This window comes from Ruditapes philippinarum, unplaced genomic scaffold (assembly GCF_026571515.1).
Source record: "Ruditapes philippinarum isolate M1 unplaced genomic scaffold, ASM2657151v2 ctg703_1_1_1_1, whole genome shotgun sequence".
In the NCBI taxonomy this organism is placed as follows: domain Eukaryota; kingdom Metazoa; phylum Mollusca; class Bivalvia; order Venerida; family Veneridae; genus Ruditapes; species Ruditapes philippinarum.
In genome coordinates, this window is record NW_026864166.1 from 136,981 (window position 1) to 209,069 (window position 72,089).

At 33.4% G+C, this 72,089-nt stretch overlaps 4 protein-coding genes and 1 long non-coding RNA gene across 5 annotated transcripts in view; 3 read left to right on the top strand and 2 right to left on the bottom strand.

Annotated features, from left to right (window-relative positions):
* Positions 1 to 475: 475 nt before the first annotated feature.
* LOC132724671 (serine/threonine-protein kinase Nek1-like) lies at positions 476 to 17,694 on the bottom strand. The gene is made up of 11 exons (XM_060709602.1): positions 17,373 to 17,694; positions 15,300 to 15,563; positions 11,712 to 11,812; positions 11,038 to 11,134; positions 10,544 to 10,651; positions 8,109 to 8,255; positions 7,148 to 7,585; positions 5,500 to 5,533; positions 4,675 to 4,726; positions 2,101 to 2,191; positions 476 to 1,277 (listed from the first exon to the last, which is right to left on the bottom strand). The coding sequence occupies exons 1-11, from the start codon at positions 17,460 to 17,462 to the stop codon at positions 1,173 to 1,175; spliced, it is 1,527 nt and encodes a 508-aa protein (XP_060565585.1). The 5' UTR covers positions 17,463 to 17,694; the 3' UTR covers positions 476 to 1,172.
* A 638-nt stretch (positions 17,695 to 18,332) lies between these two features.
* On the top strand, positions 18,333 to 38,466 carry LOC132724672 (uncharacterized). Its single transcript, XM_060709603.1, has 11 exons — positions 18,333 to 18,541; positions 20,427 to 20,690; positions 22,312 to 22,418; positions 23,316 to 23,412; positions 30,928 to 31,029; positions 32,044 to 32,187; positions 33,089 to 33,331; positions 34,383 to 34,407; positions 35,384 to 35,423; positions 35,972 to 36,062; positions 36,512 to 38,466. The coding sequence occupies exons 1-11, from the start codon at positions 18,440 to 18,442 to the stop codon at positions 36,605 to 36,607; spliced, it is 1,311 nt and encodes a 436-aa protein (XP_060565586.1). The 5' UTR covers positions 18,333 to 18,439; the 3' UTR covers positions 36,608 to 38,466.
* On the bottom strand, positions 26,664 to 29,112 carry LOC132724673 (uncharacterized). The gene is made up of 3 exons (XR_009624948.1): positions 28,818 to 29,112; positions 28,202 to 28,419; positions 26,664 to 27,628 (listed from the first exon to the last, which is right to left on the bottom strand). It is a non-coding gene; the product is annotated as an uncharacterized LOC132724673 (long non-coding RNA).
* A 7,273-nt stretch (positions 38,467 to 45,739) lies between the features above and the next one.
* LOC132724687 (uncharacterized) lies at positions 45,740 to 47,196 on the top strand. The gene is made up of 2 exons (XM_060709618.1): positions 45,740 to 46,342; positions 47,065 to 47,196. The coding sequence occupies exons 1-2, from the start codon at positions 45,851 to 45,853 to the stop codon at positions 47,134 to 47,136; spliced, it is 564 nt and encodes a 187-aa protein (XP_060565601.1). The 5' UTR covers positions 45,740 to 45,850; the 3' UTR covers positions 47,137 to 47,196.
* A 9,593-nt stretch (positions 47,197 to 56,789) lies between these two features.
* LOC132724675 (DNA repair protein RAD52 homolog) overlaps positions 56,790 to 72,089 on the top strand; it is an 18,370-nt gene continuing 3,070 nt past the window's right edge. The window contains exons 1-9 of the mRNA XM_060709608.1: positions 56,790 to 56,946; positions 58,973 to 59,074; positions 59,650 to 59,743; positions 61,418 to 61,485; positions 62,624 to 62,742; positions 64,331 to 64,406; positions 65,739 to 66,139; positions 69,077 to 69,189; positions 70,324 to 70,431. Coding sequence (XP_060565591.1) covers positions 56,920 to 56,946; positions 58,973 to 59,074; positions 59,650 to 59,743; positions 61,418 to 61,485; positions 62,624 to 62,742; positions 64,331 to 64,406; positions 65,739 to 66,139; positions 69,077 to 69,189; positions 70,324 to 70,431 — 1,108 coding nt within the window. The 5' untranslated portion in view covers positions 56,790 to 56,919. The remainder of the gene's footprint in view (positions 56,947 to 58,972; positions 59,075 to 59,649; positions 59,744 to 61,417; positions 61,486 to 62,623; positions 62,743 to 64,330; positions 64,407 to 65,738; positions 66,140 to 69,076; positions 69,190 to 70,323; positions 70,432 to 72,089) is intronic.

The following is a 72,089-nucleotide window of genomic DNA, read 5'->3' on the forward strand; positions in this document are numbered from 1 at the left end:
ATCTCAGGCATAGGATTTTATAGGGGACATTAAAACAAAAGCCTGCCATTAGAATCTATTCCAGACATAGAAATAAAACTTGCTATTAGAATTAATGCCAGACATAAGAACTAAAATCTGGCATTAGAATTAATGCCAGACATAAGAACTAAAATCTGGCATTAGAATTAATGCCAGACATAAGAACTAAAATCTGGCATTAGAATTTATGCCAGACATAGAAATAAAACTTGCCATTAGAATTAATGCCAGACATAAGAACTAAAATCTAGCATTAGAATTAATGCCAGACATAAGAACTAAAATCTGCCATTAGAGTTAATGCCAGACATAAGAACTAATATATGGCATTAGAATTAATGCCAGACATAAGAACTAAAATCTGCCATTAGAATTAATGCCAGACATAAGAACTAAAATCTGCCATTAGAATTAATGCCAGACATAGAATCTGGCATTAAAATTTATGAACAAAGTTAATGGCTGACATAAGAAATAAAATCTGCTTTCAGAATAAATGAAGGCAGTAGAACTTGAAACTAAAAGCCTGGCATCAAAATTGATGTCAGACATTAACCATAGCCTGTCATAAATATTGATGCAAGACATTAGCATCAGAATGTTATCAATTTATTCCAGGTAGAGAACTATAAAACCTACTGTCAAAATTAAAGCCAGGCAGTAAATATTATATTAAGCTAATCATCAAAATTGATGCGGGATATTAGAAGCAAAGCCTACCATCAAAATTGTTGTCGGATATTAGAACCAAAGTCTGCCATCAAAATTGTTGTCGGACATTAGAACCAAAGCATGCCATCAGAATTGATGTGGGACATTAGAACCAAAGCATGCCATCAGACTTGATGCGGCACATTAGAACAAAAGCCTGTCATCGCAACTAATCCTGGACATTAGCATCACAATTAATGCCGGACATAATTTGCTGTTTCCTTTAAACTGGGAATGCATTTTAATATACACATGTATATAAATATCTTAATAAGAACAATAAAAAACTGATTATTAAAAGTAAAGACAGAAGCCATCATTGAACATTCATTTTAAAATTCATGGTCAAATCATATCATGAAAATCCTTTTTTTGATATTTCCAAACTGATTTTGGAAAGATTATCACCACAGATTGTTGTACATTTATTATAAACACTACTATCCAGTCAACTTTGATAAGTTGTATTCAAAGTTTTTCAGGAACATTAACTGAACTCCACATAAGCCGAACTTCTCATGACCTAGTACATTGATCAGTTGTTCCTGGAAATATAAATATTTATATTGTTATTGATCATTATTATTATTTATATCTTTTGGGTATTTCTGAATTCTAGAACAAATTGTGTTTTATCAGTAGCGAAAAGTCTTTTATACATATATTTAAAAGTGTACAAAGCTATATCTGTGGTATATCAGTTTTTGTTTGAAATTTTGAAAAAGAACAATTCCAAAATGCCTGTATGAAAAAAACTCTGGTATATTAGCTAATGAAACTTGCAGGAAATCATAGCTGACCAGTCAAAAACCTGTGTAAAATAGCAGCATAATATGTTGTTCTGGAACATCTTATTCTGTTCACATTTCTTATGTGTGTTAAATAACAGAGACACTCTTTGTAACAACTCTTTTGAGAATCAGTCATAAGGTAATGGAAATAGCATCATTATACAGGTTATGGAAACAACATAATTTTATCATCTTTAGATTTTATGAAAAAAATTCTTCCTACATGTTAAGTCATAAAAACTTAAAATACCCCATTCTCTATTATATATATATATATGTGTTATAAAGCTCAACTTTAAGAGTAGCAGTGGTTAAGGTGTATGCCTCTCAATCCAGGGTTTATGGGTTTGAGCCCTAATTGGGTCACAACCATGTTTCTTCATATGAGACCAGTACTGTTTAAGCATTTCAGTTTAATGCTGTGCATATATCGTGCAATAATGCACTTCATTGTCCTATCTGTTTGATAGAGGAATAGAATGATAATGAAGCATGTTAGAATGTATAACTGTGAACTTATTTCTTATAAAACTCACCTCTACTGTATAAATGTGAACTTATTTCTTAAAAAACTCACCTCTAATTTATTTTCATCTTTCTCAGTACTCATTAGATCGTAAGCCCGTTGGAACAAAGCAACATCATTGTTCAGAACTTTGATGCAGTAGCTTTAAGAACAAAATATATACAAATTATGAGGACATTTGCATTAGTAATCAATCTTCATGCATGTAACTATTGTTTAGACATAAATAATAGGAACTGTAAGCATACTTATACAGTGCAACCCCTGTAGAGTGGTAACCCCTGTAAAGTGGTAACCCCCATAAACTGGTAACCCCTGTAAAGAGGTAACCCCTGTAGAGTTGTAACACCTATAGAGTGGTAACCCTCTGAAAAGTGGTAACCCCTGTAGAGTGGTAACCCCTGTAGAGAGGTAACCCCTGCAGAGTGGTTACCCTCTGTGCAGTGTTGTAACCCCTGAAGAATGGTAACCCCTGTAGAGTGGTTACCCCTGTAGAGAGGTTACCCCTGTAGAGTGGTAACCCCTGTAGAGTGGTAACCCCTGCAGAGTGGTTACCCTCTGTGCAGTGTTGTAACCCCTGAAGAATGGTAACCCCTGTAGAGTGGTAACCCCTGTAAAGTGGAAACCCCTGTAGAATGGTAACCCCTGTAAAGTGGTAAACCCTGTAGAATGGTAACCCATGTAGAGTGGTTACCCCTGTAGAGTGGTTACCCCTGTAGAGAGGTTACCCCTGTAGAGTGGTAACTCCCTGTAGAGTGGTAAACCTGCAGAGTGGTAACCCCTGAAGAGTGGTAACCCTCTGCAAAGTGGTAACCCCTGTAGAGTGGTACTCCTCTGCAAAGTGGTAACCCCTGTAGAGTGGTACTCCTCTGCAGAGTGGTAACCCCTGTAGAGTGGTAACCCTCTGCAGAGTGGTAACCCCTGTAGAGTGGTTACCTCTGTAGGGATACAAACTCTTTAAAAAAGAAACAGTATCAATTCTCAAGTAAGACTTCACTATTTATTCCATCTCTCAGCAAAAAACAGTATATTTATTTCTCTCTAGAGAATTTATACTTTATTATTTATGTAGTAAGTGTACTTTTTGATGTGACTATATCATAAAATCACAAAAAAGTGACTAATGTTTCATTTTTGGAGAAAGTCCTGAATCACAGATACATAATAATGCTTCCTAAAGTTTCATTTTTTACTTATTTGATGATGTCAATGTTTTATAATATTGAGTTGACTATGTATTGAATGTTAGTGTTATACAACATTGAGCACTGTGTTGATTATGTGTGGATTGTTAGTGTTGTAACACAGAGCTGGCTATGTGTTGATTGTGAGGGTTCATAGCATTGTGTTAGCTATATGTGGATTGTATGTGTTATAACAATGAGTTGGCTTTGTGATGTGAGTGTTCTTAGCATTGTGTTGGCTATATGTGGATTGATAGTGTTATAACAATGAGTTGGCTATGTATTGATTGTGAGGGTTCATAGCATTGTGTTAGCTATATGTGGATTGTTAGTGTTATAACACTGAGCTGGCTTTGTGTTGATTGTGGGCGTTCATAGCATTGTGTTGGCTATGTGTGGATTGTTAGTGTTATAACACTGAGCTGGCTTTGTGTTGATTGTGAGGGTTCATAGCATTGTGTTGACTATGTGTGGATTGTTAGTGTTATAACATTGAGTTGGCTATGTGTTGATTGTGAGTGTTCTTAGCATTGTGTTGGCTATATGTGGATTGTTAGTGTTATAACACTGAGTTGGCTATGTGTTGATTGTGAGGGTTCATAGCATTGTGTTGGCTATGTGTGGATTGTTAGTGTTATAACATTGAGTTGGCTATGTGTTGATTGTGAGGGTTCATAGCATTGTGTTAGCTATATGTGGATTGTTAGTGTTATAACACTGAGTTGGCTATGTGTTGTGAGTGTTCTTAGCATTGTATTGGCTATATGTGGATTGTTAGTGTTATATCACTGAGATGGCAGTGTGTTGATTGTGAGTGTCCTTAGCATTGTGTTGACTATGTGTGTATTGTTAGTGTTATATCACTGAGATGGCTATGTGTTGATTGTGAGGGTTCATAGCATTGTGTTGGCTATATGTGGATTGTTAGTGTTATATCACTGAGTTGGCAATGTGTTGATTGTGAGGGTTCATAGCATTGTGTTGACTATGTGTGTATTGTTAGTGTTATATCACTGAGCTGGCAATGTGTTGATTGTGAAAGTTCATAGCATTGTGTTGACTATGTGTGTATTGTTAGTGTTATATCACTGAGTTGGCAATGTGTTGATTGTGAGGGTTCATAGCATTGTGTTGGCTATATGTGGATTGTTAGTGTTATAACATTGAGTTGGCTATGTGTTGATTGTGGGGGTTCATAGCATTGTGTTAGCTATATGTGGATTGTTAGTGTTATAACATTGAGTTGGCTATGTGTTGATTGTGAGGGTTCATAGCATTGTGTTGGCTATATGTGGATTGTTAGTGTTATATCATTGAGTTGGCTATGTGTTGATTGTTAGTGTTATAACACTGAGTTGGCTAAGTGTTAATTCTAAGGGTTCATAGCATTGTGTTGGCTATGTAGTGGATATGTCTTATTATAGGTTAGAGAATAACTTACTATTGTAGATGTTCCACCTGCCTCAACATCACAGCTTGGGGATCATGACTCCCTACAAATACACATGATTTTATTGTATTTATTTTGTAGTTCAAAAAGGAGAATTGATGGCTATAAAAAAATGAAGAAAAATACTGTAACAGTAACAAAATAGGCAAAATCTACCAGAACAGGCTCTATACTGTTGACTGAATAACTATAATTTTTCATCCTGATTTCCCTTAAATTGATATTTGACAATACAAAGAATGGAAATTGGGAAAGTTTATTTAGGAATTTCAGCAGGTTAAGGGTTAATAACTTAGTCATGATATTGCAACTTTGTCATGTTACTGCAATTTTGTAAGCTTTAAAGACTTGCATGCTCTACAAAATTATATCAAATACCTTTGTATTTCATCTTTTTTGAGGAACTATTTCGCGCATAAATGTTAATAATCTGATATGTAATGGACATTAGACAGGAGAAGGAACATCGTGTCAACACTGTGGTTATACATACAATTTTTTATTGGATCTACTGGTTTTGGTCTTACTAATACAACTTCAACAGGATGCAATTAGGTCATGTAGGTAGAATGATATTGTATGTCTTATTTTTCTGGTGTAGGTTTTTGACATTGTTAAAGTACAATGTAGTAATTTCTAAAAAAAATAGTATTCTTTTTTTGGCAAAGTTCCAAAGAACCTAAAATGTTGTATGGTAATAAAAAATAGTTTTAGTTTATCAGTTGTCAGGTAAACATTTCCACTTGATGCCAATGTTGTTATTCTATTTCCTGCCAACTGAAGCATATACAAAAATAGTACATGTAGTATACTTACTGGCTAATGCTTCTTTTGCACTTTCATCATCTTTCTGAAATAGAACAACAAAATCAATTTACAAAAATCTATAATAGCATGTAATAACTTTCAGCAAACTAATCAATTTTAACGATCAATAAAACAGCTGCATTTTTGAGAATATATGTCTGTGAAATAGATAACAATAGTAAACATCTTTTGTTTAGTTGTGGCATTGTTAGGCAGATGCAAGCGCAGATGCAGCAGAGACTTTCTTGCATACCAGACAGGATTATCAACCATTATTTTACACCACGCATATAAGACAAGTCTCGTACTTTAAATGACTTTATTTCCGGGAGCCTTTTATGAATGAATTGCAGTCTTAAAATGACGTTCACAGTCATTTTGTCGTTATGATTGTAAATTTACACACGACTATCCGAAAAAAAAAGCTAAATAAAAATATTTGGTTTCATAATTTTTTCCATTTTCCAAAATATGATTAATACATGTATGCTCTTTGCAAGAAAAAGAATCAAACACTGGCTAACATAATAGACCCAAATATCTAGCTCTCGGATAACTATACTCTGCACAGTCTTGTTATTGCCATAAACAGTTACCCTCAATCAATAGATAGATGAAGATGATTTGCTGACACAGTTTAGACATTTAGAGTAAATATACACTTACTGATATGCCTCAACCATAAGAACAAATGAGCCACGTCACGACAAAACCAACGTAATGCGTTTGTGACCAGCATGGATCCAGACCAGCCTGCGCATCCATGCAGTCTGATCAGGATCCATGCTGTTTGGTATCAGTTTCTCTAATTGTTAAGCGAACAGCATAGATCCTGAATAGACTGCGCAGATGCACAGGCTGGTCTGGATCTATGCTGATCCCAAACGCATTATGTTGGTTTTGTCATGGCGCGGCTCAAATGCCTTCTTAATAAAACAAAACTGATTTGCCAGTGTATCTTTACAAATTTAAGTTTATAAATGGAATTAAATTAATGTAACAAGTAAAAGTAATCCCTCCTTATCTCTGGAAATAATGGATGTCTGTTTCTAGAAACAAAGATACCCTTGATCAACTGGTTTACACATATGTGACTCTATTGTGTAACATGAAAAAATGCAATACACCCTGGAGTTCTTTTTGTGGCAAAAACAAACAAACAAGCTTAAGTAATCTACCATATAGAGATATGATTGAGCTTTCACTAACTACCATTTACTCTTGCCACTGTGGGTTCGAATCCCTCCTAGGAATGAATTTGGATTTTTCGGTGTGAGGAAGCTAATTAATGATAAGTTCAACACAGGTACCTGCTAAAGCTTAAACTAGTGGATGGTCTTTCTCCATACATGAAGCTAAGTGTCAGTAAGAAATTAACCCAACAAAAACATCAAGGTAAAAAAGGCATAACTCTTAAAATGAAAATATTCCTTTCAGAATTATGCCCCTGGAGTAATAATTCCAGGTTTCATGTTGAAAGTGTTTTAAAATACACTAAATTAAAGTTTTTATTTTAAGTTTTTGCACAACAGAAATGCTGCCGATTTTGCAGCAATCATAATAGATCAAATTTTACTTTGAAAAAGACAAGTTAAAAAAAAATATTTGAAAGCTAGAATCAGAGTTAAAAAACAATCACTTTATTACATATACTTACTGGAAACAATCCGGTCATCGTGCGTACTATTAACTGCATTACATTAAATGCATCTGTTGCAACTTGACTCTGAACATCCTTCAGCGTACTCTCAAAGTCTGCACTTGAACGAACAGAAAAGTTTACATCAGATACAGACACAGCGGTTTTCGCAGGAGACGGTTTTATAGTTACGTCTTTCTTGAATTTATCAACTAACTTTCCAACTTTTTTACCCTCGTCTTTCTTGGCAATGATTGATTGTAGACCTCCAGCTGCACCCATTGCCTGTTCTGCTTGACGCTTTTCTTCTCGTTTCTTTGACATGGTTTCTAGAAGTTTCTTGGTATCAAATGGTCCCCCAGCTCCATGGTTCCCTGCTCTACCAGGAGCAGGTCTCACTATACCATAGGCTGATCTACCATACACCTCTCCTGCTCCACTCCTATCTACTTTAGGCTAAAATATAAATCATGCATATATTATAAAATAGCTTTTAAAGTGAACAAATACAGTGCTTAAACAAAGGCAAAATATAACAAGATCACCACATGCGATGTTAATGCTTATCTGTTAAAAAATTTAAGTTAAAAAGGGAAAAAACTCCAAAAATATTGCTTTCAGAGTTTTGCCCCTTGTATAACAACTACAACTTGTCATGATAAGCAAGTACTCCGAGTTTCACATTGATAACTTTAAAAATGTTTAAATAATGGGGTACAATGAAGTTTTTGCATGAAGACGTCACAGCGGTCATAAAGGGTGACATTTTCTTCAAAACAGACAAGCTAAAAAGTTTTATCATGTTAAGCAACACTTTTTTGAAATCATAAAAAACAAACATTTGCAATTAATGCTATTAACATTAATAAAATAACTTTTTTCTTGTATTGACATATAAGTATAAGTTTTATTTCTACTAGTAATGCATATCATGACCAAAATAGCATCCAGGTCAGCTGAAAATGTAAGGTTAAAATACCCGAGGTGGTAAAGCTGGCCTAACACCCTTGAAATAGTCATGTTGTAGAATATCATCTGCTGACGGCCTTTTCTCCGGTTCTTTCTGCATTATTTGTTTCAACAAATCAGTTAGCTCCCCTTTATAGCCTGTAGGCATGTTTGGCAACTGAAATAAAGTGGTTTATTATAAAATTATACATGTACATAATTAATATCAAATCGTTTTTCTAAATAAGCATTCCACATTAAACAAATACATTAGAACATGTACTATTCATGTCTAAAACTATTTACAACAGAGTTTATCAAAAGATTGAGTTTGCCAGTGGAAATGTCCGTCTGTAATATGAATTACATATACCACCATAATATATGTGAATTCCAACCCACTACTGTCATGCTCATATTGTCACCTTACTGCAGTGCTAGAATAACTTCTATTAAATTCAATAGGAGTTCACCCAATAACTGAACTAAGGCCGCGAAATCATACCAGCATATACAAATTACTGTAAACCCTAAATTTGCAATGTCAAATCTGTCACATATACCAATACATACAAGTTACTGTAAAACCTAAATGCACATAGACAAATCTGTCACATATACCAATACATACAAGTTACTGTAAAACCTAAATGCACATAGTCAAATCTGTCACATATACCAATACATACAAGTTACTGTAAAACCTAAATGCACATAGTCAAATCTGTCACATATACCAATACATACAAGTTACTGTAAAACCTAAATGCACATAGACAAATCTGTCACATATACCAATACATACAAGTAACTATAAAACCTAAATGCACATAGACAAATCTGTCACATATACCAATACATACAAGTTTCTGTAAAACCTAAATGCACATAGACAAATCTGTCACATATACCAATACATACAAGTTACTGTAAAACCTAAATGCACATAGACAAATCTGTCAAATATACCAATACATACAAGTTACTGTAAAACCTAAATGCACATAGACAAATCTGTCACATATACCAATACATACAAGTTTCTGTAAAACCTAAATGCACATAGACAAATCTGTCACATATACCAATACATACAAGTTACTGTAAAACCTAAATGCACATAGACAAATCTGTCACATATACCAATACATACAAGTTTCTGTAAAACCTAAATGCACATAGACAAATCTGTCACATATACCAATACATACAAGTTACTGTAAAACCTAAATGTACATAGACAAATCTGTTAAATATACCAATACATACAAGTTACTGTAAAACCTAAATGTACATAGACAAATCTGTCAAATATACCAATACATACAAGTAACTATAAAACCTAAATTTGCAATGTCAAATCTGTCACATACAACTGTATACCAATACATACAAGTTACTGTAAAATCTAAATGAACATTGTCAAATATGTCAAATACAGTAAACTTCACTTAAAGTGAACATGGTTAAAGCGAACTTCCGGTTATAAGGAACAATTTATTTTGGCCCGAATTTTGCCCTTCTTTATTTTATATGAAAATATACGGTTATAGCGAACACGGTTATAAGGAATTATCGCTTATAAGGAACTCATTTCTTAGTCCCAATTTAGTTAAAAGTACAGAAAATAACACTTTCATAACAAACTCCAAAATATCAGCTATTGGCACTGATAAAAACTGGGCCGAATCACAGTACCGTTTATTGTTGTATGTACTTCAATACATCTATGAAAATGAATAAAATAATTATGATCATTTATGATCAGTTTTCAACACAATCACGCATGCTTGCAAGCATAATCCATTGAAAACTACAAAGTACGCTTGATTGAAATGAAAAGAAATCTATATCTTTCATAAGTAAAAGTCACCCTTAAAATATAATAGAAGATATTCAATATAAAAGGAAGGAAAAATCGAAAATCTTGTTTATTCTTAATCATGGAAAGAAAACGAAAAGCACTGAGTTTAGAAACAAAATATATTTTATGAGAAATTGAGAAAGGGAGTAAAACTAAAACTGAAATAGCAAAGGATTTTCAAATTCCAAAAAGTACGCTCTCGGGTATTGTGTCTAAAAAGAAATAAATGACTATTTTTTCTTAATCAAATGCTCTTCAAAATGGCGGACGATGGTAAACAATCAGTTCGTTATATGTAAATCTGTTCGCTATAAAAACTCCTGATACAAGGAACTAATTCGCTATATGCTTACAAGGAACTCCGGATATAAGGAACAGATTTTGAATGTCCCAATGAGTTCGTTATAAGCGGAGTTTACTGTATACCAATACATACAAGTTACTGTAAAACCTAACTGTGCAATTTGTCAAATCTGTCACATAATTGAATGTATAAATTACTGTAAACCTAAACTGCCATAATGTTACATAGACCAGTATATACAAAGTACTTTTAACTCTTAAATGTATAATGCCACTTGGGCCACATAATAAAATGTTACCCCTCCATGGACAATCTTGAAGACTAGCTGGTGCATCAACATTGCATCAAAAGGTCGCTCTAATGTTGCCATCTCATATACTATAACACCTAATGCCCATATATCACTCTGAAAACAATTATATATCATAAGTTATTAATGTACCATTTTATTGTATTTATTGTATATTACTATGGACTCCTGTAATCGTGTTATATACTTAGAAATCATACAGGGCCTGCAACATTTTCAATTTTGCAATGTTGGGCTTTCCTGCCAACATCTTTAGGGATTCTGTTTTTCTCTATTTTGGAATCATAGGGCTTACATTTATAGATTTTAGTTAACAAATGAGTATTACATACCTTGGAATCATAGGGCTTTTACTTTATGTAGTATACCTTAGAATCAAATGGCTGACAGGTAAAGATTTTAGTTAACAAATGAGAGTAATATACCTTAGAATCAAATGGCTTACAGGTAAAGATTTTAGTTAACAAATGAGTGTAATATACCTTGGAATCATAGGGTTTACATGAAAATATTTCAGGACTCATGTAGTATGGACTGCCACAGAATGTTACCGCCTTTGCATTTGGTCTCTCTAGTACTCTGAAATAACATAAATTTCATTTAAAATCTTACACCATGTAGGTTCATTATAATATTTTTTTTTGTTTTTAATTTTGAAGAATTAAATAACAAAGCAAAGACTCTATAAACCAAATCTAAGCTTAACAAGATGAAAGTCCAACTTTTAGCTGGAAATTCCCACTTTCTGCAGCCATATTTTTAAAAAAAAACAATTTTAAAATAAGGGGTATTTTCACAAGTTAAAGAAATCTCCCTCTTTTGCATGTCGGAACTTTCTTCTTTGTTTATTGCAAATTCTATAATCTCCCTCTTTTTGAAGAAAAATCTCCCACTTGATCATCGAAAAAAAGTTTACATGTATGTGACCGCACTTATAGCCTGCCGTTTTATTCTAGTGGTAAAGGTTGAACACTTCAGACTCCAGCAGGTTATAGTACAATTAAATCACTGAATGCTCTGACATTATTTACAGAAGTCAGTCTAGTCATATTTATATAAAATGATCTTGATTTTACACAGAACATTGTATTTAGATAGAATTTGCAGTTCGAACAACTTAGCCCCCTGATTAAATCTAGAGCAATTTAGAACTTACTTTGCAAGTCCCATGTCTCCTAGCTTGACCTCCCAAGACATTGACAGAAAAACATTTGGTGTCTTCACATCTCTATGAATTATAGTCTTCCTATGTAAATACTGAAACAGAAATAAAACATTAAATTGTGTCATATTTAACTAAAACAACTATTGGCGGCATGGCCGAGTAGTTAACGCTTCGGACTGGTAATCAAATGATCGCTAGCTGCATGGATTCAAACCTCGTTATTTCCTTGAGCAAGAAACTTTACACTCATTGCTCAGTACTGCTGATTCCAGGAACAGATTCCAAAGTGTGTTTATAAGCTAATAGTTTCCTACACAATTGAACTAAATTAAATTCTGTATAAACCAAACTAAACAAGATATGTTTGTAAAACATGTATGCCCCCTATCAGCAGCCAATTAGTCATGTGATAAGGTTATTATGCATGACTTCTGACCCAATGATCAAACAATTAATAAGGGTTATCAAGTATCTACTGGTCATGACCTTAACCTTTGACCCCTTGACCCAAAACTCAATAGGGGTCATCTGCTGGTCACGACCAATCATCATACAAAGTTTTAAGTTCCTAGGCCTAAGCATTTTTAGTTAATTGATCAGAAACCATTTTTACCTACGAGGTCAATGTGACCTTGACCTTTGACCACTTGACCCCAAAAATCAATAGGTCATCTGCTGGTCATGACCAATCACCATACCAAGTTTGAAGTTCCTAGGCCTAAGGGTTCTTGAGTTATTGATCGGAAACCGTTTTAAAACATACAAGGTCAATGTGACCTTGACCTTTGACCCCAAAATCAATTGGGGTCATCTGCTGCTCATGACCAATCACCATGCCAAAGTTTGAAGTTCCTAGGCCGAAGCGTTTTTTAGTTATTGATCAGAAACCGTTTTTACTTACAATGTCAAATGTGACCTTGACCTTTGACCCCTTGATCCCATAATCAATAGGGGTAAATCTGCTGGTCATGACAAATCACCAATGCCAAGTTTGAAGTTCCTAGGGCCTAAGCGTTCTTTAAGTTATTGATCAGAAACCGTTTTTACTTTACAAGGTCAATGTGACCTTGACCTTTGACCACTTGACCCAAAACTCAATAGGGGACATCTGCTGGTCACGACCAATCATCATACAAAGTTTGAAGTTCCTAGGCCTAAGCGTTTTTAGTTAATTGATCGGAAACCGTTTTTACCTACAAGGTCAATGTGACCTTGACCTTTGACCCCTTGACCCCAATATCAATAGGGGTCATCTGCTGGTCATGACCAATCACCATACCAAGTTTGAAGTTCCTAGGCCTAAGGGTTCTTTAGTTATTGATCGGAAACCGTTTTTAAACCTAAGAGGTCAATCTGAACCTTGACCTTTGACCCCTTGAACCCAAAATCAATAGGGGTCATCTACTGATCATTGACCAATCACCATATCAAGTTTGAAGTCCCTAGGCCTAAGGGTTCTTTTGTTATTGATCGGAAACCGTTTTTACCCAAGAGGTCAATGTGACCTTGACCTTTGACCCCTTAACCCCAAAATCAATAGGGGTCATCTGCTGGTCATAACCAATCACATACCAAGTTTGAAGTTCCTAGGCCTAAAAGTTCTTTAGTTATTGATCGGAAACCGTTTTTTTGCTTACAAGGTCAATGTGACCTTGACCTTTGACCCTTGACCCCAAAATCAATAGGGGTCATCATACTGATCATGACCAATCACCATGACCAAGTTTGAAGTTCCTAGGCCTTAAAGTTCTTTAGTTATTGATCGGAAACCAAGTTTTTTGCTTACAAGGTCAATGTGACCTTGACCTTTGACCCCTTGACCCAAAATCAATAGGGGTCATCTACTGATCATGACCAATCACCATACCAAGTTTGAAGTTCCTAGGCCCCTTAAAGTTCTTTAGTTATTGATCGGAAACCGTTTTTCCTTAGAAGGTCAATGTGACCTTGACCTTTGACCCCTTGACCCCAAAATCAATAGGGGTCATCTACTGATCATGACCAATCACCATACCAAGTTTGAAGTTCCTAGGCCTTAAGGTTCTTTAGTTATTGATCGGAAACCGTTTTTGCTTACAAGGTCAATGTGACCTTGACCTTTGACCCCTTGACCCCAAAATCAAAAGGGGTCATCTACTGGTCATGACCAATCACCATATCAAGTTTGAAGTTCATAGGCCTAAGGGTTCTTTAGTTATCACTCGGAAACCATTTGGTCTACGGACCGACGGACCGACGGACCAACAAGTGCAAAGCAATATACCCCCTTTTCTTCGAAATGGGGGCATAAAAATATCTTTTCTACAAAGTATTATACTATTTTTTTCACCAAAGTGAAGTATGTTTAATTTACACTTTATTACTTACTTTACAATCACCTTTTGTTCTGTTTATTTATAACATTTATATTTTGAGTACATGTATATCAGTAACATTTACCTGCTCAGTTTATCAGTTGGAAATTAACCTGTTTATTTTATCAGTATGAAATTTACCAACTTAGTATATCAGTATAGCAACACTATGCATAGAATATCAGTATGACATTTACCTATGCAGTATGTCAGGGACTTTGGATTCTTTCATGGGAATAAGCTATCCAGCTACCTTTCAGAAGGTCAGAAGTTTTATTGGGCACCCCCTCATGCCTCAAATAATGCTTGAAGGGATACCTGAGGTCATGCCTTTACAGTGTGGATGTGACTTTAAACTCAAACAAATTCAGTTTGTTTATATCAGTGAGAAAGTTTGTTTAAATCAGTGAGTCATTTACCTGTTTAGTTTATCGGTATGTCATTTACCTGTTTAGTTTATCGATATGACATTGACCTTTTCTAGTATATCTGCATGGCATTTACCTGTTTTAGTTTATCAGTATGTCATTTACCTATTTCGTTTATCAGTATGACATTTACCTGTTTAGTTTATCAGTATGTCATTTACCTGTTATAGTTTATCAGTGTGATATTTACCTGTTTTAGTTTATAAGTATGTCATTTACCTATTTTGTTTATCAGTATGACATTTACATGTTTAGTTTATCAGTATGTCATTTACCTGTTGTAGTTTATCAGTGTAATATTTACCTGTTTTAGTTTATAAGTATGACATTTACCTGTTTTAGTTTATCAGTATGACATTTACCAGTTGTAGTTTATCAGTTTGACATTTACCTGTTTAGTTTATCAGTATGTCATTTACCTGTTATAGTTTATTCAGTATGACATTTACCTGTTGTAGTTTATCAGTGTGATATTTACCTGTTTTAGTTTATAAGTATGACATTTACCTGTTTTAGTTTATCAGTATGACATTTACCAGTTGTAGTTTATCAGTTTGACATTTACCCATTGTAGTTTATCAGTATGGCATTTATTCATTACTGTTCTTGATACAGGAAACTGTTCTTGATACAGGAAATCAGTCACACTGGTTTTCATCATTTTCTACAATAAGAGTTTATTCACACTTTTTCTCCAAAGAAATATTTGTTCTCCACAGAAATACTTAACTAATTACACACTGTTATAAACAAACTTTCTCACTTATATAAATAAACTTAAAAACAGAAAAACATACCTGTAAAGCACATGTGATTTGTCTAAACCATTCTCGCAGTTGATCTTCTTCCAGTTTCTTTCCCTTTCGTTTCTCTAAAAATTCGGATAAATCTCCATTTGAACAGAATTCTGTGACAATACACAGTGCTCCATCACTTTCAAATGAATCGGTATACTGGAGTACATTAGGATGATTGAGTTCTTTCAACAGGTTGGCCTCTTTTACTGCAAGTTCCTTTTCCTCTTCTGGCGATGTCCGCAAGTCAATTATTTTCATAGCATACTGAAATAAATGACATATGCAACATGAAGTATTAACCCTTTTTCTGCTGATTTTTTTAAATGGATTAACACAATTTCTAATTTTGGAACATTCCATAATCCATTTTACAAAATAACAAGAGGAAAATTTGAAATTGATCAGTCGGTATAATCATGACCTTGACCACTTGATTGTCATAGTAATGTGACATTGACCTTCAATGCTCTCTGTTTGATTGTAATAGTTACAATAATGTGACCTTGGCCTTCTAAGCTTTCTGTTAGATGGTCATAGTACTGTGGCAATGACCATCCATATTTTCTGTTTGAATGTCATTATGAGTAATATGACATTGACCTTCAACATTAAATATTTGATGGTTACTGTGAGTCATCATGTTTTCTACTTGATGGTTACAGTAATGTGACCTTGATCTTCGTTGTTTCCTATTTAATTGACATAGTGATCTGACCTACACCTTCTATGTTTTCTTTTTAATGAACAGTCAAATTACTGTGGCCATGACAAACTCTCCTTGGACATATGTACTGCAATCCAAACAACATTTGCCACTTAAATTTAACACAGGCTATTGCTGGCTTGCAAACATCTATTTTAACAAGTTTCATCAATTGAATTATGCACCTTTCATACCAACTTAATGCAAGGAAAGCAAGTGCTTTTATAAAAATTACTGATAATCCAGCAAGTATATCAACCAACAGATAAAAAAATAATCCCCTCTTGTGAAAAATGGATTTATGAGACAGATATGTGTTTCTAAGATATGTGACATGTTTAGATTTACTTCCTTTTTTATATACATCATTATATCATATTTCATTAGCAGTCATATATGACAGGCTAAAAAAATTTCAGTCAGTTCAGCAATAAAAGGCTTTCTTTGCAATAAGAAAGGGGGAAACACCTTATAGTGTGCAAGTTATTAACAGAAAATTCAAGACTGAAGGTGTGATTGCATAAATTGGACTCCTTACCCTGCTGGGAATAAAAGTGACAAGCTTTTGCCACCAGAATAGTGTTAGATCCACCTAAACATCCATGCAGTCTAACCATGTAGGCTCAATAACTTTATTTTTCATCTTGATATCCCCAAAATTAATTATGGGCAGTAGTCCACATATGAAGTATCAGGGGAGGTAACTAGAGTATTAATGGACTACAATGACCTAACAGTTAATGTATGATTCAGCGTTATTGTTTGTTAAACAAATGTAGACCAAGCACGTTATAATGATTACATTACATATCTCAAGTACATATACCTGTGAGATAAATGATATATACATGTAATCATCATAATTCACGTTGATAAATTTATATCTCTTTATACAATTTGCTTCAAGGCCAACTGTTAACTTAAACATTTTAAGCCAAATTAACATGCCTACAGTACAGAAACAACAATTGGTAATAATTGAAAATCAGGTGGTAATAGTTTGGGGATGTGGACGCCATAATTCAATCTTCCTCGAAAAAACCCAGATTAAGGCCTAATTAACTGACTGATTAAGGCTCTTACAAATTTATATCAACTTTCGCTTTGAAACAAAGTAATTATACAAGTTCAACTTGTATGCAGTTATATTTACAAATCAAGCAAAGAAATGAAATATTAGAAAAAAGAAGAGAAAAAACTTGAATTTTGACAGCATATACATTAACGTTTCTAATTAAATACGCAAATTTCCTACTTTCGATTTCAAAACCGAGCATAATCTGATAATATTAACGTATTTAATAATTTCATTTCACAATGAAGTATATTTAAAGTTCGTGATTATATCCCATTTTATAACAACATATTACCTGCTTCGCATCCTGGCCTTTAACAAGGTACACTTTACCAAAAGCTCCTTCACCCAAAGTTTTCTCTAAGACAAACTCGTCCGACGACATTTTCTTAACCTACTTTTAAATCCGTTTACATTCTATAAATAGATCCAAAATAATTTTACTGTATTAGTGCACGTATTGTAAACAAATTTATTCATTTTTCGCTGCAAAAAATATCATTGATACTATCCTTTATTTTTGTTTGTGCGTCTGATATATTCTTAATATAATTCTTCCGGGTTGCTATAAACTGTATTAAATGTGTTTCAACACGAAACCACCTTTAATCTTTTTGGGAGAAGTCGTTATATATTTTAGGTTACTTTATATAGATAAGTGGTATAACTCGAAAAACAAAGTTATGTTTTAAAAACAGTTTCAGAACTTGTCCGTACCGTACCCATTGAATAGTCAGCTTTTTTCAAAATTTATTCATGTCTGGAGCGGAGCGACAAATAAAAAATAATCTAAATCCCTAGTTGCTAATATACGAAGGTTTAGCATTATTTGCACATTTATCGCAACTTAACAAACATTTTTCTTTAATTTTATGTATTTTTGTATGTTCATTTTAAGTTTCAAATAAATATCAAACGGGGATGTACAAATCGCAAGTTGTCGTAAAATTAACCATCTACGAGTATTTGCTGTCGTCATGAAAAGAAATAAATCAGCAGAGCAGGACATTTAAATCTTTTAGTCGACCAAAGTATCAGCGAGCACGTGGTCATCGAGCACTTGATCTTCGAGTACGTGTTTAACGGAGTCTCAACCACGCATTAAGTTGATACCAATCAAACATAATATATGCTTGACATGTCGATAAGTTCTTGTTCTGCATACATGTATTATATTATAAAGTTGTAACAATTCAATAAACAATATAAAGAATTTAGCAATTGTTCAACCAGGAAGTTAGATAACCATTGTTCAAACTTGTCCACTGATGTATAGCGTTCACAGAATTAGCCAGGAAGTTGTTTATCGCTGTAAACATTTTAACTTCCATTGCTGTTTTCTTCCTGTTAATATCTTTAAAAATGGCTCAAGGTGATGATGAAAAGTTTGAGATCAAAGGTTTAATCGGTGAAGGTGCATTTGGGAAAGTGTTCTTGCTGGAAAAGCCATCATCTAAGGAACAGGTAATGATCAGTCGACAAAAACGAAAGTGGAAATATTTTACTATAAATAGTCTCATTTTAGATAAACATATAATAATTTGGTAGTTTTCTGGAAATTGTAAAGTAAATTAATTACTTTTATCAATTGCCAGTATATTGGTCTAAGTAAAATGCCTAGTTATGCACGAGTAATTTGATGTGTCACCCCAACCTTTGAGAATTGCAAAAACCTTGACCTTAAAAAACATCAAAGATCTGTTAAAGCCTCCGTTGTTTGGGTTAAGAAAAATTCCCAGGCTAGGTGGGTTAGGCTAAAAAAAAAAAAAAAAAAGAAAAGAAAAAAAAAACGAAAACAACAACAAAAAAAACAGTGCAGTGCAGGTATAACACGACCCATTACCCCTGTTATTTCCGAAAACTTCCGGGATTGGGAGAACATTGGTTGCACAGTTCAATAACTAAAGTCACTTTAATTATACTGTTGACAATATGCATATTATCCCCATAACGATCAGTCTTATGGCGTTTGTTTGGCCCTTTCCGTCAAACAATAGTAGGGCTATTTTATGCTACAAAGATCAGTAAAGTTTGGGATTTCTTGACTTTTCAAGGAATGGCACGAAAGTGTCACATTGAAGGTTCCACGATGACCGCCGTGAACACATCTGCGGATGTTTCTTAATTCAAAATTTCACCATTTTCATGTTTAAATGTTGAATACTGTTTAAGCCGGTGCTAGGGGCGTGGACGGTAGTTTCCACTTGACAGTACCGTCCATGAACAGGCTCATTCAAACCGAGCCTGCAACATTTTCAATTTTACCGCCTTGGACTTTCTTTCGGGATTCCTATTTTCTCTATTTTAGTAATTGGGTACAAGTCCAATGAACAGAAGTAAATTTAAAACATATAAAAGCAAAACGTACATTTTGTTTTGTAATAATGTATATGTTTATTCTGTCAGACATAATTTTTAAACACACTCAATATTTTCCTAAAGATGTTCAATAAATAAATTTTCAGTGGTTATAAAAAAGATTACACCTTTTGCCTTTGTAAAGTGGTACTGTTCAGCTGGCGATCATCAGGACGCCTGACCATATTAGCTGTAAATCATATTTTTCAAACCTGCCATCGTTGCAGTGAGTTAGACAACCGTGTGAAAACCCCTGACAGCATACGCAATATCAAGTAGCTCCAGTTTTACTGAAATGCTGCTCATATAAGAACAAATCGTCACCTTAATAACGAGTTAATTAAGTTCTTCTAAATTTAATAGAAGCTAACTAGCTATACGAGGGTTGTCCCAATATTCTGTGACAAGATTGTTTAAAAGCTAAATAAAACAGATACCAATTTGATATTTTAATATGTTATACATCTATATAATTTAAACATTTTCACAAATTTTCATAGATAAATATCAACAAACAACAAAAATATGCCATAAACACCATGGCAAAACTAACTGAATCGCACGCGCACGTCCGACGTCAAAGGCGCGTTAAAATCTATATAAGGCGCCTTTCTCAAATACTCTCAATGGCTTTCAACACAAATAATGGTACCCATAAATCGTCAATTTCTGACTTTAAAATTCATGTGGTTGTTAATGTCTGTTGAATGGTTTGGATGGCATACATTAATTTTTGCTTTACGCGAACTTCCGGTCTCGTTACACCTGTTTTTAGCTGTAGGAAAAAGGCGACGAAAATCGGTCTTCCTATCTGTGTTTTCCTTATTTTCGCTTTTTGTAGCGCAAAACTCTGGTTCCGTTCAGGCCTTTTGTACACAAATGCTCAGAATATTCCACAATATTTTCAAATAAATAGTTATAGATACATTTCAAAGGTATTATAATTTTCTGCCATTGGTATATTCATGTAATTATATTTGTATAATTTTAGTTGGCTTTAAAAATGTGTCAACTTGCTGGAAAACATCCAAAAGAGATTGAGCAGACGGTTCAAGAAGTGAAACTGTTGGCATCGTTAAAACATGAATATATAGTACAGTATGTAGAGGCTGCTTTTGAAGATGGAAAGTTAATGATCATTACAGAATACTGTCCGAATGGTGATTTACAAGAGTATCTCCGTGATCACGCTGGTACCGCCATGGAAGAAAATCGGCTTATTGAATGGATCAGACAGATCACCAGCGCACTTGAGGTTAGATGACCGTGTTTGAAGCGTTAGCAGTAAATCTTTAAAGCAGCATGCCTCCAGATTCATGCTAAATTTCATGAAATTTTGAAAATGCATTTAAATGTATAATATTATGAAGTAACCAAAAGGAAGCAACTTACACATTATCAATGGCACTTGCAACACACGTAAATTACCAAAAAGTAGTCAACATATGCAAAAATAACCCTTACTGCCTTAGTAACGCAGTAGAAATATGGTTATAAAGTCTTAAAAAAATCAGTCATTAATCGCATATAACATGTAAATTTTTACTTGAATATTGTATCTATTTACTTTTCTAAAATCTTAGTAATTTTTTTCTCAAGTTTCCTTTTATTGAAGTATTTTGGCTTGTCTGGAGGCATGTAGCTTTAAAGTTATACTATGCTCATCTTTGGGTAAAATAATTTATTGCAAAAAAATATTGAAATTTAGTAAATTCTTCCTGAATATGTCTAATTTTATTAAGTAAAAGTATAAACTAGTAAATGTGTGAAAGCTGCATTCCCCATTACTTGTCAAATTTATTAGGTCTATTCTTATAAACACTGCCACTTTCTTTTAATGACATCATACTGTAATTACCTGTAGTCTATTGAGTTTAAAACGTAACATATTTTCTCTGTATGTATTCAGAAGATGTTATATTTACATTTCAAAAGAGACTGTATAGTAATTATCTTCTTTTTTTTTTCTTTTTTTTTAAATAAAATTTGAGCATAATGTATCTTTAAAGCTACATTTAATAAATTTCATAAAAACAGAAATGGCGACATTTTATTTATAAATTTGGTTTCATATCGACTCAAGGTTTTATTTTGGTGTCAAGACAACCAAAATAAGTTTTATAAGCATAAAAATGGGCAACCTCATTGTGGCGAAATCGGAAGTACAATTTCTGTTTGCAAGAGAAACTCCGCCTTAAGATCATCCTTACATCAATATTAACTATAAGTAGCAGTCCTCATTTAACGGTATATTTCCGTATTGTAACGGATGTTTTCATACAAATTTAATCCGTTTATGCGATGATTACTTTTTATCTGAACCCCAGGCTTAGTGCACCGTGAAGCTAAAACGGTTAAAGTGTGTTTGCACAAGAAAATCTCATATTTACTGTGTTCCGGATTGCAACTATAACAATGTGACGTAGCGCATTGCATCTGGGATGTACTATAACGTATCGTATGTTCCAGATTGCATGTTAAAATTCGTATACGAACTTTAGTGTTACCGTGGGGTTTCCCGTTTAAAATCCTAATTTATGAACAATATTTGATGAGATTTACAACAGTACTGTTAAAAAGGTTAATGAAACTGTAGAATGCTTGTTTTTTAGGCCGACGGCAAAATATTTTTACATATTTATTTAATGTAACTTTAAGCAAAAATATATAGAAACATTAAATTTGAACTGTACGATTTAAGTCCCACAAGACAGTAGAGACTATGCATGATGTTTGAAGTCCCTAAGGTTTTTACTGTACTCAGTACGGTTTTGACTATGAATATCTAATGCACTTTAACAAGCATTGTTTTTGTACCAAAAGAGAACACTAAAATGCTGAAAGAATTTATTCAAATAAATCTGTTTTAATTGCAGTATCTTCACGGACTACCCAACCCCGTCATACATAGAGATTTGAAAACGGCCAACATTTTCTTTGATGGTAAATGGAACACAAAACTTGGCGACTTTGGAATAGCAAGGTATAGATAAAATAAAATATCAAACTTATAAATAACAAATAATTATATATCAGTGTATCCATGGTGTCATCATAACCTGTGTCAGTCTTCATTCAGCTGATATCTGGGCTGCGTGGACCATATAAAGTCCGAAGTGTATCCTAGGCCCTAGGACCAATGACATACTATTGGACTTACTTTAGACCGTTTCAATTAAATAGTAAAGATTTTAGACTTTTATTAAATTCATTCAACTGAGGAAAGTTAAAAAATACAATGGCACACGCTTCTTATCAGCAATGTGTAAATGTTCGTCTGCAACGCTTGTCAGAAATGGAAGAGTGTTAACATAAGAGTCACAAGTTAGGACATTTTCTTTGAAACGAAAATTGTCTCAGTTTTGGTCTTAACTCTTAAGACATATTTTAGACTAAGGACTTTCCATGAAACGCAACCCTGAATGTTTTCTTGTAATTTCCGGCATATATAATTTGCAGTGAAATATCCTTCTTTCTATTGACAAAACATTGATTGCAATAGTTGGAATCTTTCTCGTGCGCGCCAGTGTTTTATTCAATGTTAAGACATTTATTGTGTCAACTGGCGATTTTCAGAATATTTAATTAATCGTTTTCCTTCGTCATCCATTTCTCTTGTATACGTCTTAAAGTGAATACGTTTAACAATGTACTAGTAGTGTGATGCTCACCGAACTTTGTAACAAAGTAAGGTAATAGGATGGGAGTATGATATGTAAGTCCAAATCATATTCATGTATAATGTCTCCAATAGCCAAAGACGTCTGAAGTAAAATTTAAAACATTAAAGAGCTATTTTATAAAGGAACCACAAGAGTAACGGTGCCATTATTGTGACAGTTATATATGTGATTTTTTTTCTATCATATTTATTTAACAGAATTCTACAGACCGCTACCGACTTGGCGATGACACAATGCGGAACACCGATGTATATGAGCCCTGAAGTGTTTGCTGGCATACCCTACTCGGACAAGGTAGGCGTATATAATGATACCAAAGACATAATTGGCATCATGTATAAGTACATCTTGCCTTGAATATTTCAATTCATTTAGCATGAGCCTATTTGCGTCAAACCTAAATAATACATTGTACCAGATTTTTAATAGATTAATTGTTACTATTTTGAACTGACGTTACGGTTAATAAATTGTTGTCCTCTTTTTGTTCCAGAAATTAATTCTCTGGAGATATTACAATAATGTATCATATAGATGTTAAAATGAGTAATCACATATCTGTAGACAAATATTGCTTCTCTAACATCAGTTATTTTTTAAACTGAGCGTAAGCATTGAAAGAAAAAGGGGAAAGTAGGGAAAAGGAAAATAAAGCCCAAATAAACCCCAAAATGGGGCGGAAGCATACATTGTCACCCGTGTAAGTTTACAAGAAGATTTTGAAATCTTCTTTTGCTAAGTCACAAAAATGATCCATTAGTGACCATCTACCTATATTGTGGAAAATGAAATTGAAAAGAAACATGATCACTCGGGGGCAAGGTCTTCTGTCTATCTTGTATGAATATAAAGGGATTATTCTTCTTAAAATCTGTACTTTTTCATTATCATTTCATAGAAACGATTTAGGTGAAGATAAAAATTGTTAAAGACTTTCTGACTAATAAAAACACGTGAACCATGCGTTCCTGTAAAAAAAAGTCATCAGACTTCACAGAATTTTTCACAACCGTCACAACTCAATAAAATTGTGTTGAATCAAGTCGAAAAAATGCCAATGCTCTATGACAAGCTATGTGGATGAGCATGTCAGCAACCGCCGTTTCCCGGCACTTTGGTTGTACTGAGCGTTTCCCATGCATTGAACATATTTGGAACGAGTTAGGGCGCCGTGTTCGAATAAATCATGCAATACACTGTAAAAACAGGCGTTTAAGTTTTAAACACATTTCGAAACACTTTTCCTGTTACACTTTGGAAACACTATAGAATGGAACACGTCACATGTTCACGAATAAACGCACAGATGTTCCCGTTTTACACGCTTCCTGGTGTTTCAAACTGAAACACGTGACATGTTTCATAGCAGAACACTTATAATGTTACAGTTTGGGAACACTTGAACATGTACAGTAAACACGTTTGGTGTTTCAAACTGGAACTTGCAACATGTTTCCAAACCCACGTGTGCTGTTTTCAAAGCGTTCCTGATAAACATGTCACATATTTCAATTTGAAATGCATTACGTGTTTACTGTATATGTTCAGGTAAGATCAAAACAACTAAGGAAATACATGTACAGCATATTGTAACTACAAACAACGCTAATGAAGTATTTTTGGAATTTATTTATTATAACATTATACAGTTTATTTCATTTTTAATTTAACATAATTCAAGAATGCAACTTTGCTAAACACAAGCATGAAATAAGCTGTTAGAGCGACAACATGCCTGCACTATTCTCAATGCATTTACTCTGAAATGAGGCATATTTCAATCAAATGCATTACCTTGAATGGGTATTGGTAAATAACATTTTCGTATCTAACACATGTACAAAGTTTCGGATAAAATTCTATGACTGGAGATACAACTTTCACACACACAAAAAAACATATATATGCAGAATTTTCTAAAAGAAACATCATTTAGTCAAAATGCAGAACAGAGTTATTGGTCTTTTTATGTGAACTTATATTTACATACAAAAAATGTGTAAAGTTCCAAATAAATATCAGAAGTGGTTGTCTTTCTTTGTCTAAAAAAACTTTGTGTCATGCAACACTAATGCTAGGATCAGCTGCTAAGCTATTGCCTTACCATTTTTATATGCCCGAAAGAATTTCGGGCATATTATGTTATACCCCCTGGCGTCCGTCCGTCCGTCCGTCCGTTAGCAATTTGGTTTCCGGAGCATAACTTAAGTTCCATTCGGCCCATAACATTCAAACTTCATAGGATGATTGCCCATATTGGGTAGAAGACCCCTATTGATTTTGGGGTCACAAGGTCAAAGGTCAAGGTCACTATCACCTTAAAACTGAAAACAGTTTCCGGAGCATAACTTAAGTTTCATTTGGCCCACAGTGTTCAAACTTCATAGGATGATTGTCCATATTGGGTAGAAGACCCCTATTGATTTTGGGGTCACAAAGTCAAGGTCACTGTTATCTTAAAACTGAAAACAGTTTCTGGAGCATAACTTTAGTTCCATTTGGCCCAAAGTGTTCAAACTTCATAGTATGATTGTCCATATTGGGTAGAAGACCCCTATTGATTTTGGGGTCACAAGGTCAAAGGTCAAGGTCACTATCACCTTAAAACTGAAAACAGTTTCCGGAGCATAACTTAAGTTTCATTTGGCCTACAACATTTAAACTTCATAGGATGATTGTCCATATTGGGTAGAAGACCCCTATTGATTTTGGGGTCACAAGGTCAAAGGTCAAGGTCACTATCACCTTAAAACTGAAAACAGTTTCCGGAGCATAACTTAAGTTCCATTTGGCCCACAGTGTTCAAACTTTATAGGATGATTGTCCATAGTGGGTAGAAGACCCCTATTGATTTTGGGGTCACAAGGTCAAAGGTCAAGGTCACTTTTACCTTTAAACTGAAAACAGTTTCCGGAGCATAACTTCAGTTCCATGTGGCCAACAGTTCAAACTTCATAGGATGAATGTCCATATTGGGTAGGAGACCCCTATTGATTTTGGGGTCACAAGGTCAAAGGTCAAGGTCACTATTACCTTAATACTGAAAACAGTTTCCGGAGCATAACTTAAGTTCCATTTGGCCCACAATATTCAAACTTCATAGGATGATTGTCCATATTGGGTAGGAGACCCCTATAGATTTTGTGGTCACACGGTCAAAGGTCAAGGTCACTATTACTTTAAAACTGAAAACAGTTTCTGGAGCATAACTAAAAACTGAAAACAGTTTCTGGAGCATAACTTAAGGTCTATTTGGCCCACAATATTCAAACTTCATAGGATGATTGTCCTTATTGAGTAGAATACCCCTAGCGATTTTTGGGTCACAAGGTCAAAGGTCAAGGTCACTATTACTTTAAAAGTGAAAACAGTTTCTGGAGCATAACTTAATCTATTTGGCCCACAATATTCAAACTTTATAGGAGGATTGCTATTGGAAGGAGTTAATACTTTATTTAATTTATGGAATGTCTTACAAATGCTTCATCCTTTATATAAAAAAAAACACTTTCGGGTATATAATGCTCCACCTAGCGGTGCTCTTGTTTAAATAATCAAGCTAAAAATCATGACATCATCAAACATCTGTTGCAAGAAGTATGAAATTATTAATTTGTACTAAAAATAGCCAGATTTCTATTGGTTAAAATCATTCGCTTTATATAAAAGCATTAAGTACAGTCTGCGATAAACATAAAATAAATAAATATAATAAAAAAGTATGAACTTAGTAACTTTTACTTTACTTGCAAACCCGAAAAAAACTACAGTTAATGAAACAATTTATCTTTGTAACAAAACATAATAAAACAATTATGGATTTGCTAGTCATTAAAAATGATGAGATGTTCACCCCTCAATAATGCCTTCAGCTGGCAAATATCACATCTAACTTAAGAAATCAGTTCTTAAAAAATACCCATGATGAAGATTGTGAATAGTTACATATTAAGGCATCATTAACGACTCTCAAAAAAAGAGAATAAAAATTCCCAATTCAACAGGAAAACTTATTGATCATAGTGCATTGGTAATGGACATAATACAAATTTGGATGCATAAAATTTTTATACGAATATTCAAATATTGGATTACATTTGAATGCTCTATACAAATATTCGAATACCAAAATCAGTATTTGTTGCCATTCCTACAATAAACTATGAAAGTACTTGAAATTGCACACAAATTTCCAACATTGCTATAATATTAACCAAAGTGCTATAATATTAACCCAAGTCCAACATGAGCTGTATGTAAGACAGCGTGCTTGACTTTTCTCAGTGCTGAATAGTAAAACATATTCTGAGCAAGTGTAAACTGATAATTATCCAAATGAAAGTAAAGTTCAATTTTTCCTTTTATGATAGCTGGATCACTTAAGTCACACTGGCTTCTTTTCTTTCCTCTCCATCTCCGTGTTCACTGTCTTTAAATATTGAACAAATCCATAGCTCTTATGCCCATCAAACTGCTGCTGAAGTTCAGTTTGCTGAAGTAACCCACGCACCTGTGTATACATACATATTTCATTCATAGTAGCATATGAAAATAAGAAGTTAAGCAGTTGCAGCCCTATTCATCAAACATGGTAATGATTCAAATTTTGCGGAAAAAGTTTTTGAAATTGTGATTAAGAACACAAAATCACATAAAACTGGAAAACACGCGGTAGCATTCTTTTTCTGAAAGGACAATGTTAGTGTGGATATTTATTTTTTTTAGATAGATCAATTCGATTCTTTCATTTAAATAAAGTAACTCGCAAAAGAGATCTTGGTGTACTGAAACTGACATCAACAAAAACAAGCATAAAAGTCTGATAGACGAATCACATACACATGGACAAGTCAATGCAATTTTATGAAGGAAGTTTGAAGCACTCTTCACCAGTGGTGTGAACAGTGCAAAATATCATTTTATAATGTGATGCCAGTGACTCCATTTTTCAATGAGCATGTGCATCAACCAAAATTTTGTGACTTATTATTACAATATTACATAATTGATCAATAGAAATTTAGCATTAAAAAAGAAGTGAGTTATAATAATTAAAATGTGTTGAAAATTTGTTTTAACCAACCTGTGAATATGCCTTTGGATAATCTAGGTCTGCAAGGTAAAACAAACCAATCAACACAGCTATGGCCTCTTTTGAATCGGCTGTCTCTAGTAAATATGTGTACCATCACAAACAATAGCCATGTTCACAATACGTTCATCTTTCTCAATTGAAACCAACTTTGGTGCCGACTCTGGTGCAAAAGAAAGAAGTCTCTCAAGATTCCCATCATCTTCAAGCTGAAACAAATATTGATAATTTTTATACATCAGTTTTTAAAAAAAACTGTTAGCATTTGTATACAGTAAACCTTAGATATCATTCAATGTTAAAAGCATCTTTAGCGTTATCATCAAGTGACAACTACCATGGAAATTATTTATTCTTTGTTAGAATAGTTTACCTACATAAATCTGTTTTGAAATAAAACTCGCATTAATTATTTATCAAACAAGTGTGCATGCCAAATATGACATGCTGATAATTATAGTAATAAGATGTTAAGGTATACTCCCTACAATGTTTTGATGTAAAATATGTACACAGATGTACAGACATGTCCATCACTTAATCACAGCTGGTCACATAAAAAAGAAGTTTTAGGACATTAATAGATTTGAATATCTAACACCCTTACCTTAATTATTTGCATCAAAGGCTTAGTCTTCTGGTCCTTTCCTTTTCTGTAAGCTGTTTCTGATTCTAAAGCATTCAGCACTGACACTTTAGAGTCATCCTGAAAGCAAAATTATGAACAGACTAACAGAAAGGTGCAAGACTTCAGTTGACAGTGCTCTACAGAATTAAACTATGTAGTGTTTTAATAAATTAGTTAGCAAAATGGTGGCTTTTGTTGCATTTTAAAAGTTATTTTAGATAATTATTAGGAAAGATTATTTGATTAAGCTTTCTAAGTATGAACAAAATAATTATCAATTAGATCTAGGCCATAGGGAATCAATATAATTTTGGAATCATAATTTTGTGCTGGTCTTGGTGACCAAGGCATTGAATTAAATGTTGTTTGATTTCCATTATATGTCACAATAATCTGCTGTTTAGAATTCTCGTAAATATCCCTGATATAATATTCTTTTGCATGAATGGTACAGAGCATGTCTATATTTCTTAATTAATTAAGCCCGTAACTGCCTAAACATTTTGATTTTAGAGCAATAATCCTAATCCAATATGATACAAAAGCTAATTTAGATCCACTTACTCTAACTAAATGAAGTGACGTCATAATTCATATTGCAAATGACATCATCAATGTTCACGTCATACTATAGCCCGTAATCATAACAAACAGGCTAGACGATTTTCTTTGTTATCTAAGCATCGCCCTTTCTAGCCCATATCAGCCTCGCCTGATAAAATTGATATCAAAAGACAGTAGCATGTTATTCCGTATATGTTTTGACTATATTCTTGAAATACCAAAGTGGGTGGGGAAATCAGATTTATGGTTAATGAAAATGCTTTTTTGCGCCCGTCTTAAAAAGATTACTGTTATGTTTCTGTTTTATTTGTTTTTAATAATCAAAACACGAGATGAGCTTATGACATAAAAGTAAACACAAACGTTTCATGTTTGCACACAGGCATGCCAATATAAACACCAACCGTTTAAACACTGCACACTACTGTTTTAGCTATAAACACCCGCTCCATAAAGAAACGCATGTGTTTCTATACTGCACACAACGAGAACACATACGTTTTGTTAACAAACACCTGTGGAACGTGTCAGGCGTTACCATTTTTTACAGTGTACACACTATTAATGACCTGCATCGCCCTTACAAGCTGAGTGGGCCAATTTACCTGCGCCGTTTATACAGCGTTACGTCAACAGCATGCGCCGCAGTATCACAACGTGCATTGCACAAAGTGGTGGGCACATGCGGTACTGATACATTTCATTGAATCTTCAGTTCATACCTCTCAAATCAATGTAAACCAGTCATGTAATTTGCAGTTGTGTCTTACAAAATTAAGTGTAATTTTGTAAATTTACCTGTTCCTGTGGGATATCACTCGATTTTTTTTCAAAGAAAGAATTATTGCATCGACGCACGTCAGCACAGAATGATTATTTATCACAGGCAGAAGAAATAATCAGAATTTATGATAATTCTAAGTACTGGTACCGTATCGAACTGTGAAGATCATATCATGGTATTCTTATCTCAAAGTGGAAATATTGGTAGTGTTGGTAGCTTTCACTCCGGATCACTGCAGTAGGCCACATTGAATTGATCAGAGCGCAGTTCAGGACTAGAGCACAGTTCAGCCACCGCATCGTTCCTGGACAGACTGTCAAGCAGTTTTACAGTACTAGTTACCTTCACTTTCGCAAGGAACTGAAATTTCTGTACATACCAAAGCAGAGGTACAGTGCGAATGACCGTAGAAAGCACGATCAATCACAACGAAAGTGACCTGCATCGTCGGGGATTCGAACCCGGGCCGCCCGATTCTGTCCGACACTCTACCTATTGAGCTAACCGGGCGGCTATAAAGTAGAAATATGAATTCAAATGCTGTACGATTTTGGTTGCTTTACATTTGAGTTTAATGGCGCTTTGGTATTATTTATACAAACTTATATTAGAACATCGGTATATATTCCGTATATACTACTGGTATACGGTAAATAGCCTTGATTACCGAGGATGATATTAGAAATATCTAGTATTATTTCACTTTATAGCACATGTGAGTATAGTATAAATTATTTTCAGACTGACATCTACTCTCTCGGCATCATGATGTATGAGATGGCCCACATGGACAAGGAAGCGATCTTACCGCAGATGATATTATTCAAAATTGTCCACCAAACGGTATCTTAATTGTATCCTATTACAAATATATCTCGTAATAAGTCGTTGTAATAACAACAACACAAAAAACAAGAACAAAAAACAACAACAACAAACCGACCAACCAACAACAACAAAAAAAAAACATCCTGTACTTGTTGACTAAGGTTCTCGCAATTACGGGATATTACCTCATAACTACGAGTTAGCTATCTTATAATAAGATTCTCGCAATTAAAGGGTATTACCTTGTCACTACGAGATAGCTATCTCATAATAAGATTCTCGCAATTACGGGATATTACCTCATAACTACGAGTTACCTATCTTATAATAAGATTCTCGCAATTAAAGGGTATTACCTTGTCACTACGAGATAGCTATCTCATAATAAGATTCTCGCAATTACGGGATATTACCTCATAACTACGAGTTACCTATCTTATAATAAGATTCTCGCAATTAAGGGGTATTACGTACTTGTCACTACGAGATAGCTATCTCATGATAAGATTCTCGCAATTACGGGATATTTCCTCGTAACTACGAGTTAGCTATCTTATAATAAGATTCTCGCAATTAAGGGGTATTACCTTGTCACTACGAGATAGCTATCTCATAATAAGATTCTCGCAATTACGGGATATTACCTCATAACTACGAGTTACCTATCTTATAATAAGATTCTCTCAATTAAGAGGTACTTACAATGTACATATACATGTACATACTAACGATATAATGTTGATCCCATGTACAAAATTTTGTATTAATTTTGTTGGCATTTGCTTACATTACCTTCACGAATAAGAATATATAAAGTGCATGAAATAAAAAATATTTTCTTATAATTATGTGCAATTTCAGCATTTTTTATTCTTCTATTATAATTATGATTACCTAGCTAGTACAACATAGAACATTGTAATAAAAATTGCAGACACGTGTCGAAGTTAACAATAATTAACGATTCTGTCTTTGTGTGTTTTGATTTAAAGTTGACATTTTCTTGTATTATACTACATCATATTACAGTTGCCGACGATGCCGACTAATTACAGCAGTGACGTAACAGATCTACTCACGTCGATGATAAAGAAAGATCCCCGAGATCGTCCGTCTGCGAAACAGATTCTGAGTCATAAAATGTTTAAATCGCCGAAGAAGGTTTTGCAAATTGTAAGACTTTTTAACTTAAAGTTTTTCCGGAATATTCTAGCTTTTATTAAATTTATTATCAGATACAAATATATATAGCATCAACCTGGAAAAACAAGCCGTTGTTTAGTTGGTCGAGTATAGCATTTACACAGTACGGTGTCCGGTTTGTGCCATCTTAAATGTCATTAAGGTTCCTACTTTCAGATTACTCCATGTAGGTGCTGATAAGCCTTGCATAAATACATTTGTATAAACATTAGATTCTAGCACATGGGAAAAATAGTCATGTATCATATTAGGAAACGTATATGTACATGTACATATAAATTAATTTGATAAGCGCAATCAACTTCACGATAGCTATTCCCTTTTGTGATCTGTAAAATAGTATTCGCTTTGTTCTTTTCCCCCTTTTTTAAAGGATTTTAAAAAGCACATACATATACTAGGCATTTCAGATAGCAGATGATTCAGTCTTTTATGAAAAAAACGTTGTATACAGTAGATATGACATCTTACGAAACTCTGAAATTGAAACGTGCTTATTATCCCCATGCCACCATAACTCTGACAACGCTAAAAATTATTTAAACAGCCGAAGGAGGTGTATGAAACGACCTGTTATGTACAGCATTTTCTTTCCTCTCAAATGTGTGTAATTAATTATATATTGGAAGTGCGTGTCATGCTAAAATATATGCAATTTGTAAATGAATAAATGTTTTAAAAACACTGAAATTGAAGAGTTATTATGTGAATTAGCAAGTAAGGAATTTTCATATTAAAGCATTCTCATTGGGCGCAAACATAGGTCAAGACTAAGTACACGTGACAGTATGGTAAAGACTGACAGTCTGGTAAAGACTAAGTACACGTGACAGTCTGGTCAAGACTAAGAACACGTGCCAATCTATTTCAGCCTCCTAAAAGAAAACACAGTCTGTCAGATGTTGATGACGAGGACAAACAAGATGATGGCATGAAAACTTTACTTGGTACTCTAACTCAGCTACATATGCATGATGGCCGGGTAACACGAGGAGGTGGTGCCGCAAACATGCTGGGAAACAGAGGTGATGACGGGACATGTCTCGCGAAGGACAATGATGAATTTGAAAGTAATCCCGTAATGCAGTTTGTGAAGAGAACCCTTGCTGACATGGTTTGTAAATATTTTCTGTTATTTCAAAGAATATAAAGAGCTTATATTCTATGGGTTTTTTATGTCACTGATTCGAGCTTGAAAATTGATGTTCAGTTATTGTTAGGCCATTTTTTTTATTAAATTAAGGGAGTAATCTTTATTTTTCATAAATATTTTAGGGAAAGGGGCAATTGTCATTAAAGAACAAATTGAAGGTTTTGAGATCTTTTTCTGTAGAAAAAAATGAGGAGCAAACGCTACTGATACTTTTTCATTCTTTTTTTTTCGGTTTATTTAATGTCTGGTTTCGATTACCCATATATTGCGACGCCCCTGACGAGTTAATTGTTGTTTACATCATGCATTTGCGTAGTGCATGATACAGCAATTGTCCTGTTCAAGAGGCTATAAATACTCTAGTTTTCTTACATGTCCGGTACAGACTACCGATATATGGAGCCTAGATTATAAGATCTTATCCGAGAGACACGGTAATTACAAAATGTATTGTTAGTGGTGTAGTGGGAGATCGAACCTGCGACCTCTGACTTACTAGTCCATTGCGTTATTACTGGACCATATGTATCTCTCTGAACTTAGTAATAAGTAATACTGCACGTTTAAGTCAGTTATTTTACAACTTTTATTTCTTATAAATATACACATCTGCTGTAAAATTGTGATTATTTGTTATAAAAATAGCAATTTCACAGTACTATTAATTTGTTATTAAGACTTTGAACAGGTTATGTGACAGGGTATAAAATATGAACGTTTTATAACTTTCGCCTAGAGACTCGGGGTTATATTGGCTTACAACCGTTAATAATGGGTCATATAACATGTTAAAAGTTTGTACAAAGATATTGTATCTCAGTGTTGCTGTTTGTAGAATTGTTGAAATCAGTACATATTTATTTTTACACTAAATTACAGTACAAAATGTACAATATTTAGTTCAAACTCTAGCATGTCACTACGTGCAAAGTATTTGTCTCTTTTCAAGGTCATTGTTTTTTGTATATTTTGAGTCTTTGACACCAACAGTTGTTTTATATTTTCATTGTAGGGTCATGATCAGATTGAAATCCAAGGTAACTTTAATTTATAAGCTTATTTTCTAGATCTTAAAATAAGGATATGTGTATGATAATCAACAATATTCAGGGGTGATAAAATAATATTTAAATTTTATTCTACAAACTTATTTGTCGACAGTTACATGTACTTGTGATTATGTCAACAGTAAAAAAAATAAAAAGACAAACAAACAAACAAGCAAAAAACAACAGCAAGACTCTTATCATATTGTTACTTTTTGGTGATAAATCTAAACTTGGAGAATGACTGCATTGATAATTGTGATGATTGTTACACAAAAACGAACAGGACGATGATGATAATGATGATGATGATGTTTGTTTGTTTTGGGTTTTACGTCACACCGACACAGTACATGTCATTTGGCGACGTTCCAGCTTTACTGGTGGAGGAAGACCTCAGGTGCCCTTCCGTGCATTATTTCAGGCACGAACGGGTACCTAAGTAGAACAAGCTGGATAGCTTCCTCACATGAAAGAATCCAAAGTCCCTGTCGGGATTCGAACCCACAGCAGTGAGGGGATTGTGGTTTTGTTGTTGAAGATAATGATGATTGTAGTCATGATGAATGTGGCAGTAACGATTTTTATGATGATTATAATAATGTTGTTGACGATTATGTTGTTGATTAAGAGTGCCGATATTTAATATCAAGTTGTATCATGAGGAGCATTCACTTATGTACTTACGTTATCGTTAACTCTAGTTTGAACGCCCATTTACGTAAAAAGATACGCAAAACTTAGTACGCAGTGTTAGTAAAACGCTCGCCAGTATTGTAGATGTTAGTAATATTACCTAAAGGGGATGGCAAATTCGTTATTTACCTTCAGCAAAAATGTCTAGATGGTGTCTATCCATGTTCATATCTGTAACAACTTGAGTATATTGTACATGTACATCCCTACCTAATTAAGGATTCTAACTATTAAACATCTCTTTATTTTACTCTAATTTCATTTCATATAGGACGATCCATGCTGGAAAGACAGCTTGAGATGCTTAAAATGTGAGTAAAAAATGCATTAATTAACGCTTAATACATCGAAAAATCATTTGAAACATTTAATGATAACACTTCAGACTATCGCTAATGTATGGTGGCTGATTTGTGCCATGTTGTATTTTACTCCATGGGGCGCCGCACGAAGCACGAATATACGACACATTCGATACTTTGGGGCGTAATGCGAAACCATGATAATACCACAAAGTCACCACTTTGTTGTACTTCCTCTCCGCCTGGCCCAACACGAAAAGAATACGACAAAATCACCCAGTCATTTTCATGTTGTCGCTTTTCACGTCACCATTTTGTTGTATTTTCGTGTCTTCGCCGAGAACCCAGCGGGACGAAAAGACGACACGACACAAATCAGCCACCATACAAATGTGTATTAATGTATGAGTCTGCTCTGTTCTTTTCTTGTTTGGACGTCATAATTATAATAGATGATATAACTTTCGCTTGTTTAAGATATTGTATGTAATGCTGTTCTTGTTTGAACGTCATATAAGAGGTGATATAAGAGATGATATAACTTTCGCTTGTTTCAGATATTGTCTGCATTGTCTAGATAACAATACAGGTTTATTCGAGCGTGCTTGTAAGGCACTAGACACTTACCATAGTGAGGAAGAAATCGAGGTAAATACGATTACTAGTATCATATTCAGTTTCATATGTAAGCTGAAATGTCACTTAATGGAGGCGGATGTAGTGAATATACAAAATTAACAGCCGCAAACATTAGTCCGTATTCAGTATTTTTCTGTATTTTTCTAAGTAAAGGGAACTGCATGCAACACAGTAGAAAATGTTCCTTTGGTTATGACCTGCAGTGAAAATAGTCAAACTCGTTCGTTACTTATCGGAATATTTAATTAGCACGTGCATTAAAGTCAATGTGTTCCAAAAGCATTCAAAGCCTCGTTTTGAAATGTTCTGTGATTAAATAACTTAACAGTTTATCACATTTACTTGCTATAATCATTACTTTTCCAAATGTATATATTACGTTATTACTTACATTTATTTCAAATATTTTCCCCATTATGAAAAAAGATATTTGAAATTCCGTTAATTTGTCGCTTCAGGAAGTGCTGATTCGAATCCTGGGTCACGAGAGGTATGGTCTGTGCGGATTACAGCTACTGCATTATAAAAACTTCAAGTTCAATCTCCGATCATAAACTAAATCATAGATGTTTGGAAGACAAGAAATTTGTTGATTTACTGTGATAAAACATTAAATAATGAAACTTGTGATTATGTGATAAACATACTTGTGATTATAAGGATAAATCGTTAGAGTTGATACTTGTGATTATGTCATAAAACTGAAATTTACATAAAACGCCTGATCATATATTATACTACGCAGAAAAACTGAAATCTAGAGGTTATTTATATATACAACGTTAAAGTACTAAATCTGTATATTAAATTATACATACTGCATTTACTGATAAAAACTGCATATGTTCTGGATGTTTTACATATACTACGTTGAAGAACTGAAATATGTACGTTATCATACATATATTACGTTCAAGATCTAAAATCTGGATGTTTTACATGTACTACGTTGAACTACTGAAATCTGGATGTTAAATTATATATACTATGTTAAAGAACTGAAATCTGGATGTTTAACATATACTACGTTACTGAAATCTGGATGTTTAACACATACTACGTTGAATTAAAAGTAAAGAAATAAATAAGCAGATAAATAAATGAATTTAATGAAATAAATAATGATTGAATAAAGCATAAAAATGTATCACAATGTCAGGTCTCTATTCCAGCTCAGAATGTTTGAAAATATTCTGAAGAGTACAGAATAATGATTATCAGTCTTGCTCTTGATATTATTGCTAAATATCATCTAAATAATATTTATTAAGAAAGCATTAAATGTTTTTTCACTATGTGAGACAATCTTGTTTGAAAAGGAAGTCAACAAAAGACCTCAACTATATTTAGAAATACATTTTCTATTGTACTCTTTTTAACAAAGTATTAACCTTGATTAAATTGATTACTGATTCTAATTAATGTTGCCCAATATTTTTCGTATAGTTTAATGTATAATTGTTTCGATATCAAAACTCATCTAGCCGAAAACATACATACTTGAAATACAAAATCGGTTATATCTCATCCAATATTCTTTTTTTTTGTTAAATACTCGTATGCGCTTGTTAAAGGTAAAATATTACAACCGACCGAATATCCTTCTTTATAAAGAATTAATGGGAAACAAGAGTTTAAAAAAAATGTGGAATATAGAAAATTTTGTGAATTTGTCAAAGAAATAATGTGTATATTATGTAACTGAAAATAATGATAAAACAATTTCGGTAAGAAACATCCGTATTTCATTTATTTTTATCATGTATTTTTATCTTCTTTTTTTCTTTCTTCTCTTTTCTTCTTATTTAAATTGAAATAACACATTTTTAGCATGTTCAAAATGTATTATGCCATATAAACTGAAAACAATTATGTAAGATTGATTTTTTCCATTCATTGTTCTTGATAATGACATTATTAAAATTTACTAGATAAAAATAATTATTGTATATAATTTCTTTCCATGTGGATATATGATTGATTGGTGCCTCGATTTCTATCTATTGTATTATTGCTGTCATGCTGTCATGTATTGAGCCGCGTCATGACAAAACCAACGACTAGCATGGATCTAGACCAGCCTGCGCATCCGCGCAGTCTGATCAGGATCCATGCTGTTCGCTATCAGTTTCTCTACTTGTTATAGACTTTATAAGCGAACAGCATGGATCCTGATCAGGCTGCGCGGATGCGCAGGCTGGTCTGGATCCATGCTGGTCGCAAACGCACTATGTTGGTTTTGTCGTGACGCGGCTCAATTATTGTGCATGTCTTGAGAGAAAGAAAGATAGTGTATTGAAATTAAAAAGGTAATACGCTTTAACATAATCATTGTTACATTTGTTGGAATAACTCTTACATCACTCAATAATCAATGCCATATATACACATTGTACTTATTATAACTACACAATATTGGATTGTTTATACTTAATCCCGGGTGTTACCAAACACATAGTTATTATTTAATTAACAGCGCTTTCTGTTGCGTTTATGCATAATTTCCAAGAAATTACTAATTATATTTAACGACATCTTTAAACAGTGAATATACAACTCTAGTGGGATGAACTGCTCACCCCTCTCACTCTTTAGTGTAATAGACGGAATTACGTCAAATTGACATACCTACATATAAAAGTTAATACCGCGAGAATTTTGATAAAATTCCACATGGAAGCACATGGTGTTACTAATTTCAGGCAAAAGTACATATGATCAAGCAAATTTTCAAATAATATTGAGAACAATGGACAAAGTTCAGTATATCTCCTGGCTACATAGCACATGGGACGTAACTGGTACACTTATGGCGATCACAGTAAAATGTATAACATGTTGTTGGTGTCATAAAGCGTTTTTTTTTCTAATTGTTTCGATGCTATAAGTACTTGTTTATTTAACATGTTTTCCAAGCATTTTGGACAAAAATTCACCAGTTCTTACAAAGTTATTTAACACAAACAAGAGATAAAATGTCTGTCATCTGGTGCTGCCTATTATTGTTTGGAAAACAAAACAAAACAAAAAGACGATTGAGGAATACTTTTTTGCCAAGTATCTTCATGGAAAGCGGCATACTTGCCATATAAACGTTAATTTCCAAACTTAATTTATTTCTATTGAATTCATGTCCAAAACAGCTAATTAAGGGGAGCGGTGGCCTAGTGGTTAGGTTATCTGCCTCTTAACCCAGAGATCATGGGTTCGAGCCCTACTCGGGTCACGACCATGTTTCTTATTATGACACCAGTACTGGTTGGCTCCAGGAAGCGGACTCGATAGTGATTAATATAAGTTGCAAGAACTTGTTTCGCAATCGAGCTTAAATAAAGATGTTTAAAACAATGCAGCTAATTAAGGTGTACTGAGTGCTTGTTGCAAATGTTACTCCGATCTGTAATTAGCTATCAAGACGTCATAATTAAAGCTGTAAAGAAGTTACAACACTGGAAATAATACATGGGTTTGTAGTCATATAAGCTCACGAGAATAAATCCTTAAAAGAGAAGAAGAAGAAGAACAACAACAACAACAACACCAAAAACAATAATAATATTAATAATAAACAAATAAATGCAAATGCAGGTTTGGTTGTTTACAAATACCAGGGCAATTTGTATTTTTGGAATTAACATATCTTTATGAAATACATATATTGCTCTGTATATTGTATAATATTTTCCGATAACAAAGACAACAACAATAATAATAATAATAATGAAAATAATAATGAAATAATCAGTATCATCATTGACGTTCTCGTTTTTTTATGACTGGCTTCAAATAGCTTCGGACGTTACGGTAACTTTGATTCGTTATTGTAGACGTCACGTGACGTTTGTATTGACGTCGCTTTGCAGTAATTGCGTCTTAGCAACGAGTTTGTGATACATAGATAAACAGCAAAGAATTTTTTAAGCGATATGTGCTAAAATATGGATGAAACACAGCTCATTACAGACGAAAATCACGTCACGACAGTTCCCGAGGTGACAGACAACGGACAGAATGAAACTGGAAAGAAAAAGCGAAAAAGGAAGTATTCACAGAAACAATGGGAGAGATGGATGAAATATCGGGAAAAGAAAAGTCTAGAGAAGAAAATGAATGTTAGAAACATGCAGGAAGTTACCATGGCTATCGATGGCACGCATCAACACATCACATTACCAGTTGTTTCTAACTTAAGAGCAGAGGCAGAGGAATTTGTACCAAGGTCATTTACTTTGACCTACGATAAGCAGCTTTCCCAACCCAACGACAATGCTCAAATCCAGGAGAATGACGAAGAAACCCAGGCTAACTCAGGTGAAACAGAAACTGACGAAGAAACCCAGGCTAACACCGCTGGGGACTTCGGCGCCGAGAGTTCATTTGGTATATTGTCAATCTACGCTGCAAGTGAACTTCACAGTTCAATTGACAAGGTATGTAAACATTACACTTTTTAAGTGTTTATTAATATAATTTATTTTCTCGCTTTTTTTCAGTACAAAGATTAAATTGTAGTGTAATGTGCATAGTGTAGTGTTGTGTGTATGGTGTTGCTTAACAAAACTGGTTGTCAATCATGGCACATTTGATAATATTATATAATTAACACTCTTAAAGCCGAATACCACGTGTATAGTCTTGTAGCTCTTAATTTAGGAATATTTGATAAATGCTTTGTTTTGATATTGGAGAATAAAAGAAAAAAAAACATATGTACATAGGGACATTAGTGTTCAAAAAAGAATATATTATTGCATCTTTAGAAATGGCAAAAATCAGTTTTATTAAGTTCAAATAATGTTGTTTTTTTAGAGCAAGTTAAAACAGATGCTTATTTATTATCTGATGAAAATAGCACTGATTGTGAAATTATTTGTCATAAAAGTAGCAAAATAAAAACAAATCAGTATTTTCACTTCCATACAAAAAGGACTCCAAAAATCTTGGTATTGTTTACAAATCTTTTTTTATTATTATTTTATTTTTATTTTACAGGATGCGTATTGTCCGGTAAAGGATGCTGAAATGGATTTAGGATACACTTTCTTTTCTATTTGGAATTTGTAAAATTAAATAGATAAATGGAAAAAAGGAAAATAATGGCGTTCTTGTACTTTTAAAAATTTAAGCAAACTATCGTTTAATTAACACGGCAACAACAAAACTTTAGAGCATGCTACATGTACATTTTTGGCAAGAAATGCATGACAGAAATTCTGGTAACTGGACTTTGGTATGGGACTTTGTAGTGGGGGTTGGACTGTGTAGTGGGAGTTGGGGAATTTGGGTACCTACAAAAATGAAAAGAATAATTAAATAATCAGTTGGGCATACTTCCTGATCGGGAAACAAGGGTATTCCCCTTCAAGACTTTCCGATCAGGCAACAAACGTCAAAATCCTTCCCGATCGGGAAGTTTGTTTTTTTTGTCTTTTTTACGTAGTTCAGGGAAAATGGCCGGTGCATAACAGTTTTCATTCGACTTCAAAATGAATATCACACTTTAGTGCAGAAAAGATACATCTAAAATCCTACCGAGTCATTTTCTTTTAAAATGTCTAAAATTAAAATAATCTGAAAGTGAACTTAAATAAAGTTTTAGATTTTACTAAAACCTAACCACTTCCCGTTTTGGAAACGTTGCTTCCTGCTCTAGCATCTAGCAAAATATTCATCATTAAAAAATTTAAGATACACTGCTTCCCAATCTGGAAGAACCTTATATTTGTAGAAGTACCTTGATGATTAGAAATTGCCAAGCCTGGTCAGTTTTAAAAGACATGTGGCACATAATTCAAACACGACGATTGGAATATAACCGGCGAAGCTTATGTTCTTGAAGGCGTAATCATACCTATCAAAACATTAGCTATACTTGACGGACAGTATCATCATAACAATATAAAAGTTTCATACTGTTAAGAGGTTGATATATGAAGTTAATGATTTTGATAAATATAAATAGTTTTTAATATAGCTCAAGACGTGTTTGCATGCGACATGTTTTTGTAGTGACTGTGTCATATTTCTGAAAAATAAGCAAATTTAATTAAAAAAATTGAATAAAATATAAAATAAAATAAATATAAAAAAAAACAAGAATTGTCAAAATGACATATATGACCCCTTTCCTAGCTCTTGACTCATACTATTGGTAACTTTGTTATAGAAATATGCCATAAATGGGTACATGGTTCAGTTATGGAAAAAATATATGACCTGAAATTGAATGAAATCTATCATCAGTAATTTATACAAAATAGTGGGCAGCGGAATAAAATATATATTATCATATAAATGTAACTATAAGCATCAACTTTGACCATTTTAACATTCAAGGATATTGTGACCTTGACCTCTGACCTAGTGACCTCATAATCAATAGGGGTCATCTACTAGTAATGATCAATTAAAATGTGAAACATAAAAACTTGATAACGTGTAGTTTTGAAGATAAAGAGTATGATAAACATTCTTGTGATTATAATGATAAATCGTAAGAGTTGATACTTGTGATTATGTCATAAAACTGAAATTTACATCAAACGCCTGATCATATATCATACTACGTAGAAAAACTGAAATCTAGAGGTTATTTACATATACTACGTTAAAGTAATAAATCTGTATATAAAATTATTTATACTGCATATACTGCATATAAACTGCATATACTGCATTGAGGACTTTAGTACTGAATTCTGGATGTTTTACATATACTACGTTGAAGAACTGAAATATGTACGTTAACATACGTTGAAGATCTGAAATCTGGATGTTTTACATGTACTATACGCTGAACTACTGAAATCTGGATGTTAAATTATATATACTACGTTGAAGAACTGAAATCTAGATGTTTAATTATATATACTACGTTGAATTTAAAGTAAAGAAATAAATAAGCAGATAAATAAATGAATTTAATGAAATAGATAATGATTGAATAAAGCATAAAAATGTATCACAATGTCAGGTCTATATTTCAGCTCAGAATGCTTGAAAATATTCTGAAGAGTACAGAATAATGATTACATGTATCAGTCTTGCTCTTGATATTATTGCTAAATATCATCTAAATAATATTTATTAAGAATGCATTAAATGTTATTTCACTATGTGAGACAATCTTGTTTGAAAAGGAAGTCAACAAAAGACCTCAACTATATTTAGAATTACATTTTCTATTGTACTCTTTTTAACAAAGTATTAACCTTGATTAAATTGATTACTGATTCTAATTAATGTTGCCCAATATTTTTCGTATAGTTTAATGTATAGTTGTTTCGATATCAAAACTCATCTAGCCGAAAACATACATACTTGAAATACAAGATCGGTAATATATCATCCAATGTTCTTTTTTTTTGTTAAATACTCGTATGCGCTTGTTAAAGGTAAAATATTACAACCGACCGAATATCCTTCTTTATAAAGAATTAATGGAAAACAAAAGTTTAAAAAAATGTGGAATATAGAAAATTTTGTGACTTTGTCAAAGAAATGATGTGTATATTATGTAACTGAAAAAAATTAATAAAACAATTTCGGTAAGAAACATCCGTATTTCATTTATTTTTATCATGTATTTTTATCTTCTTTTTTTCTTTCTTCTCTTTTCTTCTTATTTAAATTGACATAACACATTTTTAGCATGTTCAAAATGTATTATGCCATATAAACTGAAAACAATTATGTAAGATTGATTTTTTCCATTCATTGTTCTTGATAATGACATCATTAAAATTTACTAGATAAAAATAATTATTGTATATAATTTCTTTCCATGTGGATATATGATTGATTGGTGCCTCGATTTATATCTATTGTATTATTGCTGTCATGCTGTCATGTATTGAGCCGCGTCATGACAAAACCAACGACTAGCATGGATCTAGACCAGCCTGCGCATCCGCGCAGTCTGATCAGGATCCATGCTGTTCGCTATCAGTTTGTCTACTTGTTATAGACTTTATAAGCGAACAGCATGGATCCTGATCAGACTGCGCGGATGCGCAGGCTGGTCTGGATCCATGCTGGTCGCAAACGCACTATGTTGGTTTTGTCGTGACGCGGCTCAATTATTGAGAAAGAAACATAGTGTTTTGAAATTAAAAAGGTAATACGCTTTAACATAATCATTGTTACATTTGTTGGAATAACTCTTACATCACTCAATAATCAATGCCTAATATACACATTGTACTTATTACAACTACACAATATTGGATTGTTTATACTTAATCCCGGGTGTTACCAAACACATAGTTATTATTTAATTAACAGCGCTTCCTGCTGCTTTTATGCATAATTTCCCGTAATTTTTAAACAAGAAATTACTAATTATATTTAAAGACATCTTTAAACAGTGAATATACAACTCTAGTGGAATGAACTGCTCACGTACCTCTCTCACTCTCTAGTGTAATAGACGGAATTACGTCAAATTGACATTCGCGTGTCAACATTATCCACCTAATATAAAAGTTAATACCGCGAGAATTTTGATAAAATTCCACATGGAAGCACATGGTGTAACTAATTTCAGGCAAAAGTGCATATGATCAAGCAAATTTTCAAATAATATTGAGAACAATGGACAAAGTTCAGTATATCTCCTGGCTACATAGCACATGGGACGTAACTGGTACACTTATGGCGATCACAGTAAAATGTATAACATGGTGTTGGTGTCATAAAGCGTTTTTTTTTCTATTTTGTTTCGATGCTATAAGTACTTGTTTATTTAACATGTTTTCCAAGCATTCTTGGACAAAAATTCACCAGTTCTTACAAAGTTATTTAACACAGACAAGAGATAAAATTTCTGTCATCTAGTGCTGCCTATTATTGTTTGGAAAACAAAACAAAACAAAAAGACGATTGAGGAATACTTTTTTGCCAAGTATCTTCATGGAAAGCGGCATACCTGCCATAGAAACGTTAATTTCCAAACTTAATTTATTTCTATTGAATTCATGTCCAAAACAGCTAATTAAGGGGAGCGGTGGCCTAGTGGTTAGGTTATCTGCCTCTTAACCCAGAGATCATGGGTTCGAGCCCTACTCGGGTCACGACCATGTTTCTTATCATGACACCAGTATTGTTTGGCTCCAGGAAGCGGACTCGATAGTGATTAATATAAGTTGCAAGAACTTGTTTCGCAATCGAGCTTAAATAAAGATGTTTAAAACAATGCAGCCAATTAAGGCGTAATGAGTGCTTGTTGCAAATGTTACTCCGATCTGTAATTAGCTATCAAGACGTCATAATTAAAGCTGTAAAGAAGATTAAACACTGGAAATAATACATGTAGTCATATAAGCTCACGAGAATAAATCCTTAAAAGAGAAGAAGAAGAACAACAACAACAACACCAACAACACCACCAACAACAATTATAATAATAATAATAAACAAATAAATGCAAATGCAGGTATGGTTGTTTACAAATACCAGAGCAATTTGTTTTTTTGGAATTAACATATCTTTATGAAATAAATATATTGCTCTGTATATTGTATAATATTTTCCGATAACAAAGACAACAACAACAACAACAACAATAATAATAATAATAATAATGAAAATAATAATGAAATAATCAGTATCATCATTGACGTTATCGTTTTTTATGACTGGCTTCAAATAGCTTCGGACGTTACGGTAACTTTGATTCGTTATTGTAGACGTCACGTGACGTTTGTATTGACGTCGCTTTGCAGTAATTGCGTCTTAGCAACGAGTGTGTGATACATAGATAAACAGCAAAGAATTTTTTAAGCGATATGTGCTAAAATATGGATGAAACACAGCTCATTACAGACGAAAATCACGTCACGACAGTTCCCGAGGTGACAGACAACGGACAGAATGAAACTGGAAAGAAAAAGCGAAAAAGGAAGTATTCACAGAAACAATGGGAGAGATGGATGAAATATCGGGAAAAGAAAGGTCTAGAGAAGAAAATGAATGTTAGAAACATGCAGGAAGTTACCATGGCTATCGATGGCACGCATCAACACATCACATTACCAGTTGTTTCTAACTTAAGAGCAGAGGCAGAGGAATTTGTACCAAGGTCATTTACTTTGACCTACGATAAGCAGCTTTCCCAACCCAACGACAATGCTCAAATCCAGGAGAATGACGTAGAAACCCAGGCTAATTCAGGTGAAACAGAAATTGACGAAGAAACCCAGGCTAACACCGCTGAGGACTCCGGCGCCGAGAGTTCATTTGGTATATTGTCAATCTACGCTGCAAGTGAACTTCACAGTTCAATTGACAAGGTATGTAAACATTACACTTTTTAAGTGTTTATTAATATAATTTATTTTCTCACTTTTTTCAGTACAAAGATTAAATTGTAGTGTAATGTGCATCGTGTAGTGTTGTGTGTATGGTGTTGCTTAACAAAACTGGTTGTCAATCATGGCACATTTGATAATATTATATAATTGACACTCTTAAAGCCGAATACCACGTGTATAGTCTTGTAGGTCTTAATTTGGGAATATTTGATAAATTATTTGCTTTAATATTGGAGAATAAAAGGTAAAAAAACATCTGTTTAAAGGTACATAACGCCTCAAAAAGGAATAAATTATTGCGTTTTTAGTGATGGCAAAAATCAGTTTTATAACGATCAAATAATGTTGTTTTTCTTAGAGCAAGTTAAAACAGATGCTAATTTATTATCTGATGAAAATAGCACTGATTGTGAAATTATTTGTCATAAAAGTAGCAAAATATAAACAAATTGGTAGTTTCACTTTCATACAAAAAAGGACTCCAAAAATAGAAAAAAAAACTTTAAAAAAAACTACATATCTGCATAATTATATAAATAAACATTTAATATACATATAATTCTGAACAATGTACATAAGTATTTGCCAGAAGATATTTCAACATTGTTCCTGCTTTAATATTGAATTATACAATTATGTAGGTATCAGATAATCTTGGTATTGTTTACAAATCTTTTTTTTTTATTATTTTTATTTTACAGGATGCGTATTGCGCGGCAAAGGATGCTGAAATGGATTTCGGATACACTTTCTTTTCTATTTGGAATTTGTAAAATTAAATAAATAAATGGAAAAAAGGAAAATAATGGCGTTCTTGTATTTTTAAAAATTTTAGCTAACTATCGTTTAATTAACACGGCAACAACAAAACTTTGGACAATGCTACATGTACATTATTTGGAAAGAAAAGTGTGACAGAAATTCTGGTACTGGGCTTTGGTATGTTACTTTGTAGTGGGAGTTGGACTGTATAGTGGGGGTTGGGGGTTTATGGTAGCTACAAAAATACATAAAGTAATTAAATAGTGTTCATTCATTTTGTTTGAGGAGACTATCTCGTCTTCCAAGATACAGTCAGGTGATTAAAGGGGTACGGGCGAAATCAAGACGAAAGCCCCTTCGACATGTATTTTCCTTGCTATGCTTTCAATAGCAAGTATGTTCAATATAATTGGTTCACAAAAGTCATTTACGTTTTTTTTGATGAATTACTTCAAGTAAAACTGTGCACCGTCACATTATATTTTAGGTAACACGACATTATCAAAGCGATGGTGTGTGATATTGTGCCATTCTTCTAAAGTGCACTGCCCGCGAAACACGAGTAATTTGGCTGGTGTTGGAATTCGGGCTATTCTGTTGCGACGGCCAAGGTGATAACTCACAGAACACGACTAAAATAAAAATTCAGAGTCATATATGAATGATACGGTTGCACAAAGGTGACATGTGTGTGTTTTTATTTATCTCGTGCGCACGAGATACTATGTCGTGGCAACGAGTTACTAAGTCGTGGCCACGAAATAGCTAAGTCGTGGCCACGAGATAATTAAGTCGTGGGAACGAGTAACTAGGATTTTACATGTAGTGTCATGGTTACCTTGACCCTTGACCTCAAACATCGTTATAGGCTATCTACTATCCATGGGCAATGTCCCTACCAAATAAAATAAACCAGGACTTATTCCTTCTCATGTTATCGTATAAACAATGTTAACAGGCCGTAGTACGTACAAACTGACCGATTTGATCACAAAATTGTCCCCACAAAGGGCTATATATAGTCAAAGTAAATGTCTGATGGGCCTTGGAAGGTGACTTTCTAATATGATCCTAAAGACAAGTTCAACGTGAATATCTTCAGTATTTTCAAAGATTAATGTTGCATGTAAAACTTTACACAGATTTTTTTAAGTTTAAAAAATTCATAATATATACTATATAGTATAGTGTTATCTGATTGGTTAATTATCTCTTGGCCACGACTTAGTTATCTCGTTCCCACGACTTAGATTCTCATGGCCACGACATAGTATCTCGTGGCCACGAAAAAGTATCTCGTTCCTACGACTTACCTGACTCGTGGCCACGACTTAATTATCTCGTGGCCACGACTTAGTTACTCGTGGCCACGACATAGTATCTCGTTATTGGCTCAGATCTTTTACTTTTGAAAACTAATGAATTGGCGTGATAAAAAGAAAATTTTTCGTCCGCATCTTCTGTTTGAGTTGAAATGACATGCGGCGGCAATTCATATAAATTTTACATTTTTACAAGGCTTGAAAAAGTCGAAATTTGTAAATGTATCTGTTGACCAGATAGAGACAAAATACTAAAGAAAATATTGCGGAACAAGGGCTCTGTACCGTGATATGTATTGCCCGACGCTGCATCGCAGTTACCGTATATTACCATATCGTTATATAGCATATCGTTAATATAGCCATATCGTTATATATTACCATATCGTTATATTGCCATATCCGTTTTATTGCCATATCGTAATATATTAACATATCGTTATATTGCCATATTGTTAAATAGCCATATAGTCGTTATAATGCCATTATATCGTTATATTACCATATTGTTGCTTCTCTATCAAATCCAAATACACCATGTATATCGATTTATATGATAATGTACATAACTAGTATGTGGCTTATATAAATTATATAGCTTTTTGGAATATTTGGTTAATACACTTAACTGATCAGAATTAGGACTATACATATGTATGTTAGCAAATATCTACGGTGGCACAAAGGTGACATGTGTGTTATTTTATTTATCTCGTGCGCACGAGATACTATGTCGCAGCAACGAGTTAATAAGTCGTGGCCACGAGATAGTTAAGTCGTGGGAACGAGATACTATGCCGTGGGCACGAGATACTATTTCGTTTCAACGGAGTTTGTCTGAGTTTCTTCGTCATCTACAAAAAATATTCCAAAACGATAAAATAAGTCCAACAATAGACCTATATTTAGCACATAATGATATCCTACGCCAAAAAGCAGACGACAATGTGAGCCATAGCAATACATTGACATACAAAAATCCGAAACCATTCTCGAGCATGTGTCAAATTAAGCCTGAAATTTCTTCCGAGAATTGTGACGTAGTTTAGTCTTATGTTGTTTATTGATTTATCATGAAGAGATTAAAATAAAATCTGTTGAAGTTATTCCAGAAACAAATTTATTTTATTACCTATATGTAAAGAACAAAATTCCGCCTTGCTGAAAATTCTAAGTTTAATTTCCGTTTAACTTTTAGAAAATGCATGGAAAAGAATGAAAATTTAAAAGAAAAAGAATTTTCTGAAACTTAGCATGATTAAACAGAATCGTAACTAAAGCAAATTTATAGAAAATTTTGGATTGGTGGTGGGAGGGGGTGGGCGGGTGAAAGCTTGTTTTAGGTCATTTTCAAGAGCAGGCTGATAACTGTAGCAAGCAATGCATTATTTGATATCAAAATTCATGTACTGTATTACTTTATTCCCTGTCAATGTGCAAAATTTGCTGAGACTCTAGGCAACTGATTTTATTTTATTGTTGTTTATGCAAAATGACCACCAAAACCGGACAACCATCAAAACCGGGCGGCTCCGAAAATGCGCATTTTTTTTTCTTTGATCAAGGTTGTCAATCTATCAGAGGTGTTGTTTTTTGTTGTTGTTTTTTCAACAATAAATGCACGTTTCTCGATCTCTAATTAAATTCATTTCAATATTCATAAACGTTAATTAATATTTTAACACTATCGGAAATTTTTCTATATAAACAAAGAAGGCCCGAAGCGTGCATTATTCTGCAACAATGCACTCGCCGTTCTTATTATCTCCCTGTGTATTTTCACATTAAGGGCGCCATTTTGTTTGAAAAATCTGGTAAATAAAATCATTTTTTTGTCGAATTTTGTTGTGAAAACTATATCTAGAATGAAAGAAAATGGTCTAACTAAGAAAATAAATCCGAACACCAATATCTTTAATTCAGTCGTTAACGCTGTACAGACGTTTAAAGTGTTGTTTACGTGACGTCACAATGTAGCGCCAAACAGCACGTGCAAAACAATCAAAATCAAGTACGCTATTTTAACGTCGCAGACGAGTTAAGTTTTACATTTATTTCACTTTTGATAATTTGTATTTCGCTTGGAAAATTATAGACTGAAATAAAATAACCAAACAAAGTTTTATCAACGTTTTCAAAATTCGTTATTCTCAAAATGTTTCTACACACGGTAGATTTAACGACAGTTTTTTTCAACCCACTGGAACGGCCTTTAAAGAACGTTTCTATTGGCAACTCTGAGGCGAAAACAAATTTAACCGCCAAACATAAAGTCCAACTTTATAATAATAATTATATTTTTTCTTGACGTGTTAGAATGGAAATAGATATTAATTCTTCGTGCATTATTGTATATTCTAACACTATCGGAAATTTTCCTATATAGACAAAGAAGGCCGGAAGCGTGCATTATTCTACAACAATGCACTCGCCGTTCTTATTATCTCCCTGTATATTTTCACATTGAGGGCGCCATTTTGTTTAAAAATCTGATAAGTAAAAACATTTTTTTTGTCGAATTTTGTTGTGAAAACTATCTAGAGTGATAGAAAATGGTCTAACTAAGAAAATGAATCCGAACACCAATATCTTTAATTCAGTCGTTAACGCTGTACAGACGTTTAAAGTGTTGTTTACGTGACGTCATAATGTAGCGCCAAACAGCACGTGCAAAACAATCAAATCAAGTACGCTATTTTAATATCGCAGACGAGTTAGGTTTAACATTTATTTCACTTTTAATAATTTGTATTTCGCTTGAAAAATTATAGAGTGAAATAAAATGAGCAAACAAAGTTTTATCAACGTTTTCAAAATTCGCTATTCTCAAAATGTTTCTAAAAAAAAAAAATTGCCATCATATGTAAAAGACACCACAGATTTCATCAACAAATTACGTAATATTAAACTACAAAGCAAAAACACATATTTGGTAACACTAGATGTCTCTTCACTTTATACTAATATACCACATACGGATGGAACTGATGCGTGTTTGTATTATTTAAGACAAGGAAATAATAACAACAGACTTTCGTCAGATGAAATTGTTAAACTTTTGAAACTTATTCTTGAAAATAACTACTTCAAGTTCGGGGATGACTATTTTCTTCAGAAAATGGGTACCGCTATGGGAAGCCCAGTCGCCCCCGCGTATACGCAGCACTTTTTATGGGGAAATTCGAAGAGGAGTTTTTGAAAGATAGTCAGCTTAAACCGTCATTGTGGCTTCGTTTTCTAGACGATATTTTTATGCTTTGGGATCATTCTCTTGAAGAACTTAACACATTTATTGACAAAATCAACAATGTTCACCCAAGCATTAAATTCACCCACACCATATCTCAACAATCTGCTTCGTTTCTTGATGTTCAAGTATCAAAAGGAAAATCGTACGAACTTCAAACTAATGTTTATGTAAAGGAAACTAACAACCACCAATATCTTGATTATACATCCTGTCATCCAAAACGGTGTAAAGACGGAATACCCCACAGTCAGGCTAAGCGTTACAGGAGAATTATATCCGACGACGACGTGTTCTCTACTTCACTGAGCAAACTACGAGAATTCTTCATAAGTAGAAATTTCCCTGAGACGGTTATAGATTCAGCGTTTCTTCACGTGTCACAGATGTCACAAGAGGATGCCTTACGGCCACAAGATAAAGAAAAGAAAAACGTTCTTCCATTTATTGTGACATATAATCCGTCCTTACCTAATATTGGAAATACTATTCATAAATATTGGGACCTACTAAATCTGTCAAAAAACGAAGGTGTTAAAAATATTCACAATAACTACACACCCATAATTGCCTATAAACGTCCAAGAAACTTACAAGACTTTTTAGTTAGATCTAGATTTGATACTGACAGTGACTTTACATCACATTCTGGAGGTTGTTTTAGAAAACGCTGTTCTCATTGTGTTCGTATTAATAGTGGTACGTCATTTTACAGTTCAAATACAGGAGAGATATTTGACTTACGTCAACATACTAACTGTCAAACCAAGAATTGTATATATTTGATAACATGTAAAAAATGTAGCATGCAGTATGTTGGTCAAACCAAACAACCTGTGTCTAAACGAATGAATAGCCATAAATTTGATATATGCAATTTTGTAGATCCTGCATTCTCCACTAATGTTGCAAATCATTTTAATAAGGACGATCATAATTTTACCGACTTTTCATTTATGCCCATAGATGTTGTTTACAATACTTTAGATCGTTTGTGCAAAGAAACATTTTGGATTCATAAGCTAAAAACTCATTTTCCAGAAGGAATGAACACAAAGTTGTTATACTCAATTAAATAATTCATAAAATATCAATCCACGCTACAAATGCTAGAATTACGCCACATAGATATTCGTTTTTTCCTATTATCATTTTTTATAATTAAACCCTATAGGAAATATTCGTATTTATTAATCCGATATCTATTGTGTCGTTTTTATATTTTTTATATTTTTATATTTTTTATATTTTGATGCTTTGTTTGGTGCACTTATCTCTTTTATCATGAATTGGAATTGTTCGTATTTGTTCGTTTTTCCGCTAAAGTGGGCGTGACGTTAATTGTAAAATTACGACGTCACGTCCGTTGATATTATTATTATTTATTTACCTTGAAAAAGGCATACATTTGCCGAAACGTTGGAAAAATAAAAAATGATATTATACGTGTTATTGCTGTGACTTTATTATTTTATTTCAAAATGTTTCTACAAACAGTAGATTTAACGACAGTTTTTTTCAACCCACTGGAACAGCCTTTAAAGAACGTTTCTATTGGAAACTCTGAGGCGAAAACAAATTTATCCACCAAACCTAAAGTCCAACTTTATAATAATAATTATACTTTTTCTTGACGTGTTAGAATGGAAATAGATATTAATTCTTCGTGCATTATTGTATAATAATGCACGTTTTTCGTTCAAATGCGTTGTAATTAATCACTCAGGCCTATCGGCCTTCGTGATTATATTACTACGCGTTTGAACTCAAACCGTGCATTATTCTACAACAATGCACTCAGAATTGATATCTATTTCCTAAATAATGCACGTTTTTCGTTCAAATGCTTTGTAATTAATCACTCAGGCCTATCGGCCTTCGTGATTATATTACTACGCATTTGAACTCAACCCGTGCATTATTTAAGAAATAATATATCCCAAACAGTGATTTTAATAACATCACTGTTTGGAGTTCGGATGCGAGGAATTATATCACGAGGGCGTAGCCCGAGTGATATAATGATACGCATCCGAACGACAAACAGTGATGTTATCAAGCAATAAAATCACTGATTTTGATATATTATTTCGATTCTAACACGACATCAACAAATAAATGTTGCCGTACTTGATAGTTAAGCGAAATTGCGCCTGACTTGTTTCCGTACTTATTTTCAGCGCGTCGGATTTTTAGTGGTTACGTCACGTGTATAATGATGACGTCACATGTCTAAATATAGAACGTCAAACTGTGCATCTGTTGCATAATAACACACACTTTCTGTTCTTCTATGTTCAATAGGGAAAATTGCGGGTCGTGTTAGAATCTACAACAATGCACTCAGAATTGATATCTATTTCCCAAGTTTATCGCTATTTGGTGTTGTGAACGTTAATTGGTGTTGAAAATTTGGATGTCAAGATTGAAATACCGGACCTCTTATACTAGCTGTAACATTTTGCAGAGTAAACAATAGAATTTCCAAAACTTCAGCATTTGTTGCTGAAATATTGTATATATGTTAAAAATGTAAATTAAAACATCAAGTTTTTATCTGAAATAAATCAACGTCATGTACATATATGTCCGGACACATGGTACTGTATTGTGGACAATTTAGGTAATTTTACAATTTAGGTAATTTTACACAATTCGTTAGTAAAAATTATTTCGATTGCCAATATTGGCTCTTACCAATATTTTTATTCATTTATTTTATAAGAGAATTAATATTCTGTAAGCCGGATTGAACATACGTCTCCCCCAGGTACGTAACATGTTTTTAAAGCAGCACGCCTCCAGATTCATGTTAAATTTCATGAAAATTTTGATAATGTATTTGACAGTAAAATATTGTGAGGTGAACAAATAAAGTTATTTACATATTGCAATTGGCACTTACAATCCATGCAAATAACCAAAAAGAGGTCAAAATGTGCAAAAAAGCCCTTACTGCGTTAGTAACGCAGTAGAAATATGGTGATAAAATACTGCAAAATCAGTCTTAAATCGCAAATAACATGTAAACTTTAACAGTGATCTTGATTGTTTTTACCTTTCTTGAAATATTAGTACATTTTTCTCAATTTTCATTTTCTAGAAACATTTTGACTCATCTGGAGGCGTGCAGCTTTAACAATATACTCATTTCCATTACTTTTATATTTTTTAATTCAGCTCTTTTACAAACATTCTTGTTAGTTGACGCGCGTCAAGTCTAGGTCCCCAGCAGGGGTTTGACTATATATGGAAGATAGATAGTAGTAAATAATAGTGTTGGAAAACAGTCTTGTGTCAGTCGCTTGGATCAGTTTGAGATGCTTTTCTTGTACAGATGTGAAGAAGTTGATTTTAGAATCAAAGTCTACAACTTGTGAACTTGATTTCATGCCAACTACCAAGTTAAAAGAGAACATTGAGTACTTTCTGCCTGTAGTCACAGAAATTGTGAATAGGTCACTTACTTCTGGCATCTTTCCTCAGACTTGGAAAAGTGCAGTGATAAGACCCCTGTTGAAGAAAAAGGTCTCGCTCTGGAGCTGAAAAACTATAGACCAGTGTCAAATTTATTATTTTTGTCCAAAATACTGGAAAAAGCTGCCCTGAATCAAATCACTAAACATATTGAGACAAATAAACTTTTGCCATCGTATCAAAGTGCATATCGTAAAAACCATGGAGTAGAAACTGCTTTGATAAAAATGTGTATGATGATTTGCTGAAAGCTGTTGATGATGGACAAATTACAATAGTCGTTATGATTGACCTCAGTTCTGCGTTCGACACCATTGACATCCCCATTGCGCTTCATATACTTCATGATGACTTTGCATAGATGACGTTCCTTTACAGTGGATCAAATCATACTTGACTGATAGAACCATGAAAGTATCATAAACAATGAATCATCAGACAAGAAAACCTGATGTTTGGTGTGCCTCAAGGCTCCTGTGCTGGCCCAGTAATCTTTACCTTGTATATCGCAGCATTAAATAGAGTTGTGAAGAAATACCCGGCCCAGTTATATGGTTATGCTGATGATCATAAGGTCGCTCTACAAATTCAAGCTGGAAACAAAGAAAATGAAACTTATGTTCTTGAACAATTATCTGCTTGTTTGGATGATATTTCTTCTTGGATGGCAAAGTATAAATTGAAAATGAACAATGCAAAAACAGAGATCATTTTATATGGTACTACACAACAGTTAGCAAAGGTTGATATACCCGGTGTGAATGTAGGTGGTTGTTTTGTCAAATGTGTTGACCATGTAAGGGACTTGGGTGTTTGCTTTGATGCCAACCGTAGTTTTGACAGGCATATACGAAAAAAGTGTCAAATAGCCTACTCTCAACTTAAGAATCTGAAATCCATTCGTAAGCATCTGTCTCAGAAATCAACGGAAAAACTAGTTCATGGTTTAGTCAATTCCCACATCGATTTTTGTAATGGACTTTTTGCAGAAATACCAGTTTATCAAATAGATCGACTTCAGAGACTCCAAAACCAGGCTGCTCGGGTAGTAATGAATGTGTATGACCAACCTAGTGCTGATCTCAGAAAATCTCTACATTGGTTACCAGTCAAGGCACGGATTATGTTTAAAGTAATTCTTATTGTTTTCCGAGTAATACATGGAACAGCTCCAACGTATCTCATAACTTTGTTTAATTGTGTGAAAAGAAAATACAGTCTAAGATCAGCTGCTGATGACAATTGTACACAGTTTGTTGTGCCAAGTTTCAATTTGAATATATATTTCTTTACACTTACAGATGCAAAATCAAATATTTCCTTAATGTTATGTTAAGACTTGCTGACAGATCTATTTCTGTTATGGGACCTAAATGGTGGAACGCCCTACCAAAAGAATTAAAGTGCATTGCATCGGAAATTGCATTCAGAAAAAGACTGAAAGCACACCTCTTTGAACAATTTTATAGATAAAAAGTTTCGTCAAATGTGTATATAGTTTTAAACTGTGGAAATGACTTTGACATTATAGGATCTTGTGAAGCGCCACAGAATATAACTGTATAAAGTGTCGCGCTATAAAAATACCTATGATTGATTGATTGATAGATAGATATTTAGCGGTGTTCGACCGTGAAGTTAAATGTAGGTTTTTAGTGTGTTTATGCCTACATTTCGTGTTGTAAAATCTATGCAAGTGTAAGAATCACTCACTGGCGGATAGACTTCAAATTCCAAATTACATAGCTATGTCAACCGAGGGTAAATTTGGACAGGTAAGACAATTTCAGACACATCTTATTATCTACGAGTGCAATCTCTTTGCTGTAGGACGCATGGCAATAAGCCTGATGAATTAATTCATATATTTTCTCCAGTAAATATTCGTACTCAATTCAATTCGTACCCATCATAATGTAATATCCATGTTTTCGATCATTTTGTCGAGTTCTAAATTTCATTTGCATATATAAATAACCGTATTGTCGGATACTACTAGCCGAAGGATACTGCTTCGATACCAGTAAGGCAAAGCCTCAAAGCGAGCTCTTTGACAGAAAGAAGTGGCTAGCCGTACGGTTAGACAAAAGTTTTAGCCGTACGTGAGTCACGTATGACTAGCCAAGACATACTGTATTGTCTAAACATACAACACTTTTCAAAATTATATGAAAGTCGAAAATGCCTTCCTTGACAGTGATTTTTTTTTCAATTTTTAGTGCAACATGTGGCTTTCTGAAGGGGAATATATAGCGTTATAAATAAGAAATGGGGAAATCAAATTCCAAAAACTGAGAATGGAATTTACCAACACATTTTATAAAATTTAAAATTTCAATTTAATTTAACATGCATGGTACATAGCAGAGGCTATCTATAGGGACAGTTTTCTGTCTTCTAGCTGCTGTTAAGTGGTACTTGTGAAAAATGTGTACATGGCATTTTAGGGGAAAACATTAGCATTTTTAGGGAAAAATATACCTATTTTTGGCTAGGGGAAACAGCCTTTATTCGGCTGTAAAATACAGGAAAAAAACCACTGCTTGACAGAAATTATAGTACATTTTAATTTAAATCCGTCAGCGACACATTTTTTGTTTTTAATACACTTATATCTGAACATTTTCGGCCGCACAATTCACTCAACACAACAGCCATTTCATGTTTTGTTTATATCTAAATTGAATCCACCTGTCAGAGAACATAGATGGGATTCCCATCATGGGAACCATACTAGGACAGGGAACCAGATTATAATTTGGATAATAATTATGAAATTAGGCAAAGCCTATGAACGGGGAACTTGGTTAAAATAATCATTCACTTTTATTTTACATTTTCCGTTTCAAAAGTACTATTGTATTTGTATTTTTGGATTTGAATTTGACTGGGTTTTTTTTATATGTTTTGTCTTGGTAGTAGATTGACTTCCATGTCAACTGTCAATAAAAGACTTTAAACATTTTAACAAAAATGGGGAATCCACACTGTTCAGTCTAGTTTTGCTTTATATAGAATTTATTCTAGTTGATTGTGTAGGAAGCAATAAGCTTTAAGACACACTTTCGAAAATCGACAATCAAGTTTTGTATAAAAGGGTGCCCACATGCCTTGAGATAGGGGACCATCTTGAATTTTTTTAGGCCAGACTGAAACAAAATCTGTAAAACTAAAATTTTTTTAACAGTCAGTGCAATCATGAAACATGTATTGTATGATTATTCTTTTGAATACTTGATTAAAACTCCAGCATAGAATCTACTAGAAATGCATAAAGATGAGTTGTTTGTTGAATATCAACATAGCAGAAGGCATGCAGGATTTTTTTCCGGGATTTTAGGAACATGACCAATACTTGTGGAATAGGGAATTTCAGCAATGTTTTGATAAAAAATGGGAAAAAATGCATTAAATAAATACAAACTGTCACTGTCTAGGATGGCATCTTGATTAAATTAATGCAAAAAAATCATTTTAGAATTTTTATTCAATATTTTTATTTTGTGACTTTCAATTTTTTTGTGGATTGGGAAAATAATATACTATTGGGAATATAACCTTATATCGGCTATAAAATAAGCTGGCATGTCAGGATAGAAAATGGGAAACTAGGCTGATATTTTTGGCATGTCTAATTTGCTAACTATATGTAAATTTTATGTTTATTAATATGAAATGTTGATAAAACTAACAGTTTCACTCTTGTGTAACACTGTTAAGTATTATTCAAACAAGAATGTTAAATTTTACCATAATGCATCTCATTGCAATGCAAGACATAATATGGTTCTTTGTTTTCAGATTGAGTTTACTGCAGAAGAACATGAAAGTATACAAGCAGCACTAAGACAAAGATTAGGACAAGAATTTATTAGTCAGAGAGCCGGAGCTGGAGGCCAAAAGGTGTGAAGGGCAAAGTATTTAAACAATTTATTTCATACACAAACATACTCAATGCAATATGAAAACTGACTTTCTGTTTTTCATTGTCCATGTTCTTTTTAATATCCATTAAATGAGGTCACTATGTTGAAACAAATGAGGGGCTCTTTAACAGTCTAGCAACTGTAAACTTCTTTCCATGAACTAATGAGTGGGTCATTACCAAATTTACTGACAAATTGCTGTACTTTTTTCTCTTATTGACATCACAATTTGAAAGACTTTATTTTATATTTCGTATATTGTCTGAATTTAGCAGACCGAAGTCTGGCCAGACACCAATGGAAATACAGAAAATATGTTTTACTGCAGTGAAAATACAGAAAATATGCTTCACTGCAGTGAAAATACAGAAAATGAAAATACGCATTTTGTTTCATCAATAAAGTATCATAATATAATAAATGTATATATACATGTATTTCTTTGACAATATTACACTGCAATCCTTGTTCTCATTTATGCCATTTTTTGCAATTAAAGATCAATGGAATCACTCCTATATGATCTATCTCAACTTGTATGGCATATTTCAGCTTGCATATATAGAAGGATGGCGTTTAGTGAATTTAGCCAATGAGATGTTTGGATTCAATGGCTGGTCTCACTCTGTCACCAATCAAACTATTGGTATGATTATATACTGTTTTTTATGCCCCCACAATGTGGGAGCATATAGCGTTGCACTTGTCCGTCCGTCTGTCCGTCCGTCAGTCCGTATGTCCCAAAATCTTGTGAACGCAACTCCTCTTAAACCGGATGGCAGATTTTGCTTAAACTTACAGGGATGAACAACCTTAATGTGTAGATAGTAGTAAAGGAAGGAATTTTTGCTGCGACCAAATTTAACAGAATTATGGCCCTTTGTTGATTTTTTCACTAGATACTATGTAGAAATTTTGTGAACGCAACTCCTCTTAAACCGGATGGCAGATTTTGCTTAAACTTACAGGGATGAACAACCTTAATGTGTAGATGGTAGTAAAGGAAGGAATTTTTGCTGCGACCAAATTTAACAGAATTATGGCCCTTTGTTGATTTTTTCACTATATACTATGTAGAAATTTTGTGAACGCAACTCCTCTTAAACCAAATGGCAGATTTTGCTTAAACTTACAGGGATGAACAACCTTAATGTGTAGATGGTAGTAAAGGAAGGAATTTTTGCTGCGACCAAATTTAACAGAATTATGGCCCTTTGTTGATTTTTTCACTATATACTATGTAGAAATTTTGTGAACGCAACTCCTCTTAAACCGGATGGCAGACTTTGCTTAAACTTTTAGGGATGAACGACCTTAAGGTGTAGATGGTAGTAAAGGAAGGAATTTTCGCTTCGACCAAATTTTACAGAATTATGGCCCTTTGTTGATTTTTTCACTATATACTATGTAGAAATTTTGTGAATGCAACTCCTCTTAAACCGGATGGCAGATTTTGCTTAAACTTCCAGGGATTAACAACCTTAATGTGTAGATGGCAGTTACGGAAGGAATTTTTGCTGCAACCAAATTTAACAGAATTATTGCCCTTTGTTGATTTTTTCATTATATACTATGTAGAAATTTTGTGAACGCAACTCCTCTTAAACCGGATGGCAGATTTTGCTTAAACTTCCAGGGATTAACAACCTTAATGTGTAGATGGTAGAAGGAAGGAATTTTTGCTGCGACCAAATTTAACAGAATTATGGCCCTTTGTTGATTTTTTCATTATATACTATGTAGAAATTTTGTGAACGCAACTCCTCTTAAACCGGATGGCAGATTTTGCTTAAACTTCCAGGGATTAACAACCTTAATGTGTAGATGGTACAAGGAAGGAATTTTTGCTCCGACCAAATTTAACAGAATTATGGCCCTTTGTTGATTTTTAGTTTTCAACTTGTGACACATGTAGTCCAAAAAATATTTGATCTAGAGTCATACATGTAAGATTGACAGAACAGTGGCGTGAGGGGGCATCCGTGTCCTATGGACACATTTCTAGTTTTATTAAACAATTATTTATAATGTTATATTATTGTATTGTTTTTCTGTGTTTTTTTTTTCAAAGTTAGTGTCCAAAGTTTTAATCTGTCTGCCTTTTTCATAGACCTAGGGAAAGGGGCCTTTCCCTTAAATTTGAGAAAAAGATAATACAGTATTTTTTTTCAAAAAGGAAAAGTAAGAACTTGATTTAAATTGAATTTTAGGGGAAAACTGTGAGATTTAAAAATTTCCATTTTAAGGTTTAGTTAAGGTTATAATCCAGTGTTTTAATGTCCAATGTATATTTCTTCAACCATTAAAGTAATTGTTACAGATTTTGTGGACCATTTTAATGGCAAATACTATGTTGGGGTCAGTGCTTTTGTCAAGGTTGTATTGAAGGTAAGATCATGTTTGTCTAGATGTACTCTCTTCTACAAAATGGTTTTAGAGTTGCCCCTGGATTTGTCAGTTAAATGAAGTTTTGTAACATTGTAAATTTACTTTAAAGATTTCATGAAGAACAATTATTTAGTGTCCAGCTTTATTTGTCTTTCAATGAAAACACTATATTTCTTAAAAAAAAAAACAGTGTTAATTTTCATAAAAGAATAGTAATTGATACTATATCAAATTTCGTTCATAGTCGCCTTCTATTTTTCATAGTGCTTCATAGAACCACTTTCATAAAATTAGACAGGTAGGGACGTAATAAAGTGAATATTTATGAAGCAAAATAAATCTTGACACTAAATATGTTAGAATTCCTCTGTAGCTGTTCTACAGAAATTAGAAACATTTGAATACACAGGGCATTATAAAAAATGCATGTATAATAATTATATAATGATAAACTTTATACTCTCTCATTTATTTTCTTGTAATGAAATGCTTGAGCTAAAGTTGTTTTGTTACTGGAAACTCATGCTTGCATTCATCTTGAAAATCTTGTGAAGTGATAAAATTGATTTAGACATTATAAATTTGATTTTAAAATATTCACTGTGTGAAATTAATGATTTATATATAGAATGTGATTTAACCCCTCATCTGCTGAAACTGACAGTGATTAGCCTCAGACAACAGTATAGAGCCAGGGCAGCCTGCACATCTGGCTGAATACCTTTAAATTTTTATTTTTATATCTTTAATAGCAATAGACTGTTATGAAAATGGAAGCTGCGCACATTCATTTAAGAAACATTGCAGGTTAAGTGTTAAAATTATTTTTTTTTGCATTTCCAGACAAAAAAATTAGGAATGGAGAAGTGAAGTATCATTATAAGATATGAGCTGTGTCACGACAAAACCAACATAATGGGTTTGCGACCAGCATGGATCCAGACCAGCCTGCGCATCCTTGCAGTCTGATCAGGATCCATGCTGTTCGCTTTCAGTTTCTCTACTTGCTATAGGGTTTGTAAGCGAACAGCGTGGATCCTGATCAGACTGCTCGGATGCGCAGGCTGGTCTGGATCCATGCTGTTCGCAAACGCACTATGTTGGGTTTGTCGTGATGCGGCTCATATATTTATTTCAGGATGGTATTCACCATGAAGATATTGGGTATGGTGTCAGTGAAGGAATGAAATCTAAAGCATTGTCACTAGAGAAGGCCAGAAAGGAAGCTGTTACTGATGGCTTGAAAAGAGCTCTGAAGTAGGTTTTCACCCTAGGAAAGTTACTGATTTTTCTTTTGCCCTTTTTCTGTAACATTAAATTAGCTTTCTCCTATCCTTTAACCTTCTGAATTTCTTTAAATTGACTTGTCCAGCTTCCATTTTTAGCTTGACTTCTCAAAAAATAGTAGGGCTGTCCTACTTACCAGGATGTTAGCTTGGTCGTAACACTGGTTACGGTTTTGCAAGCAAAACAGGTCAGTGTCCAAGGCATGGTTGCAACATTAATTTTTGAAAAAAACTGCTGATTGTACTTGAAACTTGATACATGCCATCTGAATAACAATTCAAAATTACTTTCCAAGATGCATAACTCTTGCATGCATTTTAAATGAAATCAGGCCCTTTGTGAACAGGACTTAAAATACTTCTTTGATCAATATCTAAGGCTCTATTTGTATTTTTGTGGATACAATCTTCTTATATTATCCAGGCTCTTGTTTTAACTTTTACTAACAAGCTCTGAGGATAGTTGAGTGTACCATCCTACTAACAGCTTTTGTTGGAACTTTCAATTATAAATTTTTGGGATATTAAGGTGAAAAATTCAGTAAGTCAACAGTAACATAGAACCTCTATAGCAGTGTCTGTGGTAAGCAGGTACCTTGCACAAACTTCTACTTTGTATTGACCTCTTGAAGTCAATAAAGGTAGGGTAAAGGTTATTTATGTTTAAATTTAGCTGAACTTGATTATGGTTTATTTGCTACTTGATGGTCTTTTCCTTTAGGTTTGAACATTGTGTAACTCAAGTTTGATCAGATTTGATACCCTCCATAACACATAAATCCATAAAATGTGTTAGAGTAGAAAGAACAAAATGATAAAAAAACTGTTGTTTGAATGCTTTAAACAAAACTAACTAATTGAATGATGAATGGCTTGTGAAGTGTTTATCAAGAGAATTGATACAATAATAACAGCTTTATTTTGATAACATGTATAAAGGATATTGAATGAGTTTTACACTGAATTTATTGAACAAACTGAATAAAATTATATTATGCAAGCCTCTGGCAAGCAAAAAATTATTTTATTGAATGAGTTCATAAATTTAGTATTAAACTTACATGAATTTAATATTCTATTAAATAAAGCACCTGAGGTCTTCCTCCACCAGTAAAGCTGGAACGTCGCGATATGACCTATACTGTGTCGATGTGACGTAAAACCCAAAACAAACAAACAAACAAACAAAACCAAAAATAAAGACTGTTTGAAGGGAAAAAGAACCATTTTTCACTGACACACCTATAACGCTAACATTTAACGCTATGTTTATATAACGAAAAGAACATCACGTCAAAATATATGCACGGCCGTGCACTACCTTTTTTACAGTCATAAAAGCTGCACGTGTGATAAACAAATTTATTACCTAGACCTTTAATTAACATTTACTTTCAGGTAAGATTTTCAAAACTTTGGAAAATTCATCATGCCATTGTTATTTTAGTGTATAAACATATTTTGGACTTGTGTATTTGCATTTGTATTAAGTACATCTCGTTTTATTTTGATTTTGTTTTACTTTTGTTTATGATTGGCATAAAATATTTGTTTTTCAGAAGTTTTGGAAATGCAATGGGAAATTGTTTGGGAGATAAAGACTATTTAAAGTGTATTAACAGAGCTGGCAAGAAGGTTTGTTTCACATCAGATAACTTAGTACATGTACTAGTATTGGCAAAGGTTTAAAGCAGTTTCTCCCTCTTTGATAATGAAATTTAAGTGCATGTAACATGAAAGGGTGGTAACTTGGTATGGATTGTTAATGAAACTTGTTTATTGTTGGTAGTGATGCCAAAGGTTCTGATTTAAATATTCAGTCATTCCTATAATCAATTACCCATTAACTCTGAAGATTTCTTCGGACTTTTTAAGTACATAACTATAATCTATAGATCTATCTACTTCTATCTTTTATTTCTGGCATATTGTAATGAGAACAAAGACTGAATATCACAGTAATGACATTTTCTGAAATACACCATTGTTTTCTATTTTAATATTTTCTATACACAGATTAAGTGGTACTGCATTAGTAAGGAATGCATCTTGAAAAAAGAAAATTGATTTTGGTTTAAGTTTTTACTTAAATATGGTGATATTAAAAGCAATAATCTATTAAGTGGTTTATATATCTAATTCATGGGAACAAATTAAGGTGACACACTGGTAATTGAATTTCATATGTGGCCAAAATTGAATTTAGCGACAGTTGTTGTTGTACTCCTGTCAAATATTTTAATGCCTGCATTTGTTAACAATTGTTATTTGAAATATAGTATTAGCACTTCTACAAGGATTTTGATACATTTAACAAGTTAAGACGTTTATAGTGGAGATATAACTAGGAAATGCTAAATTATTTTATTTGACTATTCAAGGAAAAATGTAGTGATGCACTTTTTACGGAGTACTTTAGTATCAGTTTTGTAACCAATTGTCAAGTACTTGATTAGCAAGTAACTGGCTGCCATCCCTAATTATAACACACTATTTTCATTGTGGTTAACCACAATTGATGCACTTACCATAAGTAAGTTGTCTTCTGGGCCATAAATAGTTTTCTTCTAATTGTACATGAAATTTTAGTCTTACACATTAGAAAAGATATTATCTTGGTGTATTGTATATGCTGCACCAAACTTAAAACTTTATACTGTGGTAACCAATGATTAGTATATACCAATTTGATTAATTTCATCTTTTATTTAAATAAATTTGTTATATGATCTAAATATAGCTGCAATCTCATTGGTACAAACAGAACAATTTATAAAATCATATTCACTGGGTGATATTCACTGGTTGAATTAGATTTTCCCAAACTAAAAATAGACTGAGACTCCCGCTACTTATCAAGTTATGAAATTTTATTTTCATACCACTTGATTATTAAATAAATTCTGTATTTATAGAAAGAAAATGAATATCCTCTATCTATTTCCTAAATATATTTAATTTTTGTAGCCACCGGAACAGTTTAATTTAGATGAAATGAAGCATACAATGTTGGATCCAACAATTGAAAAAGCCAGGAGTGCTGGACTTAGAACTGCTGATAGAATAAGAAACAATACTCAGAACAATGTTTTACAAAATCTCTCACCAAATGTGCAGGAGTTGAAGTCATGTAATGACACTGAAGAAAAGACAATTGGCCATACTGGCAGTGATAAAATTACAGCTACATCAGTAAGACATTTACAACACAAGTCAAAAAGTTTGTCTTGTGAAAATGTAGTGAATATGAATAGAAACCAACAAACTTGTGAAATTAAATATGAAAATACTGGAACTAGTCATTTAAAGAAGTCTGTGTCTGTTAGTGGAAATAACATATCTTCTGCAACAGATTTAGCAAATACTAGGTAGGTTATACAATTTTCTTTGGTATTACCGTATAAGTGGTTTTTTCTGCGGGCTCAAAATTCTGCGGTTTTTCCAAATTTTGGCATGTTTTTATTTCTGCGGACTTTATTTCTGCGGCACATTCTTTGGACAAAACATGATTTAAATTCTGCGACTCGTATTATCAAATTCTAAGTCACATTACCCTATCTATTATATTTGCATGTACTCATTCGCATTTGTTTATCATCGTCACCGCAAAACTGTATAGTAATTACAAACAATTATATTGTTTGCTTTCTAACAAATATAATGCGCAACAATAGAAAGGTATACATCTTTGATCAGCGTGAAGTAACGTGTGAAAAATATACCCCGGAAGTATGATCTTTAATTTAAAGGAAATGATAGAAGTTTACCGTATCGTATCAGATGACAATTTAAGTAAACAACGATTATTTAGCAGTATAAGGGTTGGAATGGTTTGAAATATTTTTATTCTTAAATTAGCACAATTAACAATAAGTACATCCTTACAAACACACATTACATACTTAGCCGACAGTAATTTTATACAACTTGAAAACCCGCTAACCGTTATAATCTGTTTGTCGTTATTACTTTAGACGAAACAGGTCACAATGTAGGATACATATCGTAGCAGGTAAGAGAAATATTCTGCGGTTTTTATTTCTGCGGTGCCGAAACTGACTGCAGAAAACGCAGAAATAAAGTCACCGCGAAAAAAAACTACTTATACGGTATATGTTAGTCTTATACAAATTTATTATTAGTTTGATTGTATTGGAAGCTATAAGCTTATTGAAACACTCGAATTCGTTCCTGGAACCAACCAGTACTAAGCAACGACCATAAAGTGTCTTGCTGAAGGAAACAAAAGCTTGCATCTGACAGGGTTTGAACTCACGGGGTCAGCAATCTTCAGAGAACTAGTCCGACTTGTTAACCACTTGGCACGCTGGCAGTTTTTTTTACACTTTTCAGTGTTTTGAATGAAAAATGAAATTGTTTCTTTTTAAGACTTAGAAATATCTACTTACTTTATATGTTAGTCTTATTTGTATGCAACCTGTATTCTCATATATTATGTATTTATGTATTTCAAAATAAAGCCAGTTAAAAGAATGAAAATAATGCCACAATTAAACAATATTTAGTCAGTTTAATGTCCATTTAATTAAACAGATAATACTGACAAATGTTAGCCTACTACGTACACATTCTCATTCATTGTGAAGCCATATAGATCAATTGTGGACTTTGTGATATGACTTGTTGTGTCCAAATGGACAAATTGGAGTTGTAAGGGTTTATTCCTGATTTTAAGTATAAAATTTATAAGGTTACATTAGACACAAAAAAGAAAGAATTTGAAATGGTCATAATATGTTTTTGCTTTGCTGTCTGTCCGTCAATCCACATTAAGCTTGTCAAGCTTTCACAGGTCAAACATTCTGCTTCCATGCACAAAATGGCCCCAGATCTGAAAATAGAAAACCAAGTCAGATTTTCACAGGTCAAACTGCCGTCGAGATTTCAAGCAGACACCACAGGATTAATGATTTTAATCAGTACCAATCTTTGTCAAGAAATTTGCCAGCATGTTTCTCTTCGCTTAACAAAAAACATGTACCTGCCAGAACTAAAAATAGATTAACCTTGTCGAAACTTTACAGGGGTAATCATTATCAAGCCTGGTGCATGTTTTGCTTGCGGAACAAAATGGCCACCATAACTAAAAATAGAAAAATCTTGTCCTGCTTTAACCCTTTCCCTCATGAGCATGTGAAAAATGGCCATTTTCAATGAAAAGCCTCGTGTTACAAGTTCAAACTGCTATGAAACTATGAAAAATGCTTCAATACTAATCAAACTTGGCACAATTGTTGACTGGACCATTGCCTTTGTAAGGACATGCTCAGTTTTAAATTTCCTGTTACCATGGCAACGAGGGGACATCTCAAAAGTGCCAAAAATCACTATTTTGCCTTGATTTTTTCCATCAAAATTTATTTCAAAGTGCTGCAACTTCTCAATGGATTGAGATAAAGTCAAAGGCTTTTCAGCGTTGGTTACACGTTACCTTTTGATTGACCTGGGGTCATTTTTAGCCTCTCACAAGTCCAAAATATTCTCATTCCTTTGGATGGGGGGTGGCACCGAAAAAGTGCTCACATGTGTTGGGGGCCCAAATTGGACATTTTTTCACTATTTGAGGCCTAAAAGGGGGGGGGGGGTGTTGAAAGTGCGTGGTTTCGCGTATATATGAGGTTAAGGGTTATCAGGTCAAACTGCTGACAGGATTTACATGCCACTGTTCAATTCTTAGAGTACATATGGGGGAGACTAAGGCCCCCACGGTTACACGTTTAAACGGATTCGTTTCGATTTTCATTCATAAACGTTTACGATATTTTTTACCGTTTAATCGAAATGACCATATTGTCTTACAAAATATCTTAATCATTGCCTGTAATCATGAATTCTATCAATTCTAATTAATTTATTCCAAAGTAAAAAACGGAAAATGGGTGTTTACAACCCTTCACACAGCATTACCATGCAATAATCGCTCGTGACATAATACATTTTTTGTAAAGTTGATTTTCCTTTGATCTTTCAAATGAGCGAAATGGGGATACAATGCAGAAAATATGTGCCGACTCAATTGTGATGAGCCTTGAACATTATTTATTTGTACATGTATTAAAAATAGAAAGTAAGTCAGCAATTGGCGACTTGAATACATGGTGTAGTATAGTACATAGAAGTACCACCGTTTAAACGGCATCATTTCGGTTCTTAACAATCGTGTAAACGTTTACAAAAAATTGTAAATGTGGGAGCCTTAGGGGAGACATATGTATTTTTAATAAAACCCCTTCTTGTCTTGTAGCTAACATTCTGTGTGTAACATATTTTATATAATCCTGCAGAGAATCAGACCTTTTACCTAAACATGAAAGAATTATGAGACAGAAAATGAAACAGATGGAATTCCAGAAAGGTTTAGTAAAGGAGAGGCAAGAGTCAAGCCCAGAAGAATTAGGTACATTTCATATTCACATTCTTTAAGATGATATGAGCAACTCCTTGGTGTATTATGTAACTTGAGAGCTCTCATTTGTAGGTGTTGTAATATAAGAGCTTAGAAAATATTCATATTTGAAGTAAAACAAAGTTAAGATTAGGTATTTAGATGGATTAATATCTAGCATTAAACCTCTCCCTGTTTGCCTTAAGTAAACCATCAAAAGATGGCCAATCTTTGATCAATAGTAGTTTGACTGTTGTCCAACACCTTCTGAAACCCCTGGATAAAATTTGATGGAATTTGTATGAAACCTATATACATGTATTAATTCAGATGGTTCCAGTCAGTTGAATACTTGACTCACAAACCCAAGTATAGGAAAGAACATTTAAGTCTTCTTTTTATGTCATCGGAATCTGCGTGTGTTAAATTGATTATGTCATTCATTATAATGTTAGATATATCATTCATTATAATGTTAGGTATAGAGAAAGGCAAGCTGCACAAGTGTGCCGTCTGTCAATGCTCTTTACTATTAATAGCTAAATATTTGTGTCTAGATATTGGAGTAATTATCCTGCTTCAAAAATGTCAGCAGTAACTATACGTGTGTGATTTTGAGTCATCATGACATGTTAATAGAAACTCTGTATAGAACAAGCTGTATAAACATTGGTGATATATTATAAGAATCTTACACTGGCTGCCGGTACTGACTGGAATATCTAGCTCGACGAGGGTAACTGTTTATGGTGGTAACGATGCTCTGCAGAGTTTCGCTTAACAGATACCCGAGAACTAGATGTTCCTGTCTGTACCGACAGCCAGTGTTTGATTCTTTTTCTTGCATATTACATATTAGTTATTTTCAGAACAGAAATTACGAAAACTGATATTCCTATAACGCACTTTTTTCTCATAGAAGGGTATGAAGTTACAACTAAGTTCATAACGGTAAAATGACGTCATCCTAAGAACGCAATTCATTAATAAAAGGCACGCAGCAATGATGTCATTTAAAGCATGTGACTTTTGTTACATGGGGGGGGGGGACGAAAAACAGGTTTTTCTAGCATCAGTGTAAACGGTAGATAATCCTGTCTGATATGCAATAAATATGTATACATGGTAATACTGTATCATTATTAGGTTTACCTGTTGCAACATCAACACCTGCCTGTAATTCTGCCAAAGTTCCAACATTTCAATCAATAAACAGTAATACAAATAATGGTCTTGTGGCAGAGGATAATTATGGTAAGTTTAGTTTAAAGGTTTCTTACACCAAGATGAAGGGTCTTTGTTATTTCCAAAATCTAGATTTTTTTTTAATTTTAAGGATTGCAGACAATGTCATGTAGAAAAACCTCTGCAACTACATTTAATTGTTTAAAATTATCTCATTATATGACCTCTTTCTTCTTAAACTTTATAATACAAATCTATTTTTCTCATTTTACATAGCGATAAAAAACATATTTTTCCTTTGTTAGATTAAAATCTTTTCCAAGAAAGGAGTCACATTTTTGTATATGCATGTAAAGAAAATGTTGTAAATCTTCATGGTGAAATGTGTTGGTCCATTTTTAGCTCGACTATTCGAAGAATATGAGAGCTATTGTAGTCGCCCCGGCGTCGGCGTCAGCGTCGGCGTCTGCGATGGTTAAGTTTTTTGTAAAGTCAAATATCTCAATCATTACTTGAGATATTCAATTGAAACTTACAATACTTATTTATAGTGACAAGGTACATCAGAATGACAAGTTGGATAACTCTGCCTACAATATTGACAGAATTATGCCCCTTTTTAACTTAGAAATTTTGGTTAAAGTTTTTTGTAAAGTCAAATATCTCAATCATTACTTGAGATATTCAATTGAAACTTACAATACTTTTTTATAGTGACAAGGTACATCAGAATGACAAGTTGGATAACTCTGCCTACAATATTGACAGAATTATGCCCCTTTTTAACTTAGAAATTTTGTTTAAAGTTTTTTGTAAAGTCAAATATCTCAATTATTGCTTGAGATATTCAATTGAAACTTACAATACTTATTTATTGTAACAAGGTACATCAGATTGACAAGTTGGATAACTCTGCCTACAATATTGACAGAATTATGCCCCTTTTTAACTTAGAAATTTTGGTTTAAGTTTTTTGTAAAGTCAAATATCTCACTTATTGCTTGAGATACTCAACTGAAACTTACAATACTTATTTATAGTGACAAGGTACATCAGATTGACAAGTTGGATAACTCTGCCTACAATATTGACAGAATTATGCCCCTTTTTAACTTAGAAATTTTGGTTAAAGTTTTTGTAAAGTCAAATATCTCAATTATTGCTTGAGATATTAAATTGAAACTTACAATACTTATTTATAGTAACAAGGTACATCAGATTGACAAGTTGGATAACTCTGCCTACAATATTGACAGAATTATGCCCCTTTGGAACTTAGAATTTTGGTTAAAGTTTTTTTGTAAAGTCAAATATCTCAATTATTGCTTGAGATATTCAATTGAAATTTAAAATACTTTTTTATAGTAACAATGTACATCAGTTTGCGAAATTGCATAACTCTGCCTGCAATATTTGCAGAATTATTTGCCCCTTTGAAACTTAGAACTTTGGTTAAAGGTTTTCAAAGATATTTACTTGAAACTTTACACATGCACTTCGGGTCATAATTGGAAGGTCATAATTGTATGTCACTGACCAAGTTCCATAACTCTATCTTGCATTAAGGCTGATTCATATCCCCTTTTCTACTTAGTCTCTTGGTTAATGTTTACATGCAAGTTTTACATATCTCAATAACTATTAAAGATATTTATTTCAAACTTCACATATGCATTTAGGGTCATAATTGTAGGTCACTGACAAAGATCCATAATTCTATCTTGCAT

Excerpts from the sequence above, each read along its gene's own strand:
- LOC132724671 (XM_060709602.1), bottom strand. The coding sequence starts at position 17,462 with ATGTCGTCGGACGAGTTTGTCTTAGAGAAAACTTTGGGTGAAGGAGCT. Across the intron at positions 15,564-17,372 it reads AAGGCCAGGATGCGAAGCAG|TATGCTATGAAAATAATTGA; the intron begins GTAATATGTTGT and ends CATTTATTTCAG. Across the intron at positions 11,813-15,299 it reads AAATCACATGTGCTTTACAG|TATTTACATAGGAAGACTAT; the intron begins GTATGTTTTTCT and ends TTTCTGTTTCAG.
- LOC132724672 (XM_060709603.1), top strand. The coding sequence starts at position 18,440 with ATGGCTCAAGGTGATGATGAAAAGTTTGAGATCAAAGGTTTAATCGGT. Across the intron at positions 20,691-22,311 it reads AGATCACCAGCGCACTTGAG|TATCTTCACGGACTACCCAA; the intron begins GTTAGATGACCG and ends TTTTAATTGCAG. Across the intron at positions 35,424-35,971 it reads CAGCTTGAGATGCTTAAAAT|ATATTGTCTGCATTGTCTAG; the intron begins GTGAGTAAAAAA and ends CGCTTGTTTCAG.
- LOC132724687 (XM_060709618.1), top strand. The coding sequence starts at position 45,851 with ATGGATGAAACACAGCTCATTACAGACGAAAATCACGTCACGACAGTT. Across the intron at positions 46,343-47,064 it reads TTCACAGTTCAATTGACAAG|GATGCGTATTGCGCGGCAAA; the intron begins GTATGTAAACAT and ends TTTATTTTACAG.